We start from the raw sequence: 72,089 nt of genomic DNA, 5'->3' as shown, positions 1-72,089 counted from the left end.
AATAAAAGCCTTTGATTAGATACAAAAATTTGTCTTTACACTTAGAATCTGAGCAAATACATAGCGTCACATTTCCTCAGGAACAGCAAACCTCAAATAGATAACAAATATTACAAGCATAAACTCTTAGGGCACTCAGAAAATTTTAGTCCCACTGGATTCAAACTTACCATGGAGCAGAGATGGAAACAGCCCACTTCGTCCGAGCTTGTCAAGGCGCACAAGAGGCAATATTTTGCCCGGGACGAAGAAAGCAACAAAAGCAAGAGAGCTCAAGGGCAATGAAAGAGGGGACATTGATTCATTCCATAATGGAAAAGTAAATGTGGAAACCACTTCCCCTCTCAAGTCGTATGAGCTCAGCAAGTGGAGCAACCAATCTTAGCCCAAGGGTATCATGTGTTGTGCCCTTCACACAACACCCATGGGTCATTTGGCTGCCCCTCTATAAGTAGAAAAAATTTCTCTGAAGTTTCTTGGGTCCTTCAGAGCACCTGCATCTTTGGATAGAAGATTTGAACTGTGAAGCTTCCTCTCTTAAGACGATCCCTTGAACCCCTGATGTAGCCGGAGCAAAAATCCCAATAAACTCATATATAGATCTCACCTGGTCCAACAAAAGTTGCCTCCAAAAAGGAGGATCCACGACCATGGCCTTAGCAACAAAAAGTGGCAAGGAGGAAAAAGAACTGAGAGGGGTTGTGGGTGAAGAGAAGGTTGTAGCCCTATTTAAAGGAGAAAAAGGCTTACAGTATGGCCACACTTAATCTATTAAGATAGTGGTACACAAAATCTGTGAGGTCATTTCAAAATCTGGAGCAGATGTTGGTTGCTACTCGGAAAACCTATAGGTTCCACTGTACAAAAATTTTGTACAAAGGTCTGAACTTTTTCCTAGCTACCATGTGTTCTTTTAAATTAAATTTTGGATCGCCTGCGGAACTTAACACGTTTGATCCAAAACTTAATCTATTTGTTCTTTTAGGTTTTGACTTGGATCTCCTGCGGAACTTAACACGTTCGACCCAAGTCTCCTTAAGTTATTAATTCCATTAAATATTAATTTCCATAAAAGGTTCCCAGTACTGACGTGGCGAGGCACATGGCCTTCTTGGATATGGGAGCAACCACCACCGACTAGACAAAACCTTTAATAGAAAGCTAATATTTAATTTCCTAAAATAACTTTAGGTTAACCAAAGAGAACAATCAAATCACAATGAAAAGAAAGAAACAAAAGAACACAACTTCGAAAAAACATATTCGAAATACTAGAACGTAAGCCTCTTGTATTTGGTATTATTTCCATAAATAACTAGCATGATGCGGAAATAGAAATTACTAGTTATACCTTGTAGAAAAAACCTCTTGATCTTCTACCGTATTCCTCTTCTAACCTCGGACGTTGTGTGGGCAACGATCTTCCAAGATGAGAAACCACCAACCACCTTCTTCTCCTCCAAGCAAGGTTCGGCCACAAAAGAAAAGCTTTACCAAGGAGAAAAACCAAAATACTAACCAAGCTCCAAGAGATGCTAGCTTTCTCTCCTTCTTCTTCTTCTTCTCCGAGTAGTATCCGGCCACCACAAGAACTCCAAGGGAGAGGGAGAGGTTCGGCCACCACAAGAGGAAGAGAAGGAGATGATGGCCGGCCACACCAAGGAACAAAAGAGGGAGAGGAATAATAGATGTTGTGTCTTGTGAAGGCACCCTCACCCCTTCTTTTATATTCCTTGGCCTAGGTAAATTAGGAAATTTAATTACAATAAATTTTCCTTAATTTCCTTGACATGATTTAATTGAGAAAAATAAAATAATATTTCCCCAATTAAACAATGATGGCCGGCCAAATCAATAGGAAGCAAATTGGACAAGTTTCAATCAACAATTAAAACTTTCCTTATTTGTTTCCGGAAATTTTAAAAAATAAAATTTCTCTTTAAAATCTCTTCATGGTTAATAAAAGGAAATATCTATAATTTTAATTTTATTAACATGTGAATAATTTTAAAGAAAATAAAACATCTCTCACATCTACAAATAAGGAAAGAGATCTAATCTCTTTCTTTAATCTTTTGTAAATCTTTTACAAGAGAGATATTTTAATTTTAATTCTCTTTTAAATTAAATCTTCCACATAATAATAAACATTAAAATTAAATTTTCTTTTAATTAATTATGGCCGGCCCTACTAGCTTGGGTTCAAGCTAGGGCCGGCCACCTAGGTCGGCCCTAGCTTGGTTCCCAAGCTAGCTTGGCCGGCCCCCTTTAGGTGGGTATAGAAGGTGGATATATGTGGGTATAGTACTCTATAAATAAGAGGCTACGATAGGGACCGAGAGGAGGAATTGGTTTTGGTCTCCGATAAAATTAAGCATCCCGTGCCGCGAACACACAACTTAATTTTATCAATGATAATTCATTCCACTAGAGAACTATCATTGAACTACCGCACCAATCCCAAATTACATTTTGGGCTCCTTCTTATTATGAGTGTGTTAGTCTCCTGTGTTTAAGATATCGAATGTCCATTAATTAAGTGAGTTCTTGACAACTCATTTAATTAATATCTAAGTCCAAGAGTAGTACCACTCAACCTTATTATCATGTCGGACTAAGTCCACCTGCAGGGTTTAACATGACAATCTTTATGAGCTCCTCTTGAGGACATTATCAACCTAGTATCACTAGGACACAGTTTCCTTCTATAATCAACAACACACACTATGAGTGATACCATTTCCCAATTTATCGGGTTTATTGATTCATCGAACTAAATCTCACCCATTGATAAATTAAAGAAATAAATATCAAACATATGTGCTTGTTATTATATTAGGATTAAGAGCACACACTTCCATAATAATCGAGGTCTTTGTTCCTTTATAAAGTCGGTATAAAGGAACGACCTCAAATGGTCCTACTCAATACACTCTGGGTGTACTAGTGTAATTATATAGTCAAGATAAACTAATACCTAATTACACTACGACCTTCTAATGGTTTGTTCCTTTCCATTTTGGTCGTGAGCTACTGTTTATAATTTATAAGGTACTGATAACATCATCTTCTGTATGTGACACCACATACTATGTTATCTACAATATAAATTAAATGAACAACTACAAACAAATGTAGATAATTAGACCAAATGTGATTCTTTATTCATAATGAATGTTTACAAAGCTTAGGCTTTCAGTATACACTCCAACAATCTCCCACTTATACTAATGACTAAGCTGCCATATCTTCTACCATACATCTGATTCCCATTCCCTCCACATGCCGATCGAAAGCTTTCGCCGGAAGGGCCTTAGTGAAAGGATCTGCCAGGTTATCCACTGATGCAATCTTGGCGATGACAACTTCTCCTCGCTTCACGATATCTCGTATCAGGTGGTACTTGCGCTCTATATGTTTACTCGCCTTATGAGCTCGTGGTTCCTTCGAGTTTGCAACTGCACCGCTATTATCACAATAAATTGTGATGATCTTGGGCAAACCAGGAATCACATCTAAGTCCATTAGAAAGTTCCTGAGCCATACTGCTTCTTTAGCTAACTCAGAGGCTGCTACATACTCAGCTCCCATGGTTGAGTCCGAAACGCATTTCTGCTTAACACTCCTCCATGAAATGGCTCCACCTCCTAAAGTAAACACATAGCCTGATGTAGACTTACTATTATCCCTATCTGATTGAAAATCTGAATCCGTGTAACCCATAGGGAGCAAATCATCTGCTTGGTAAACTAGCATATAATCCCTAGTCCTTCTCAGGTACTTTAATATATGTTTTACTGCAGATCAATGTCCTTGTCGAGGGTTACTCGATATCTGCTGACCATGCCTACGACAAAACAGATATCGGGTCTCGTACATAGCATTGCATACATTAGGCTTCCTACAGCATAAGGAACTGCTTTCATGTCCTCTATCTCTTTTGATGTCTTTGGAGACATCTCTTTAGATAGAGCTACTCCATGTCTAAAAGGTAAGAAACCTTTCTTGGAGTCTTGCATGCTAAAACGAGCAAGGATTGTATCTATATATGAAGCTTGGGATAGACACAACATTCTTTTCTTGCGATCCCTTATAACTTTGATCCCAAGAATGTGTGCACATTCTCCTAAGTCCTTCATATCAAATTGTTTGGACAACCATACCCTTACGTCTGATAATACCTTGACATTGTTGCCAATTAACAAAATATCATCTACGTATAGTACAAGAAATACCACCACGTTTCCGTTACACTTCTTATATACACAAGACTCATCCGGACTTTGAATAAATCCATATGACTGGATTACTTCATTAAACCGGATGTTCCAAGACCTTGAAGCTTGCTTCAGTCCATAAATGGACCGATTGAGCTTGCATACTAGATGCTCTTTGCCTTTTTCAATAAATCCTTCTGGTTGCTTCATATGGATGTTCTCTTCAAGACTTCCATTAAGGAAAGCTGTCTTGACATCCATTTGCCAAATCTCATAATCCATATGAGCAGCAATGGATAAGAGTATCCGGATAGACTTAAGCATGGCTACTGGTGAAAAGTTTTCTCATAATCGATTCCCTCTTTCTCAGTGTACCCTTTCAACAAGCCTAGCTTTGAAGGTTTCTACCTTCCGTCATCCCTCTTTTCCTTTTGTAGATCCACTTGCATCCAACGGCTTTTACACCATCGTTGGTTCTACAAGCTCCCAAACCTTATTAGAGTACATGGACTCTATTTCGAATTCATTGCCTTTTGCCAAGATCTTGCATCTATATCTTGGAGTGCTTCATCATATGGGGATCGGGTTCATGTTTACGGGATCAAGTCCAAGACTCTCCCAAAACATGAATCTTTCGTGCCTCACAACCCTCCCACTGCGACGAGGCATTGCTGTGGTTGTGTATTATGTGTGACACGTGTTGCGGTCTCTTGTGGTACTTCATCTTGTCTTGTTGGTACTGAAGTAGACATATCCTCTCTAATTTCTTCTAAAACAACTTTACTCTGGGCTTGTGATCCATTATATAGTCTTCTTCTAAAAGCGGGCATTAGTGCTAACAATGACCTTCGGTCTTTAGGACTATAAAATAAACCACCTTTTGTTCCTTTGGGATATCCTACAAACACGAACTTCATGCGAGATTCTAACTTATCATATGGGTTTCAGCACATGTGCCGGACTACCCCAAATCCGAATATGTGTTAGACGGGTTTCGCCCATTCCACAATTCTATGGGAGTAGAAGAAACGATTTAGAAGGTACTAAGTTCGAGCGATATCTTCTTGTTTCGAGCATATCCCCAAACGAATTTGGTAATTCGAATAACTCATCATTGATCTAACCATCTCCATAAGAGTCCTATTCCTTCATTCCGCCACACCATTCCAGGTGCAGACAATTGGGATTGAATCCCGGCCTCTGATAAGTAATTCCTAAACTCTCCTAAGAGGTATTCGCCACCACGATCTGACCGTAGTGTCTTGATACTTTTACCTAGTCGTTTCTCCACATCAGCCTTGTATTCTTTGAACTTATCAAAGCACTCGGACTTGCGGCGCATTAGGTAAATGTATCCATATCTTGAATAATCGTCTATGAAAGAGACGAAATATTCAAAACCTCCTCTTGCCTGGACAGACATAGGACCACACAAATCAGAGTGAACCAACTCTAACACTTCTTTGGCTCTATACCCCTTGGCCTTGAACGACCTCTTGGTCATTTTACCTTCCAAGCAGGATTCACAAGTTGGAAAATTTTCCAACTCAAATGAACTCAAAAGTCCATCGGCTATAAGCCTCTGAATCCTACTTAAGTTAATATGTCCAAGCCTTAGATGCCAAAGATATGCTTGGTTCATTTGCGAAGGTTCTTTTCTCTTATTAGAATTAGAAGATGAGTTATAAATTTCCATGTTTTGCTTTGTGGAAGAAATTGGATTTAAAGTATACAAATTGCCAACTAATGTACCAGAACAGATAATCACTTTATTTCTCTTAATAACTACATCGTTACTGAAAGAAACTGAATATCCATCTAAAAGCAGTTTAGAAACGAAATTAAATTCTTTCTAAAACCGGGTACATAAAGACAATTTCTTAAAACCAAATTTTATTTCTACTAAAAGATAAGTAGACGTCTCCCGTAACAGTTGCCACCTTAGTAGCATTGCCCATGTAGACGGTAATCTCCCTTCAGATAGTCGTCGGGTTTCTGGAACCCCTGCAGGAATTGCAGACATGATCGGGCTCCTGTATCTACACACCAGGTCTTGGTAGATAACACCGCTAAACATGTTTCAACAACTAGAGCATGAGATATACCTTTGTTTTGGTTCTTACGAGGGCAGTCCGCCTTCCATGTCCCGACTGCTTGCAGATAAAGCACTTGCCCTTGACTTCTTCATTCCACTTTAAATCCCGTACACTGAGATTTATTCACTTTCTTTCTTGAACAGTTTGTTTCTTCTTCTTCTTTCCTTCGGTTTAGAAGTAGAACCATTTTCAACATAGTGAATTTGAGCATTGTGACGAAATAATCCTTCTGCTGCTTGTTGTCAATAGTTCCGCTAATGAATAAACCCTCTTATTCATATTATAGTTCAGTCGGAACTTCTAGGTAGCGTTGGTGGATCATATCGATCCGGGTTTCCCATCAATTTCTCCTCCAAGGATCCGTATCTCATTCGGATAAGTCATCATCTTTAGGATATGATCCCTTACATGAGTACCCTCTTGCATGGTGATCATTATTTTTCTCATGGCTTCTTGCCTAGAAGCCCTATCTTGATGACCAAAGAGTTCCTTGAGATTGTTCATAATATCATAGGTCTGTTGGTAAATCTTGATCTTGATGTTGCAATACATTTGACATTGAAGCCAAAATGTAACACCGTGCCATCTCATCCGCTTTTACCCATTTCCTATGATATTCAATCTCCTCTTGGGTAGATTCACCATGGGTGCATCAGGACAAGGCTCAGTCAATATAGCTTTCAGCAGTAAGAACAATGTCCGGTTTCTTTTCCAATCTATGTAGTTTGGTCCAGTAAGTCTATTTGTTGAAGTATGATGGACGATGGGTTGAAAGACATCCTAAGAATCACAAATAACTTTTGGTCAGAACTCTAAATTTAGAATAATATTGATTCCTCAAACAATACTATTTTAAATTAACCAACACCTCATCACACCGTGAATTTTGTATGCCACGTTAGTGTGGACGTATACAAATTCAACGTTTGTAAAAGGAGGGTTTTAACCCATTAATTTTATTATCTTGTCAACCTAACTTTTTGACAAATAAAATTAATAGTTGGTATTATTTGGTCACACAAATAATAATAGTTACTCCGTTGGGGAGGATACTATTAGATGTGTCTAAGTGTATACCATTACTTGACACTAAGTCCATTAATAAGATTATGCCCCTTCCGTTGGGGAAGATCACACGCTCTTAATTAATTTCCTATAGTCATCCAAAAATGGAAGTCTGTTCTAGTGATCCACAAACAAGCTCATCCGTTATGGAGGAAGGCACTCAGAGCCAACGCGCAAGCTTGTTTGCATCACTTACAAACCAGTAATGGAGACCATGGGATTTATTTAAAAATCCCTCTCTCACTTAGTTATTTATAAATGAGGAATTTTAACTATGCTAGCCTACTAAACTTGTAAACTAACATGCACACACAGCATAATATAAAAGCAATAAATAGAAAATCTAATTTTCAACTATTATGGCTTTTATCTTTAATTGTCCTCCGTGTGTTGTCATCACAAGCTGGCCACTGCCACCGGGTCTAGCTGTCGCATCCATCTTGCTCCGAGTTCCTCTGCGCCTCTGGTCCTTAGAAGGTTCCACGCTTTGCAAGATTCGATCCACGACATAAATAGAATTTACATTTTGATCCTATATTCCATAAAAGGAATGTACATGTATCTAGATCAAAATAAAATCCTAATAAAACTAAATACACTGCTGTATTTTAATACAATCATGCACACTCATATAAATTGCCCTTGACATGTCCAAGGGTCCAATCACACATAATTAACTAAAACCATAATAGTTGGATCCTGCATCCACAAAGTTAGCACATCCTACTATTATCACCGCCTAAATTATGTATGACATGTGCATAATTAAACTAAATACCAAATACACGAGGCAAAACCCTAGCTCGATACCAATTGTTGGTTGCTACTCGGAAAACCTATAGGTTCCACATAAAATTTTGTACAAAGGTCTGAACCTTTTCCTAGCTACCATGTGTTCTTTTAAATTAAATTTTGGATCGCTGCGGAACTTAACACGTTTGATCCAAAACTTAATCTATTTGTTCTTTTAGGTTTTGACTTGGATCTCCTGCGGAACTTAACACGTTCGACCCAAGTCTCCTTAAGTTATTAATTCCATTAAATATTAATTTCCATAAAAGGTTCCCGATCTGGCGTGGCGAGGCACATGGCCTTCTTGGATATGGGAGCAACCACCACCGACTAGACAAAACCTTTAATAGAAAGCTAATATTTAATTTCCTAAAATAACTTTAGGTTAACCAAAGAGAACAATCAAATCACAAGGAAAAGAAAGAAACAAAAGAACACAACTTCGAAAAACATATTCGAAATACTAGAACGTAAGCCTCTTGTATTTGGTATTATTTCCATAAATAACTAGCATGATGCGGAAATAGAAATTACTAGTTATACCTTGTAGAAAAAACCTCTTGATCTTCTACCGTATTCCTCTTCTAACCTCGGACGTTGTGTGGGCAACGATCTTCCAAGATGAGAAACCACCAACCACCTTCTTCTCCTCCAAGCAAGGTTCGGCCACAAAAGAAAAGCTTTACCAAGGAGGAAAACCAAAATACTAACCAAGCTCCAAGAGATGCTAGCTTTCTCTCCTTCTTCTTCTTCTTCTCCGAGTAGTATCCGGCCACCACAAGAACTCCAAGGGAGAGGAAGAGGTTCGGCCACCACAAGAGGAAGAGAAGGAGATGATGGCCGGCCACACCAAGGAACAAAAGAGGGAGAGGAATAATAGATGTTGTGTCTTGTGAAGGCACCCTCACCCCTTCTTTTATATTCCTTGGCCTAGGTAAATTAGGAAATTTAATTACAATAAATTTTCCTTAATTTCCTTGACATGATTTAATTGAGAAAAATAAAATAATATTTCCCAATTAAACAATGATGGCCGGCCAAATCAATAGGAAGCAAATTGGACAAGTTTCAATCAACAATTAAAACTTTCCTTATTTGTTTCGGAAATTTTAAAAATAAAATTTCTCTTTAAAATCTCTTCATGGTTAATAAAAGGAAATATCTATAATTTTAATTTTATTAACATGTGAATAATTTTAAAGAGAAAATAAAACATCTCTCCAATCTACAAATAAGGAAAGAGATCTAATCTCTTTCTTTAATCTTTTGTAAATCTTTTACAAGAGAGATATTTTAATTTTAATTCTCTTTTAAATTAAATCTTCCACATAATAATAAACATTAAAATTAAATTTTCTTTTTAATTAATTATGGCCGGCCCTACTAGCTTGGGTTCAAGCTAGGGCCGGCCACCTTAAACCCAAGCTTAGGCCGGCCCTAGCTTGGTTCCCAAGCTAGCTTGGCCGGCCTCCTTTAGGTGGGTATAGAAGGTGGGTATATGTGGGTATAGTACTCTATAAATAAGAGGCTACGATAGGGACCGAGAGAAGGAATTGGTTTTGGTCTCCCGATAAAATTAAGCATCCCATGTTCGCCCCGAACACACAACTTAATTTTATCAATGATAATTCATTCCACTAGAGAACTATCATTGAACTACCGCACAAATCCCAAATTACATTTTTGGGCTCCTTCTTATTATGAGTGTGTTAGTCTCCCTGTGTTTAAGATATCGAATGTCCACTAATTAAGTGAGTTACTGACAACTCATTTAATTAATATCTAAGTCCAAGAGTAGTACCACTCAACCTTATTATCATGTCGGACTAAGTCCACTGCAGGTTTAACATGACAATCTTTATGAGCTCCTCTTGAGGACATTATCAACCTAGTATCACTAGGACACGTTTCCTTCTATAATCAACAACACACACTATGAGTGATACAATTTCCCAATTTATCGGGTTTATTGATTCATCGAACTAAATCTCACCCATTGATAAATTAAAGAAATAAATATCAAACATATGTGCTTGTTATTATATTAGGATTAAGAGCACACACTTCCATAATAACTGAGGTCTTTGTTCCTTTATAAAGTCAGTATAAAAGGAACGACCTCAAATGGTCCTACTCAATACACTCTGAGTGTACTAGTGTAATTATATAGTCAAGATAAACTAATACCTAATTACACTACGACCTTCTAATGGTTTGTTCCTTTCCATTCTGGTCGTGAGCTACTGTTTATAATTTATAAGGTACTGATAACATCATCTTCTGTATGTGACACCACATACTATGTTATCTACAATATAAATTAAATGAACAACTACAAACAAATGTAGATAATTAGACCAAATGTGATTCTTTATTCATAATGAATGTTTACAAAGCTTAGGCTTTCAGTATACACTCCAACAGCAGAGTCACGGGTAGGAAAAGACAAGATCATACTTATGTCTAGTCAGTCGTCTACACCTCCTTCGACTAGACTTGAAGGGAAGGCTAGTGATATGGGTTAGATTTTGTGGGTCTTCGGATGAGGAAAGAAAAGGAAGAAAGAGTCAAAGGAGCAAAGATAACCCAATATCGGCCGATACATGCCTGCCGAACGAAGGTAGGCCAATATCGGTCGATACATGCCTGCCGAACGAAGGTAGGCCAATATCGGCTGATACATGCCTGCCAAATGAAGGTAGGCCAATATCGGTCGATACATGCTTGTCGTATGAAGGTAAGTTAATAACGACCAGTGCATACTCCAGAGCAAAGATAGACCAATATCGGCCGATACATGCCTGCCGAATGAAGGTAGGCCAATATCGGTCGATACATGCCTGCCGAACGAAGGTAGGCCAATATCGGTCGATACATGCTTGCCGTATGAAGGTAAGTTAATAACGACCGATACATACTCCAGAGCAAAGGTAGACCAATATCGGCCAAAAGGGTTGATGAATACCTCAGAAACATGTTGGATAAAATATTATTTTGACACAATAAAGATACAAATAGAAGTCACATGAAGAAGAATCATACATGGATATATCGAATAGAATAATTCATGATAGAGAATATATATTTTGGCGGGAAATATGCTTTCAGATTGTCTTGCAGGCGCTAAACGACAAAGAAGGTACATCTGGGGTACAAAAAAGATTCCTTAAAAATCATCTTCCCCAAGTACGCAGCTGATGTCATAACGAACTCTAACAAACCGGGGTCCACTTTATGACTACGGAGGTTATATGAAGTGGTATAAAAGGGGGAATCCTCTCCGTTGGCTAGGTAAGTTCACATCCCTAATTTTCTGGCAGTTGTTCATCTTCATTCTCCTTCCTTCCTTGACATCAAGAGAGATCACTAACTTGAGCGTCGGAGGGCCTAGCCAGGGATTCCCACCCCGGTCTTAGGTCACTGACGATAGTGTTGGTTGGTCTCTTGTGCGCAGGGAGCCTCGGGAGCTTGGGAGTTCGACTTTCTCCTATCTGAACGTGGATTTCTTCCTACTCATCAGATTTCCTTCGGTGATTCTGGTTTTCTTCCGATCCGCTTTGGGTTTCTCGGGTCGAGGTTCTACCGGCATTATTCTTCATCAGTACGGTGGGTCTTTTCTTCCAGATCTCCGTCGCGGTCAGCTTCTTAGACAGGATCACTGGACTTAGTCCACCTGCAAGGTTTACATGGCAATCCTTATGAGCTCCTCTTGGGGACATTATCAACCTAGATCACTAGGACACAGTTTCCTTCTATAATCAACAACACACACTATAAGTAATATTATTTCCCAACCTATCGGGTATATTAATTTATCGAACTAAATCTCACCCACTGATAAATTAAAGAAATAAATATTAAATATATGTGCTTGTTATTATATTAGGATTAAGATCACACAGAGGTCTTGTTCTTTTATTTAGTCAATATAAAAAGAAACTATCTCAAATGGTCCTGCTCAATACACTCTAAGTGTACTAGTGTAATTATAAAGTCAAGATAAACTAATACATAATTACACTACGACTGTTCCGATGGTTTGTTCCTATTCACCTCGATCGTGAACTACTGTTTATAATTTATAAGGAGCTGATAACATGATCTTCTGTGTATGACACCACACACCATGTTATCTACAATATAAATTAATTGAACAACTACACTTAACAAATAAATGTAGACAATTTGACCAAATGTGATTCTTTATTTTAAAATAAATGTTTACAAAAAGCTAGATTTTTAGTATACACTCAAACAAGGAATACAGCAGAAGATCAAAAGGTCTTTGTCTACAAAGAAAGGTACAACTAGTTCTTTATTCCGCAACACAATTAGTTTGTTTTTCTTTGTATGGATCTTGAAATACCAACACAAGAGGCTACAATCTTGTGCTTCAATCAAGGTTGTTTTGATTAATCAAGAACTTGCTTGATTGATTAAATATATGTCTGATCAAGCATATGGTTTGCTAGGAATAGTTCTGTTCTTGTACAAATTTTTGTACAGGGGATTTACACAGAACGGAATTCCCAGCGCCAACAAACATATATGAAAGCGTACTCTAGGGGTTGCCGATTATAACTTAAGGGCAATTTCGTAGCATGCCACAGCACAAAAAGCAAGAGATCACAAGAATAGAGAACAATGATCATGAATTGGTTGATTGAGTAATTTGCAAGCTCCACCTCGAATCCCCTTTTATAATACTCTGCAGGTTGACATAAGGCTCTTCGGTCGTTTGTATTTTTGCTGACATATCTGCAATTTCTATTCGATAGATAACGTTAACTGAGCTACTCAGTCGACCATAGAGGAGTCAAATCTAATCTTGACCCGACTTGCTCAGGTTGTTGATAATTAACCTCATCTCCCGATCGCCTAAAAGCTTTTACGGTCACCCGACCCGTATGCTCTAGTCATCTCAACCTAGTTATGCTCGTTTTGACCCTTCAAAATCCCTTCGTTGAGAGTTATCATGAGCTAGTCGTCCTGGACTCCCTTCAGTCATCTGGAACCATCGAACTAGTTTCCTACCGTTGTTTACTTGTAATGAGAAGGATATAAGATGAAAAGGTACTCACACTTGATTTGATTTTGACCCATCTAGTTTCTGTTGCCAAGCAATCAGCTCCCACTCCATATAGTTAGACTTGTTTGCCAAACAATCAGCTCTCAGCTGATTTCACATACTTGGATTTGTTTGTCAAACAATCAGCTCCCAACTGATTCCACACACTTGGGCTTGTGTCAAGCAATTAACTCCCAGTTGATTACACACACTTAGACTTATCCGCTAAGCTTCAGCTCCCTGCTTACTCTACCTGGTCTTGTTCCTTTGGTTCCCAACCAAGACTTAGCTCTTGCCGTATTACAATAAGGTCTTTAGTTGCCTAGCTGCACTAGAACTTCACCACCGCTAGTTCCAATCAGGACTTCAAATGCGTAGCTTTACTAGGACTTTTTGCTTGTTAAGTTACCTGCTTTCGCACACTTAATATCAGTTCATTAGATCTCAATAAACTTAACTTTAATTTTTATCATACATTAAAACTTTAGATTAAATATTGTACTCCCAACACTAACATTGAGTTCGGGAGTGACTTGAACTTAACCCAGATGTGACTCGGACAGACTCAACTTGAGCTGGGTTGGAGTTGACTGACCTGAGCTTGGCCGAGTCAATCTTTGTTTGACTTGATTCATCATGGGAACTGACATGGACTTGTTATTGAACGAGTCTTGGACTGGCCATGTGGTCTTTGCTGTCTCTGCCACATCAGATAACTTTTTAAGATGCAACATGTTTAAGAAGTTAATATAATGGAAATGAAAATGCTAGCTAAGATACACCTAGAGTTACTAGAAACGATATAATAAGAAGAAAAAAAAACAAAAGTCCTGAAAGCAATATAATGAGGAGATGGCAAGCTAATGACGTGGCTCACTAGTTGACTAGATGAAGATTCTTTGTGTATTCTAAAAGCATAAGGAATATTAAGGTCGGGTCAGGAAGAAGTTTTCAGTGTTGACCCTCCGATGCTCAAATCAGTTCTCTAGTCAAATGTAGAAAAATAGTGGAAAGACTATAGTTAGAGTGTGTAAGAAATTGAAGTTGTGTGCGTACCTCTTCCTATAAATGAGAATCCTCTTTTATAGTGCCCCTGTAGCGTTTGCGCACACATCTCAAAGCACAAGCGTGTTTTTCTACACGTACAGTGAAAAAATAACTCTGAAAGTGTCCTTGACACCATTCCTTAAACAGCCACACCATTCTATGATGTAATAACCTAGAAGCTTTTAAAGTACGATTCACCTATTTTATGTCAACGACATCAACTTCCAAAAGAATATACTTAGTAAGATTGGATAGAACCAACCCGAGCCTGGACATAACCAACCTGAGCCCGCTTGGCCTTGCCCATGTCGCTCAGCTACAACTCTAGTCCGCTCGGCCATGCACTAATCCGCTTGGTCGTACTCTAGTCCACTCGGTCGACTCAGACATCTTTCTTGACTTTATCTTCCACATCAACCTACCTTTCTGACTTTGGCTCACTTTGGTGGGTCCCTCGTAGTTATTGAACTTAATTAGGAACAGGGTTAATTTCTAAAATATTAGGCATTATAGGCTGTAACAAATCTGACCATTTGTCAAACAACATAGTTGAAGTCAATTCCCCAACAAAAATGAACATATATAATCCCCCTTTCAGTGAGTTCCCACCATCATAATCTTTGTCAAAGCTAAAAATTGCCCTCGATAAACATCAAAGTAAACAACCTGACGTTTATACAAATGGAATTAACATGCTAACATGACCAAACTACTTGTATTCAAATCCTCAAACTTGTTTCGCAAGCACTACTTATGTTTATTGGAATTGTACTTCTATGAATGTTTGAACTCTTGACAACTACTTTCAGTGAGTTTACCCCCAGCAAGTCTTCAGACATGTGGTCAAGCCTCTAGGAGAATCGAAAGTTTAGTAGAGATGAAGTTGGATCAATCCTATCATATATGTAAATCTTGAATTGCGATTTGAACTCGTGATTATAAGCTCATACGACAATAATTTTATTTAGCACCAAACCTGCTAGTCATTGTTAATGCATGTCAGATTTTTCTTACACCAGTTTTATCCCGTCATCTTTTATTAAAAAAACATTATCTTTGACTTAATTATTAACAATATCTAGGAATAGATAATATTCAAAGTCAACTCTTTTCAGTTTTCACCCAATTGATTTGCATGTATCTATTTAAATATTAGGGAAACTGCCCAGAAATCTATCGGTTAATTCGATCCTATTTGTACAGGTAGTACCCCAATTTTTCACGTTGGGATGGTGGGACCCACACTTAAGTAGTGAGTCCCACCCCTTCATTGTGAGAGATTGGGGCACTACCTATATAGACAAGGTGAAATTTATCAGATCTATCCTCTTCATGGGATTGATCCTCCAATAATCTCCAGAGAGATAAGCGACAATCGAATCAAAAGTGATATACATCTTAAAGAATCCTAAACATTTCTTAAGTCAACCGTGATGTATAAGAACAAAAAGTCATTAATGAAGTTGCATGATAAATTATGTGTAATTGCTTTAGTTTAATTGGGTTTTGATACTTTAAAGGAATTTGAGTGAGTCAAAAGCAAAGTGGTTGAAGCAATTGAGCTAATTAAAACGTATAAGGAATGACGTCACCATGTTAATTAGTCAAAGTCAATTCTTTCCCTTCGTCGGCATTCCAACTAGATATAATAAGAAGGTAATTAAGTTGTAATTTCCAACAAAAGAAAATATCTACTTTAAATTTTCAAGGTAAGCAAATATTGTTTATTTTATAAAAAGTAATTTCTATTCGATTTTAAACTTTAAAATATTTGTATTCAAAATCATTATATAAACCCTTGTATAATATAAACTTACAAATTTAGGACTCTATCTCCTACGTAGATTCAAAGAACTTTCCTTTTAAAACTTCAATAATTCCCTCTGATATAAAAAATAACTTGTTTAATTTATTTTAATTAGAGTTGACAATATTAAACAAGCATGGTCATGAGCTAGCATGCTTACAATAACTATTTTAGTCTTTAAAACATTTAATATGACCTTTGATTGAATTATTTTGATAACATTTACATTATCCATTAATTTTTTAATTAATAATTTAATTAAATTATTATTATTTATTAATAACAAGTGGATTATTTAATGTGGCATCCATTCATGCTCCTAATCTATATAAAAGGGGCTAGCTATCTCATTGAAGAAAGCAAATGCATGGCTATCAGATGCTTCTCCGATAGGATGAAGATGTGAATATTATCGGCCGGGCAATCACTTGAGTTGTATGTCTTCTTAATCCTTCAAAGCGTATACATTCTCTTCTTAATTACTTATTTCACACAAAATGATGACTATTGACTAAGATATCCTATTCTCTTAGGAATGTTTGAAAAGAAAGTTATAATAATTATCATTAATGAATATTATATTTTTTGGATTGGACTATCCTTTAATTTTAAAAAAGTACATCATATATAGTCGACTAAGTTTTAGTTTGTCAATTTTTTTATAAAATATTCTGTATTTTTTAAAAATATATTTATGAGAGCATCCACAATACATCATCATTATAACATCCATCATCTCATAAAAAGCATGGGATCCACTGCCACATTATTGATATAACAACATATCTTTTTCACCCATATTTTTTTTAATATTAACACTCATTATTTATAGGTCACACAGTTCACTCAATCATTTTAAAATTATATCATATTAAATAAATATATTTTAAATATGTTTTAAAATATTTAAATTATTATTATTATTTTTAATAACAATTTTACTTTTAAAAAATAATTTTACTATTTTTCAAAAATAATATTAATTTTTAAATAAATAAAATTTAAAACTTAATTAAAAAAAATTACATATGGGATGGACCAGCCACTCACCTCACTTTGCTTGAAGCGTTCAAGTGAAGAGGTGTTATAACACCCCTTTATAATCATGGTAAAATACTAAATATCCCATTATAACATGCATTGTGGATGCCCTGATGGTTTATAACGTAGCATGCTAAACACAATCATTAATATTGGATCTTGCTATTTTTTTTTTTTTTTTTTTGTAAATCTTGGAATTTTGTTCTAAAATTTAATACCAACATATTAAAGTTTTTTATTTTTTCCATTTAAATTTTATTTTAACTATTCTAATTATATAAATTTTGTTTGCTAGCTACAGATAATGGAGAATAAAGATAGTACTTCTACAGTCGACATAGACGCGGAATGGGCAAGTGAATTGAAAAATAAGTCAAGCTATGAAACAGAAAGACAAGTTAGGGATCAAAATTCAACCATCTTTAAAGTCTCAGAATTTTTGCGAAGTGTTCAGCCTAAAGCCTATGAGCCAATGATCGTTTCGCTCGGACCTTACCACTGCCATCAACCTCACCTTCAAGACACCAATCAGCTCAAGTGGCTCTTGCTCAACAAATTGTTGGAAAAGGGTTCTGAAAAAAGTCTAAAGAACTATCTCATACTCATCAAGAAAGAAGAAACCAAAGCACGAACTACTTACTTTCAACCTCCAGCCGACATGTGTGAAAAAAAGTTCATCGAGATGATGTTGTTGGACTGTGTGTTTGTCATTATGATCTTGTGGTTTTGGAAGGAGGACGGAAGCGGATTGAAAGCAATAGAAAAGCCGATCTTTATGAGCGGGCAAGGATCATGGAGAATAGTGGCGCGAGACATGTTGCTATTGGAGAATCAACTGCCCTTCTTTTTGCTTGAGGCTTTGTTCGACAAAGCATTCCCTAACATGCGTGGTAGTCTAAAGGAATGGGTGGTCCAATTCTTCAGTGGCTTTGTCATTAATAACGAGATATCACGAGTGCCTAATGATGCTACTCGAGTTCACCACATTCTCCATCTTTTTTACTTATGCATTGTGCCGTTAAACACAAGTATAAGTATTAATGCTCCACCCGATCATCATCGTCAGTCAACTTGGAGGACGCTAGGATGGCTTCCGAGTGCGACTCGCCTGAAGGAGACGGGAATCGGATTCAGGAAGAAGCGAAAGCCGACGAATTTCTTAGACATCAGCTTCAAGGGAGGGGTTCTGGAGATCCCTCAGATCGAGGTGGACGAAGACACCAACATCCTGTTGAGGAATCTCATCGCGCTGGAACAGTGTCGCATTAACGGCAATACTGCCGCTGGCGACGACGACCCCATCACGGCTTATGCTTTGTTCATGTCTTGCATCATTGACACCGCTGCAGATGTGGAAATACTCCAGCTAAAGGGGATCATCGTCAGCAGGCTGGGCAACAACGAACAGGTCGCCCAGTTCTTCAACAGACTTTGCAAGGAGGTGGTGGTGGACTACGACAGATGCGACATTTCACGAGTCTTCAAGGAAGTTAACGAGCACAGGAATTCTGCATGGAACGCATTGCGTGCGGACCTTAACCGCACATACTTCGGCGATCCACGGTCAAGTCTCTCATTCATGACAACTTTTTGGTCCCTTTACATTGCGGTCATTCAACTAGTTTTGGCTTTTCAAAATTCTCGTCGACGGGGATGACGGAATGTATCGAGTCGATCACTTTGTAACTTGTTGCAATATTTTTTAAGCCAATAAAATTTAACTAAGCTGCAAATTGAAAAAAAAAAATAATTCTCAAATAGTTCAAGCGACTAATAGATCCTATAATCCATTATCGATATTTTTTTTTACACTATAAACAATACCTGATTTAGTAACGAAATTAGCAATGGAGATTAAAATCCGTCTCTAAACTAGAGATGAATATTAAAATCCGTCTCTAATTAATAACAAAATTTAATTTCTTAGCAACGAAGAAAATTTCCATCATTATTATGATAAAATTTAATTCCTGTCAATCAACAGCGACGAAATAGAGACGGAATCTCTTCTTCGTCACTCTGTTAGCAATAGAAATATATAATTCTGTTGCTATTTAAATCCCGTTCGCTAACATAGCGACGGAAAAAATATTTCGTCGCAATTTTGGGGATCAAAATTAAGGCTAAATCCCGATCTCATGTTCCTCGATCTCGCGCTCTCCGATCTCTTCGACATTCTCTCTGATCTCCGGCGTCCTTCCCTCTTCGATCTTCGGCATCCTTTCCTCAATCTCAGTACGCTCCTCTCCCCTTCCCTCTCCTCTCATCTTTCATGTCGTGAGTTTGTGTCCACGAGCTTGGCCGGTTGTGAGCTCGTGGCAGCGAGCTTGGCCGGCCGTGAGTTTGTGACCACGAGCTTGGCCTGTCGTTAGCTGACGACTGCAAGCTTGGTTAGCCATGAGTTTGGGCAGCCAAATTTACCCCAGCACTATAAAAAAAATGGACATCAGTACTGGAAAATTAGCAGCGGTTGATAAAGTGGTTGTAAAAGTATAACCAATAGAATCGGTTCAAGTAAACCGCTCCTAATACCACTTCAATTGATCTTTTTTTTGAAGCGGTTGTTAAACCGTTGCTGTTGGACACATATAGATGTGGTCTTTGAAACCCCTTCTATAAATTTGTTTTAGAAGCGGATTAAGATCTCTTCTAAAGGTCGCATAAGAGATAAAAAAAATACACTCGTATCTCTTATTATTTTCACAATTCTAGTAATTGTTTCTGTTCCAGCGACCCTCTTTTTTCCAGAGACCCTCTCTATTCCAGTGATCCATCAAAATAATTGCACTCTAGAATTATCCTTCCACATCCGCTTTATAAATCATCTTTGATTTTGTTTCTTGACGTAATTTTTTTGTTTAGTTTTTACAGGGGTTACAATCTTTTTAAGTGTTAATGGTGATAAAATTCTAATCGATTAGGGTTTGTCTTGGGGCTATAAATTTATAAAATTTTCCATTAAATCCCTAAATTTATCTTTTTGTCTACGCTATTCATCATATTATTTTCCAAGTTTATTATTGTATTTTGCTTACTACTTGTCTACTATGCTTGCCTTGATATGATTCTCTACTAATGCATGTATTGTGAGTGCAATTCAAGATGACAAAAGGGAATTGTTACTAAAAAAAAAAAAAGAAGAAGAAGAATAGGAATCTGCACTTATGTGTTAGCTCTCTTAGGTTGTGTGCCAAGTGCTAATTACAAGTTATTGATCATTAAAAAAAAAATCTGAATGAAAACTTATGCTTGCTCATTGATGTATAGTGATTGTTCTTCCTCAAATTCAATGCAGTTTCAATTCTTGAAAGACTTGTTTCAGTGTTAATTAGAATCTTATTTTCAGACAACCCTTCATACCTCAGGTTTGAAAATTCCTAAAACATGGATTCTTTGAAACCGGCTTCTTAACAGCTCTTGTTCCAGAATTCAAGTGGTTTAAAGGAGTGTTTGGTAGAGCTTCGATTAAGCGTTTCTTAGATTCTAGCTACACGGAAGCACTCACTTTTGAGTGTTGTGAATGTCAAATTTTGTTTCAACTTTTATAAATTTTACTCGAAATCTATAAGGAAGGATTTAATATTTCTTCTTAATTTTGTTTTTTTATTTATGATCTAAAATTAAAAATTGACATTTATGTTCTTACTAAATGAATCTACTTTTTTTTCTTGCTTTAGTAATCATATTTTATTATAAGTATTTCTTTTTAAATAACATTTTATATTTTTATATAATTTATATTTCTAGAATTTTTATACATATTTATGTGTATTTATATAAATTTTGTCATTTTTAATATATTTTAATTTTTATTAATTTTATATATTTTTTCAAGCATTCATGTTATAAAAATAATTAATTTTGATACAATATTCAAATAATAATAATAATTATATAAACACTCATGTTTATTTTTTCAAACAATATTCATGTTTAAGGATTATCATTTAACTAAAAATTTAGTTAAAAGCAATTATTCATCAAATACTCAAGCTTTACCTTGTATTAGCTTTTGACTTATATTTCCAAATACTTCATACTTTAGCTTCTCATTAATTTCAAAATAATCTCTATAAAAATCACTTTTAAATAAGTAAAAGCTCTCCCAAACACTCTCTAAATATGAGTTCTGAATGTCTAAAATATAGAAGTACCCCAAGCTTGAATCTGAAATTGATATCTGAATTTCTGAAACTCCTATGAAACAAAGGTTATCTGCGTTATCTTTGTGCCAATTTGGAGGAACGTGTGCAAGCTTTTGGAAGGCAAATGTTTTCAGATTGAAATAGAAACACTAAGTTCAAATTTAAAATAGAAATGAGAAACCTACAGAAATGAAGCCGAACATGATGTACCGACCTAAACCTATTGCATGCTAAGTTTCTTATACAACTCCTTGATGAGTGAAAAGCACAAGATGTAAGGAAGATGTTCATTCTCCACACCAATCCAATTGCTGAACCACTCGAGATACAAATCAAAGAGTTTCACTCATGAATCTGATTTCTGAACCAGAATTCTGATTTTTGAATCAAGTATTTTAGCAATTGCAATTTAAGAATTAAGAAACTTGTTTTCAAAATATTGCTATTGAGTTACTCCAATCTTAATTGGTTCTTCGCCCATACAATTAAGAGAGTTGACAAATATGGTTGTGCACTTGGCGATCCTAGGCTCACGACATAGGAGGAGTTTGATAGAGGAGATTTGGAGTCATCAATGGCTCACAAACACAGGATAGAGTCGTAACATGGAGGTTGTGGAGCTACACACGGCTAGAGGATGTAGCATAGAGCTTCGACAGTGATGATGATGGGACACACATAGCATGGAAGGGATGAGTCACATGATATCCAAAGGCTTATATGGATAAAGTAAACACTTAGGGCATGGTATGAACGGTTATCCAATCACTTGATATCCAAAGGCTTTAACTAAGGTCAAATAGATCCGACCCTATTTGTAAAAACCATAAAAAAGACATCTTCATAGCCCAAATCTATGTTGATGATATAATTTTTGGCTCAACCAACTCTAAACTTTTAAAAGAATTTATTAAACTAATGGAAAATGAATTTGAAATGAGTTTGATTGGAGAACTTAACTTTTTCTTAGGCTTACAAATCAAACAAACCAAAGATGGAATCTATATTTATCAAACTAAATATGCTAAGGAATTAATTAAAAAATTTGGCATGAAAAATTCAAAAATTATAAATACTCCAATGGCAACCAACATCAACATTGACTCTGACCCAGAAGAAAAACCAGTAGACCCAAAGTACTAAAGAAGTGCAATAGGTAGCTTACTCTACCTAACTGCAAGTCGACCCGATATACTATTTGCAGTAGGTATGTGCGCAAGATACCAATCTTGTGCAAAAGAGTCGCACCTAACATATGTTATAAGGGTATTTAGGTACATTAAAGGTACACTAAATGTAGGACTCTGGTACCCTAGAACTTGCACCTTTTACCTTTTTGGCTATTCTGATTCAGACTATGCCCGGTGCAAACTAGACAGAAAAACACAAGTGGTAGCTCCCAAATTCTAGGTCAATACCTAGTAAGTTAGTCAAGCAGAAAGCAACACTGTGTTGCTCTATCCACTACTGAAGCTTAATACATAGCCCCTAGGAGAGTGCTTCTCAACTTTTGTGGATGATGCATACACTAAAAGACTATCAACTAGATTACAAAATTATATAAAAATTTTAATTGACAATATAAGTTCAATTAATCTAACCAAAAATCTAATACACCACTCAAGGACTAAACACATAGAGGTAAAACACCATTTTGTAAGGGATCATGTAGCCAAGGGTGAAATTGTACTCAACTATGTCGAGTCCAAATCAAACCTAGCTGACATTTTCATAAAACCCTTACCTGAACTTGAGTTCAGTGCACTTAGAAGGCAAATAGGAATGTGTTGGGTAAAATAGATTTTGATTTTCAAATCAGTTTTCTACCTTTATTCTTATTTTCAAAATCATCTTGTGTTTTAAAAACTCTAGGAAAAATTTTGTTTTCAAAATCCTAATTTTTCTTAGATTTTCAAATTTGGACTTAACCTAGGCTCTACCCTAGAAATCATGTTCCCCTAGAATTCAGTCAGAGCATCTCACAAACACCTAGGCTTACCTTGATTGTGCTTGAAAAACTTAGAATGGTGTGAGATGCATAGGGTTCAGCCTAGACTCAAGAATGCTAATATCTGTGCATCAATATGAGTCTGGGCGTTAAATACCTAATTTACAGTAATCAAGTCAAGTCATCCATCCCTAGTCAAATCTAACTGGATCTATTGACTTAACTTGACTAACCAAGTGAAAGTTGTTGTCCTCTAGACAATCAGCTAGTAGCTAGATGGTTAGACATGTGGCCAAGAAATTAAGTATTTGATCGTTTAGGGTTACTCAACTTGCACATTAGGGCTCTGATACCTTACTAAAAGAACTTACTTAGCTTGCAATCAGTTTAACTCAACTCATGTTTGGATGTTAAGGTTTAAACTTATTGCTCCTCCTTGGCCGTTAAGTATTTTGGAATTCATTATTCATTTAAATATTTTTAAAAAAATACTCTTAGACTTTCTTAATATTTTTTTTAATATATACTTTTCAAAGTCTTTTGAAAATTTAGTAAAGTTTATTTTTCAAAAAGCTTGTTTAAAATTAAGAAAATATTTACAACAAAGCTTTTCAAATTTAACAGAGTTTGAAAACTTATTCTTCTCCAAAGATTTCAACTAAGTTTCAAAATTGGCTAAAGTTATTTTTTAAAGTAAACTTTTTACTAGCTCTTTACACTTAGTTGAAAGAAAATTATCTCTTTAGACATTTAGCTAAGAATTTTACAATGAAAATTAATTATAAAAAGCTAAGTGTTTTCTTTAAAAAGTTTTTCCCAAACTTAATTCAATTTTCGTACTTAAGAAAATCCCTTTTTAAAGACTTTTAAGGTTAATGAAATTTTTTTAAATAAAGTCTTTAAAAAAAAACTTGAGTTTTCAAAAACTTTGGCTAAACAGAGTTGTTTTGCACTTAAACTATTTTCACTTAGCAACATTTTTATTAAGTTTTTCCTACAAAGTTTTCCCCACAAAGTTTTAAAAGCCAGGCGTTTTTGGGCTTCAGCATTTTTACTATGTTTTTCCTACAAAGTTTTTTGATATATGGCAAAGGGGGAGAGTAAGACAGAAAATTCAAATTAAGGATAAGAGTTCTCTTATTAAGGGGGAGCTTGAAAATTTCAAACTTACCTTTTATAAAGTTTAAAATTTCTTTAGCTTGTACTTAACTTGTTACTTAAGTATGCTTACGTTTATGCTTAAACTTCCTATTTAAAAGCATGCTTATATTTATTTATGCATTTTGTTTTACTTAACTTCGAATTTGAGTTGTCATAATAAAAAAGGGGGAGATTGTTGGTGCGGGAAGTATCAGACGATCGAACCCAAGTTTTGATAGTGGCAAAGGGTTCAAAGTTAAGTTGTCTTGTGATCTAACAAGTTCATGGAGCTTGCAGGAAAGTCCTAAGTGGTACTTAGGCAAAAGTCCTAGCTGCGGTTAGGTAGGTGGAAAACCCTAGGGGGTGGTAACCCTAGGCCATAGGGGGTAGTAACCCTAGGCCATAGGGGGTAGTAACCCTATGCGGAAAGTCTTGGCGGGTCGAGGGCTTCAGGCAAAAGTCCTAGGGGGTAACCCTAGGTGGAAAGGCCTAGTGTCGCGAATCAGGTGGAAGACTGGACGGGTCGGGAAGCGGAAGTCCAGCAGAAAGTCTGGAAGCTTCGAACGCTGAGCAAAAGTCCAATCGATCTGGAGGATCGCACTGGCAACAGGTAAATTTCCTGAATGGAGTAGGTGAGGACGCGTTCCCCGTAGAGTGAACAGTAGGCGTCGGGTCGACCTAGGGTTTCCGGTTGGAAATCCGAAGTCAGACCCGGATAGTCCGATAACTGTCGATTATATCATTTATCATATTTCTGTACTAACTTTGTTTTGCAGGGTTTGTGTTTGGGACTAATACATTTTGCAAGAACAAAGAAGCGCATTTGACCTCGAATGAACAGTGTCCGAGGCGCCTCCATGGGGCTTGGAGGCGCCTCGGGTGCAAGCCGAAGCCAGCTGTCCAGAGGAGCTGGAGGCACCTCGGAGGAAGCTGGAGGCGCCTTGGACTAGGGATTGAAGGCGCCTTGAGGAGGCTTGAAGACGCCTTAAACCTGATAAGGTGCGACCAGGTTTGCGCTGATCCACCCGTGCGACTCGACGGCCTGGAGGTGCCTCGGACAGGCTTGGAGGCGCCTCCAGCACAGTATAAAAGAAGGGGCAAGGCAGAAGCTTAGGACATCAATTCTAAAGCTGTTATTCATCAACGTGCTGCTCAAAAATGACCCGGTGAAGCTACGACGAGTTTTCGACAACCCAAAGCTACAAGTTCTCCTCTTCGTGTTGTCGGTATAAGTTACTGTTAGTACTTTCAATTATAATCTCTTCTTGTACCGAATTTGCGATTTGATAGTGAATTGGCCACAGTAATTGCTCAACGAGCGAGGACCTTGGAGTAGGAGTCGTCCAAGGCTCCGAACCAAGTAAAAATACTTGGGTCCTTTTTTGTGTTTGCTTTTATTATTATTTTCGCTGCATTACACTCGAATGCTTTATGAATTCGAATCGAACGAAATAGCCACGAGCGCTATTCACCCTCTTCTAGCGCTTCTCGATCCAACAAATTTTAACCCATCTAGTTTTTGTTGCCAAGCAATCAGCTCCCACTCCATACAGTTAGACTTGTTTGCAAATCAGCTCTCACCTGATTCCACTTACTTGGATTTGTTTGTCAAACAATCAGCTCCCAACTGATTCCGCACACTTGGACTTGTGCCAAGCAATTAACTCTCAGTTGATTACACACACTTAGACTTATCCGCCAAGCTTCAGCTCCCTACTTACTCTACTTGGTCTTGTTCCTTTGATTCCCAACCAAGACTTAGCTCTTGCCGTATTACAATAAGGTCTTTAGTTGCCTAGCTGCATTAGAACTTCACCACCGTCTAGTTCCAATAAGGACTTCACTTGCATAGCTTTACTAGGACTTTTTGCTTGTTAAGTTACCTGCTCTTGCACACTTAATATCAATTCATTAGATCTCAATAAACCTAACTTTAATTTTTATCATACATCAAAACTTTAGATTAAATATTGTACTCCCAACACTAACACTGAGTTCGGGAGTGACTTGAACTTAACCCGGATGTGACTCGGATAGACTCAACTTGAGCTGGGTTGGAGTTGACTGACCTGAGCTTGGCTGAGTCAATCTTTGTTTGACTTGATTCATCATGGGAACTGAGATGGACTTGTTATTGAACGAGTCTTGGACTGGCCACGTGGTCTTTTCTGTCTCTGCCACATCAGATAACTTTTTAAGATGCAACACGTATAAGAAGTTAATATAATGGAAATGAAAATGCTAGCTAAGATACACCTAGAGTTACTAGAAACGATATAATAAGAGGAAAAAAAACAAAGTCCTGAAAGCAATGAGGAGATGGCAAGCTAATGACGTGGCTCACTAATTGACTAGATGAAGATTCTTTGTATATTCTAAAAGTATAAGGAATATTAATGTCGGGTCGGGAAGAGGTTTTCGATGTTGGTCCTCCGACGCTCAAATCAGTTCTCTAATCAAATGTAGAAAAATAGTGGAAAGATTATAGCTAGAGTGTGTAAGAAATTGAAGTTGTGTGCGTACCTCTTCCTATAAATGAGAACCCTTTTATAGTGCCATTGTAGTGTTTACGCACACATCTCAAAGCACAAGCGTGTTTTTCCACACATACAGTGAAAAAACAACTCTGAAAGTGTTCTTGACACCATTCCTTAAGCAGTCACACCATTCTATGATGTAATAACCTAGAAGCTTTTAAAGTACGATTCATTTGTTTTATGTCAACGACATCAACTCCCAAAAGAATATACTTATTAAGATTGGATAGAACCAACCCGAGCCTGGACATAACCAACCTGAGCCCGCTTGGCCTTGCCCATGTCGCTCAGCTACAACTCTGGTCCGCTCGGCCATGCACTGATCCGCTTGACCGTACTCTAGTCCACTCGGCCGACTCAGACACCTTTCTTGACTTTATCTTCCACATTAACCTACCTTTCTGACTTTGGCTCACTTTGATGGGGTCCCTCGTCATCACAGGATCAAGAGTTATTGAACTTAATTAGAAACAGGGTTAATTTCTAAAATATTAGGCATTATAGGCTGTAACAAATCTGACCATTTGTCAAACAACATAGTTGAAGTCAATTCCCCAACAAAAATGAACATATATAATCCCCCTTTCAGTGAGTTCCCACCATCATAGTCTTTGTCAAAGCTAAAAATTGCCCTCGATAAACATCAAAGTAAACAACCTGACGTTTATACAAATGGAATTAACATGCTAACATGACCAAACTACTTGTATTCAAATCCTCAAACTTGTTTCGCAAGCACTACTTACTACTTATGTTTATCCGAACTGTGCTTCTATGAATGTTTCAACGATCTTGACAACTACTTTCAGTGAGTTTACCCCCAGCAAGTCTTCAGACATGTGGTCAAGCCTCAAGGAGAATCGAAAGTTTATTAGAGATGAAGTTGGATCAATCCTATCATATATGTGAATCTTGAATTGCGATTTGAACTCGTGATTATAAGCTCATACGACAATAATTTTATTTAGCACCAAACCTGCTCTTAAAAAACAAAAAACTGAATATCTATCAGTAGTCATTGTTAATGCATGTCAGATTTTCTTACACCAGTTTTATCCCGTCATCTTTTATTAAAAAAACATTATCTTTGACTTAATTATTAACAATATATAGGAATAGATAATATTCAAAGTCAACTCTTTTCAGTTTTCACCCAATTGATTTGCATGTATCTACTTAAATATTAGGGAAATTGCCCAGAAATCTATCAGTTAATTCGATCCTATTTGTACAGACAGTGCCCCAATTTCTCACGTTGAGATGGTGGAACCCACATTTAAGTAGTGAGTCTCATCCCTTCATTGTGAGAGGTTGGGGCACTACCTATATAGACAAGGTGAAATTTATCAGATCTATCCTCTTCATGGGATTGATCCTCCAGTAATCTCCAGAGAGATAAGAGACAATCGAATCAAAAGTGATATACATCTTAAAGAACCCTAAACATTTCTTAAGTCAACCGTGATGTATAAGAACAAAAAGTCATTAATGAAGTTGCATGATAAATTATGTGTAATTGCTTTAGTTTAATTGGGTTTTGATACTTTAAAGGAATTTGAGTGAGTCAAAAGCAAAGTGGTTGAAGCAATTGAGCTAATTAAAACGTATAAGGAATGACGTCACCATGTTAATTAGTCAAAGTCAATTCTTTCCCTTCGTCGGCATTCCAACTAGATATAATAAGAAGGTAATTAAGTTGTAATTTCCAACAAAAGAAAATATCTACTTTAAATTTTCAAGGTAAGCAAATATTGTTTATTTTATAAAAAGTAATTTCTATTCGATTTTAAACTTTAAAATATTTGTATTCAAAATCATTATATAAACGCTTGTATAATATAAACTTACAAATTTAGGACTCTATCTCCTACGTAGATTCAAAGAACTTTCCTTTTAAAACTTCAATAATTCCCTCTGATATAAAAAAAATATCTTGTTTAATTTATTTTAATTAGAGTTGACAATATTAAACAAGCGTGGTTCATGATTACGTACATGACATGAGCTGGCATGCTTACACTAACTATTGTAGTCTTTAAAACATTTAATATGACCTTTGATTGAATTGTTTTGATAACATTTACATTATCCATTAATTTATTAATTAATAATTTAATTAAATTATTATTATTTATTAATAACAAGTGGATTATTTAATGTAGCATCCATTCATGCTCCTAATCTATATAAAAGGGGCTAGCTATCTCATTGAAGAAAGCAAATGCATGGCTATCAGATGCTTCTCCGATAGGATGAAGATGTGAATATCATCGGCCGGGCAATCACTTGAGTTGTATGTCTTCTTAATCCTTCAAAGTGTATGCACTCTCTTCTTAATTACTTTTTTTTCACACAAAATGATGACTAAGATACCCTATTCTCTTAGGAATATTGTTTGCAAAGAAAGTTATAATAATTATCATTAATGAATATTAGATTAATTATCTTTTAATATTAGAAAAGTACATCAGATATATATATTCCAAAATACTCTTTCATCAACCCATACTTACTCAAATAACTTTGTAGGCTTCAAATTAATATCAATTAATGAACTTCATTGCACATTTAATTTTTCTCTGAATTTATACATATTCATTTTTTAATTTTAATTAGTTGATGCATAGTAATTAAGAGTATTTTTTTTAAAAGTGCAATCTTTACTTATTTTAAAGTTCGTTTAACAAAACCTCATAAAAGTTAATTTATATTCATCAAAATTTTAAATAATAGAATAGGTATTAAGTATTCTGATTTTCTGTATTCTAAACAGATAAAAAGAAACATAGTAAACTAAGTTTTAGTTTGTCAATTTTTTTTTTAAATATTCTGTATTTTTTTTAAAAAAATTATGATGGTTTATAAAAGAGTTTCTTTTTATAAAATATTGATGGAAAAATAATTGGGAAATCATATCCATTTTTAAAGTTTTCTTGTATTTTCTCGATCCCTTATATTTCTATCTGTTGCATATTTATCTCTAAGACTTTACTTATACATAAAAATAAACATTAAATATCGTTTTAAAAGAAAAATAGAATTGCCTATATATAAACATGCTAGCTGTTGGTGATTCCTAAACTTGTTATGAAAATATTAAATTTTACTATTTATTTATTTTTACATTTGTTGTTAATGTTTTATTTTTATTTTTAATATAATAGACTGCAATAATACTCGTTCATTTTTCAAATTTATAATTTCTCTCTATCATCTTCCAACATGTATAAAATAACATATCAAGCTAAACAGGATGATATTGGATCTTGCTCATTTATTTTTGTAAATCTTGGAATTTAGTTCTAAAATTTAATACCAACATTAAAGTTTTGATGTATTTACCTTTTATCTAGATTTTATTTTATTTTTTCCATTTAAATTTTATTTTAACTATTCTAATTGTATAATTTTTGTTTGCTACAGATAATGGAGAATAAAGATACTACTTCTACAATCCACATAGATGAATGGGCAAGAGAATTGGAAAATAAGGCAAGCTATGAAACACAAAGGCAAGTTAGGTATCAAAATTCAACAATCTTTAAAGTCTCAGAAAATTTGCGAAGTGTTCAGTCTGAAGCCTATGAACCAATGATCGTTTCGCTCGGACCTTACCACTATCATAAGCCTCACCTTCAAGTCACTAATCAGTCCAAGTGGCTCTTGCTCCACAAATTGCGGGAAAAGGACCCTGAAAAAAGTCTAAGGAACTATCTTAAACTTGTCAAGGAAGAAGAAATCAATGTGCGAAATACTTACTCAGAGCCGCCAACCGACATGTGTGAAAAAACATTCATCGAGATGATGTTGTCGGACTGTGTGTTTGTCATTATGATCGTGTGGTTTTGGAAGAAGAACAAAGAAGGAATGAAAGAAATAGAAAACTCGATCTTTAAGAACAGGCAACGATCATGGAGAATAGTGGCGCGAGACATGTTGCTATTAGAGAATCAACTGCCCTTTTTTTTGCTCGAGGCTTTGTTCAACTCCGCATTTCCTGATAAACACGGTAGGCTAAAGAAATGGGTGGCCCAATTCTTCAGTGGCTTTGTGGGTGATAAGATGCTAGAAGTACCCAAGGACACTAAGACAATTCATCACATTCTCCATCTTTTTTATTTATGTATTGTGCCATCAAACAGAAGTAGCAATGTTGTTTATGTTCGACCAACGATACGTCATGGCCCGAGGATGGAACGGGTACAAACTGCGACTCAATTGGAAGCAACTGGAATAAAGCTCGAGAAGAAGCGAAATGCAATGTCTTTCTTAGATATCACATTCGAGAATGGGAAAGGGGTTTTAGAGATCCCCCGGATCAGGATTGATGGCGATACCAACATCCTCTTAAGGAACCTCATTGCATTGGAGCAGTGCCAAAAGAGCACTAAGTGCTATGAAATTTCGACCTATGCCTGGGTCTTATCTTGCATCATTGACACTGATAATGACGTTGAACTACTGCACAAGAAAGAGATCATCATCGACAGGCTTAGCAATACAAACGAAGCTGTCAATCTCTTCAGCGAGCTCTGCAAGGAGGTGGTGGTCGACCACAGAAACTACTACATTTCAAAGGTCTTCAAGGAGGTAGAAAAATATCTACAAATGGAAAATTCACAAATGTAGACCAGCCCAATGGGACACGTACGTGGACCCCAGGTTGGAGCTTGTGCTAAATCAATCACAGGTGCACGTACCACAGGAATGACCCAACACCAGGCCATAAATGCAAACTTACAGTTTCAAAGTAAATGACAATATTTATGTATTGTGTCACTTAATTTGCTTGTAAAGCTAAATAGTTCTTATTGTGCTATAATTTGTAACAGATAAAGTGTGACTGATGTGCCTGATATGCCAAATATAATATGCCATTTGGCAGATTACTGGTTGAAACCAAGCTATAACTGCCATTGGGCCATTCATCTATCTATAGCATGGACGCTGAGGGGTGATTGAATGAAACACATAACATATGTGATTGAATGAAAGCACCCAGTGCACAAGGTGGAGATCGCAGGGAGTGTTTGTCACTAGTCGAAGAGGAAGAGGAAGAGAGGCAGTGTAGAGAGACTTTTGACGTACACAATCCGTGCAGAAGACAACTTATCATCTGAAACACACAAGAAAGGCAAAAGTTTTGCTTTTGCTAGTGTGTGTGGTTCATAGGCTACCACACAAAACTTTGCTTTGTTCGTCAACTACCTGAGTATATGACCCACTTGAAAGGATATGCCTATGTTACACAAAACTCCAATCGTACATTGACATAAGAACATCCTGTAATAGGTTACATGGAACTCCAACCGCACACTCACTTTGAGAATGACAACTTAGATTATCTCCAAAACAGGTTATATAAGACTTCAACTGTACACTCACTTTGGAAACATCCTGACTGAGACTATCCTCATACTATACTACATATGATTTTAACTGTGTATTCACTTTGAGAACATCCCGGCTAAGAACATCCCCATAACAAGTCATACACTTTGGGAACATCCTCAATTGGAAACATCCCCTAACAGGTTATACAATTTGGGAACATTCTTGATCGAAACATTCCCATGACAATGCACTCATATTGTAAGAGCATCCCAAACAAGAACATCCTTGTCAAGCTAGACACATCCATCCGATCAGGATCTCCTACCATTCCTGACAATTGCAACTCCAACACAAACAGGCATGTAATTGTCATTGACAAGACAAATGATGATAGATGGAACTCGCGGCGACCATCCGGATTGTGTCAGACGTACAGTGCTCATGCAATACCTTTGATATCCAACACTGTTGGATAATTTTGATGTAATCAACCAAGTTAAATTAGATCCTGTTATATTTTGATCCTTGTATCTAAGTGGGTAGGAGTTTAAGAACACAAGAAGTCGAGCGGAAGATGTAGCTAGCAAAAAGGATGACACGGGAAGGGAACCGACGGGCTCGGTTCATCCGATGGATGAGGTGCTGCGGAAGAGTACACTAGTGGACGAAAAGAACGTGCGCGACTATCACACCCCAGAGGAGTTCCTTCTAGATGAAAATCCGACAACATCTCCCCAATACTGGTGACAATTTAAAGCATATATACATCAACAACAAAATACATCAGCTCACATGGCTGGAATATACACAACCACGTAGTTATATATATATATATATATATATATATATATATATATATATATATATATATATATATATATATATATATTAAACAGTCCACATGATTGTACTACACACAACCACGCAATTATATATAAATCAGCACACTCGGCTGTACTACAAACAAAACAGAAAAATAAATAGAAAGCTCATACAACACAATGCGTGCTAGCACGGTTTAAACACAAATACAACACTAAAATCAAAGAAAATAGTCACATGGCTAAACACTAATACAATGCTAAAACATTAAAGAATATATATAAAAGAAATAAAATGCAAAGTAAAATCGTCTTCTGATGTGACAAGGGACCGGCAGACAGGATACCTCCAAGCAACTGCTTAATCATCTACATGTAATAAGAATAATGCAACAGTGTGAGTTCAACAACTCAGCGGATACCGGATAGGCATGCATAATAAGATATAATTAACAGAAATAATTTTACGGTCGTCAGACCAGATACAAAATGTCATATGTATGCATGTCAATTATATGCAACCACCAAAATGCAATATACATAATGCAGCAAGCACAAACAATAAATGCAATCCATGCATATGATGCAAAAATGACATGGTCACCCCTAACGCCAGTCAGTCATCTCACACACGATGGTGAGATCGAGTGGGTAAAGCTATGACAACTGTACACTCTGTCATCACTGCTCCTGAGTGACCGAGTGGACAGGATGTTGTCGGAGTACACCTATCCTCCTACCCCAAACATAGTGAGGGAGCCCAAGCTCTTATCTCCCTGTATCATGGTCGAGGGGAGGAATCCTTGCCCGCTACACGCTGCAGTCATCGCTTCCCATAAGCGGACCAGCAGAGCCCTGATAGAGCAAACTGCACACACCCTGCCTGCTGTACCACTAACCCATGAGTGATTGTGTGTGCAGATCATGTAACTGGCGATGTGCTCAACAATAATGGAGTCAATAATCGCTTAGCATGCAATCATACAAGATGGTGCATGACACTAATCATGTAGATACTGACAGTATACACCTCCATATAAAATGTACCAAAAAGGAAATAAATCCATACAATGATCTAGGTAACAATAAACTAGGTACACAAGTTAGACATGCCAAATAACTAGACTACTACATAGTAGGGCAATGTATATCACTATTTCTATGAACAGGAGTAAACATAACAACAAATAAGATAATATAAGTATGAATGCATAACAGATAGGAATATAAGCAGATTACAGGAACCAAGAAGTGACATACCAAAGTAGAAGTAAACACAATCATTACTACTAGCTATAAACTACTATGCATATAAAAAAATGATCATATCGAGGAGATAAGTCAAAGGTACCTGCCTTAAATGTAGATCATCCTGAGCTATCTCCCCGTCGAGATACTCGTCTCGAATCAAAGTCCTGCAATAACATATATACGGTTTCAACTAATTCAAAGTACACCAATTAGCTAAATCCAAAGTCCAATCCTAATTTAATTAGGTAACCATATTTAATTCCACCTAATGATCCAACTCCAATAAGACGATAAATCCATCCTTAATTCACTGATCAATTCCTCAATTTTCTCAAATAAATTACTAATCAAATCTCATCACATCATCCAACAACTAATTAGCAAATTCAATGCAGAACTAAAAATCAAACCTCAACATGCCTTACCCCAAATTTGGCAACAAGGTGGCACTAGAAGTAGCTAACAGCCATCAGCAACAATCTACAACTATCTTGTACTTCTCTTGCAAACGTAACAAATCTGAAAAATGTATCCATTAATTAGCCTTGTACTCCAAATTAAGACTGAGTTTAGCAACCTTACCCCAAAACAAATCCGCAACCCTTCAATGAAGAAATCCAAAGTTGCTATGGAGAACATTGAGCTCCCCTCTCAGATGCATAGCTGCTCAATAAAGACCTTAACCACAGCTGTGAGAAGTTTATGCTCTCCTCTTTGATTTCACATTGAAAATGATGCTTCAATGATCATCCTCTTCACCAAATCTAGACAAAGCACAGATCCTCCTTGCTTGTGCCTGAAAGATACCAGCGTCAGGACAAATCAGCAACAATCGGCTGGAGGGAAAAGATCGAGTAGAAACCAGCTGAACAAGGAAGACTAGTGTCAACAACATAGATCAAGGCTAGGGCTCACCTTAAGGTCGAAGACGATGGATCTGCACTGACATTTGGGCACGTCGCATGCTAGCGATCAGCGCCGACGATAGACGATGAGAAAAGGGGAGGAGGAGGTCGGGAGAAAAGGTTCCGGCGGATTGGAGCGGCTAGGGCACACGACCAGCTGACGATTGACACCGGCGATGAGTCGGGGAAGACGATGGTGCTCGTGAGGTGGGGATCAGCACTGACATTTGGGCTCGGCATCGCGAGAGGAGAAGAGGCGGCGGAAGGGATTCGGGAGGAAGAATAAAGAGAAGGAAATAAAAAAAATTACTTAGGTTTTGATATATATAACATAGGTTAATTAAATTTATCAACTTTCACTTTAATTGGAATATCCAAACAAGCTTCCACTTAGTCTATAAATACATCCCTGTAAAATACATCATACGAGCTTCGATAAATTTTCAGAAATTTTTTCAATATTTCTAAAAATTCTGTTAAGATTATTCGTCTATTAAACCCTATTATTTTTATTATCATTTTGTTATGGTATTTTATAATGACGTTCCGAGGGACGAGAAGCCGGAGCGAAAACTTGTTCGCGGAGAAGGTCGGAAAATAGGTTCGGGTGGGCCCTATTCTAGATGGTCGTAATCACTCAGGCAAGAGGAGAAACAGAAGAGTGAAAAGAGCCTGGAAATACTACTGAGGGCGCCTTCAAAGGGAATTGAAGGTGCCTCCGCATCCCACTATGAAAGGCACCTTCGACCAGGCTGGTTTTAGTCGTTGGCAGTGAATAAACATTTATCCACTTATGCCTCGCGGGAGGCGCCTTCCAGACTATTGAAGGCGCCTTCCAGCCACGGATAAGTTTTTTCAGGGGCTATAAAAAATCCCTGAACTTAGGAAATAATATATCAACTCCTGTAATCATTTCCTAGCAACTGTCTGAACTTTCAACGAGTGTAAGAGACTTCTCCGCCTTCAACAAAGGAGATTTGTTTAGCGCCTTTACTTGCCTTGGATTAACAACTATCTGTAGGGGATCGGTGGCCGGCTTAAAGGGGGGTTGGATAGAAGGCACCCCCAAATCGATTGCTTCTCCTACGATGTTAGCTTGCGCAGCGGAATACAAACAAAACAAACAAACTAAAGGCTAAAACTAAGAAAGGAAATGTAAACCGCTAACACGTTCGTTTAACGTGGTTCGGAGATTAGGGCTCCTACTCCACGGCGTGTTCTTGAGGTGGACGATCCCGATCCGTCAGTGGATTAGCCCCCAGCAAACTTCGGCTATCTCAAATAGCTCCTTGTGGGTGGAGAAACCTCACCACAACACTCACAAACATTTGAGAACAAGTAGACTACTAATTAGGGTTTACCACCACTAATTTCGTCAGGGATAACCAAGCTTCCAAGCCTTGGTTATATAGGTCGCAGGTTGAAAATCCCGCCTACTAGTCGACTGCCAAAACATGCAGTCGACTGCCCTCTGTGGAAATTCGATCGTTACATCCCAACGGCTCGATACCAGTCAACTACTAAAACTAGCAGTCGACTGCTCCACACTGACCGAACGAATAGAAACATTTTGTTCGCTCCCAGTCGACTGTTAAAACATGCAGTCGACTACTATAGAACGCTGCAGTACTACTACAGTAACGCTACAGTAAAACCTTAAAACTAGGATTTTACTCCGAGTACAATCTCTCGTGCACTCGTACCCTCACCCTTATAACTCACTTGACACTTCTTTACAACCTTGACCTCTTGCCTTCAAGCCTACTTCCTTTGGCTCTCGTCCCTCGGATGCATTCAAGCCTACGGCTCATCCCCAATGTCATCATTCGCGTATGCCTCGAAGTCGCTTCTCTTGGCCCTTGTCCTCACTGCCTTGTCCACGGTCCCTCGGATGCTCTATCCTTCACCGGGCCCGAAGCCGTCAACCTGAGTCACATGTGTATCCTGCAGTCCTACACAATTCAAGTACACATATCAAATAACAAGGGTGAACCTAACTTAAACCCTTTGTCCAAACACCAAAACACATGGTCCCACGGACCATTGGAATTGCTCCAACACTATCTAGGTTGTAACCAAGTAAATCTTGTGCCTCTTCTTTCTAGTTGTTTCTTTAATTTATTATTATTATTGCTTTTAATTTGAGTTGAAAGAATGAGAAAGGTATTGTTGTCTTTTTCAGATTATTCACATCTCCCTCTTACCGGTCTCCTAGGGTCCTAACAAGTGGTATCAGAGCCAAACCGCCTTAGAAGGACTAACCGCCGACTGAAGCACTAAAATGATGACCGAACTGACAATTTACCCACCAAAGTTCGAGGGAGAATTTACGTCTTGGAAGAAATGCATGGAGGTATTTTTTAAAACTAATTTTGAATTATTCTTAATATTAAAATATGAATTTGTAGCACCGAAAGACAAAGAGGAGTATCAGTAGACCAAAAAGGAGCAAGCAGATTTCGTGGCAAATGGACGAGCTGAATTTCATCTGTTGAGCATGTTACCTCCGCAACAAGTCAATAGAATCGGGCCTACGAATCAGCAAAAGAACTTTGGGAGAAGTTCTTGGAATTACACAAAGGTACGTCCGAAGCCAAACTCGCAAAACGGGATCTATTCCGGAACCAAATCAGCAATCTCCGAATAGAAGAAGGCGAATTGGTTGCTCAACTACACGGAAAAATCAAGGAGCTAATCACCAGTCTAACAAACCTCGGAGAAATGGTAACCAATCAGGACATGCTTGTTGGTTAGTCCTAGGAAAATCATACCGGTTCCACTATACAAAAATTTTGTACAAGTGTCGAACCTTTCCTTAAATAACCTATTGTGTTCTTTAGAAGTTAAATTAGGAATCGCAGACGAAACTTAACATCATTGATTCCAAATTTAACTTATCTGTTCTTGATGGTTTAGATTTGGATCGCAAGCAGAACTTAACATTATTGATCCAAATCCACCTATGTTATTAATTTCATTAAATATTAATTTCTAAAATCGACTTCCAGGACTGCATGGCGAGGCACATGACCTTCTTGGATATGGGAGCAACCACCACCGCCTAGACAAAGCCTTTTAAGGAAAGATAATATTTAATTTCCTTAAATAACTCTAGGTTAACCAAAAAGAGCAATCGAATCACAAATTCGAAAAATAAAGAAAACACAAACTCGAAAAACTAATTCTAAAAACTAGATCTAATGCCTCTTGTGTTTGGAATTCTTACAAAGAGAAATAACTAGTATGATGCGGAAAACAATTGCTAATTATACCTTCTCTTTGTATGCTAATGACCTCGAGATCTTCTGTCGTATTCCTCGCCTCGCCTTGGACGTCGTGTGGGCGACGATCCTCCAAGATGAACACCACCCAAAAGCTTTCTTCCTCTTCCTCTAAAATCCGGTCACCACCACCACCAAGGAGAAGAGAGCAAAGGGAAAAGAAGAGGGGAGAGGGAAGGGTCGGCCACCTAGAGAGACTCCACCAAGAGAATAAGAATTGTATCTCATGAGGCCTCCTCACCCCTTCTTTTATATTACTTGTCCAAGGAAAATAAGGGAAGAATTTTTACAAAAATTAAAATCTTCCTCTTGTTTTTCCTTTTCCCTTTTTATTTTCCTTTTCTTTCCTCTTGATTGAATCAATCACCAAATTATTAGATGATGATTTTAATTTTATTTTAATTTGGTCAGCCACCTTGCTTGGGCACCAAGCACGGGTGGTCGGCCCCCTTAAGAGAAAGGAAATATATTTTTTTTATAAAATTTTACAAGAAAAAATCCTCTTATAAAATTTTACAAGTTCTTTTTCCTAAAGTGGATGTTAAAAAGGAAAACTTTTAAAAATTAAAATCATGTTTTAAAATTTAAAACTTCTCTTCAAAAAAATTTCATTTTTTACCTCAATAGAAAATTTTAATTTTTAAAACTTCTCTTTCTTTTTTCTAAAACCATGAGGATGTTTAAAAAAGGAAAGTTCTAAAACTTTTAAAACTCTCTATTAAACCATGTGGCCTAATTCAAATAAGGAAAGGTTTTAAAATTAAAATCTCTCTTTTAAAACTTATAGTTTTCTACAAAGAGAAGATTTTAAAAATTCAAAACAACCCTCCTTATTTGAATTAATGTGGCCGACCCCTACTTGCTTGGTCACCAAGCAATAGGGTCGGCCCTTATAGAAGAGGATGTGGCCGGCCCTTGCTTGGTCACCAAGCATTGGACCGGCCCCCTTCTTGGACACCAAGATGGGCTTTTCTTTGAATGGACTTGAGGCTATAATGAGGCTACGACAGGGATCTAGAGGAGAAATTGGTTTTGGCCTTCCGATGAGCTTGAGTATCTCGTGTTCGCCCCGAACACACAACTCAAGTTCATCGATAATAACTCATTCGACTAGAGAGTATTATCGCACTACCGCACCAATCCCAAATTACATTATGGGCTACTTCTTATCATGAGTGTGTTAGTCTCCCTGTGTTTAAGATAACGAATGTCCACTAATTAATTAAGTTACTGACAACTCACTTAATTAATATCTAGCTCTAAGAGTAGTATCACTCAACTTCATTGTCATGTCGAACTAAGTCCACCTGCAGGGTTTAACATGACAATCCTTATGAGCTCCTCTTGGGGACATTCTCAACCTAGATAACTAGGATACAGGTTCTTTTTATAATCAACAACATGTTAGGACCTTCGGATCGCGGCTAGAGAGGGGGTGTGTGAATAGCCGACCCCAAATTCTCGTTTCTTCCTACAATTTGAGTTAGCGCAGCGGAAATAAAAAGTAGAAACGAAAATGGAGAAGATCAAACCTCAAACATGACGATATAACGAGGTTCAGAGATGATACTCCTACTCCTCGGCGTGTCCGTAAGGTGGACGAATCCTATCAATCCGTCGGTGGATGAGACCCCGGAAAGACCGGCTAATAAAAACTCCTTCTAGGTGGAGAAACCTCGCCACAATCTCTCTTGCAACAGTAAGATCGGAGTACAAAGATAAAGCAAGAAGCCAAGAATAATATGAATGTAAAAACACTAGTTTGCTTGCCTTCTCGTCGACTGGTGATGAAGCAACCACTTCACGGATGCCCACAACAGCAACAACTGATCAGTTGGAGTCCAGCCGAGGGAAGCTCACACGAAGCTTCAGCAGTGGAGAGCTCAACAAAGCTCAGATCGCGGGAGCAAGAAGAAGTCAGCACCCTCTAGAGGCCCTCCACCTCTTGATTTATATGAACCTGCGAAGAAGAAGACAGACACAGAAATCTAGCCGTTGTGACTCAACGGCTAGACCTGGACCGATCAGGCTCCACCCTGATTGATCCAGGACGGATCTGATCGGTCAGGGGACCGATCAGGCCCTAGGCTGATCGGTCCCCAGACCGATCCCAACTATCACAGAGAGTTGGTTGCAGAGCCCTGATCAGTCTGTGGACCGATCAGGCCATAGGTGGATCGGTCCACAGACCGATCCCTCCTATTCCTTCTCCCAATCTGTTTGGTTACTGATCGGTCACCAGACCGATCAGATGACCCATAGTGAGAATCAGTGTATCACTGGATCAATCAGCAGATCGATCCAGATACCCATAGTATCACTGGATCGGTCAGTAGACCGATCCAATTTTCCAGCCTTAAACCCTAAAGCCTTCCTGATCTAGAGAATGAGCTACCGAGCCCTCTCTGACCTAGTCCGGAGAACGAGCTATCGAGCCCTCTCCGACTTCCACGTCTGGTCCAGAGAACGAGCTACCGAGTCCTCTCTGACCTAGTCCGGAGAACGAGCTACCGAGCCCTCTCCAACTTCATCCGGTCCAGAGAACGAGCTACCGAGCCCTCTCTGACCTAGTCCGGAGAACGAGCTACCGAGCCCTCTCCGACCTCCCATGCCAAGCTTCCATACTTGGACTTTTCCCCGTGCCAAGCTCCCTGCTTGGACTTTTCCCGTGCCAAGCTCCCTGCTTGGACTTTTCCGTGCCAAGTCTCCATACTTGGACTTTTCCCGTGCCAAGCTCCCTGCTTGGACCTTTCCGTGCCAAGTCTCCATACTTGGACTTTTCCCGAATCAGGTCAACTCAAGTCGGATCAACCAGGTCAATCTTGACCAAAAGTTGCACCCACAATCCCCCAAGTTCCTATTCTTGTCAAACATCAAAATACAACTTCTCTATTCTTGTCAAACATCAAAATATACCTCGAGTCAGGTCAACTCGAGTCGTGTCACCCAGGTCAACCTTGACCTAAGGTTGCACCAACAATCTCCCCCTTTTTGATGTTTGACAAAAACCATAATCAAGTTAGGTTAACCCGATAACCTAACTTAGGTTTTCCAATAGTTCTCCAATGTTCTTCCTCGAACATTCTCTGAACATTCTCCCCAAACTCTAATGTTCTTCCTTGAACATTCTCTGGACATTCTCCCCCTTTTTGACACACATCAAAAAGAGTGAATCAAGGTCAAGAGTTTCTTCCTAATGAAAGTCTCATACCTTTCATTGAAACCCTTAATTTCCCCCTTGATACTAAAATCAACAATCAACTTAGTGATAATCACTTATAAAAAATGACTTGACGAGCAAAAATTCCCCCAAAAAGTCAACTCCCCCTTAACCATTAGGTAAAACTCCCCCTAAAGGTCAACTTCTCCTTGACCATTGCACCAACAATGTCTTGGAGAGTTTCAACCCTTTAGTAATCTAAAGCACCAACTTCCATAGCTGAAATTTCAGACAACAGTCGAAAATCAGCATTTTGGCACACTCTGATCGGTCACCAGACCGATCAGGACTCCACTAGATCGGTCACCAGACCGATCCACACTGCCCTGGATCGGTCCAGTGACCGATCCTCTCTGATCGGTCCACAATTCTCTGATAAGAATTTCTGATTTTTCTCCTGAAATTCATAAACCCCTAAAAAATTACAGAAAATTCTAAAAATTGTAAAATTTTGAGGATACATTCCTCATAACATATATTATCATGAAAAAATAGTTTTCTATGAAAATAACTCCCATTTTTTTAATCTTGATACAAAGTTCGAAAGACTTTGAAATAGCTCAAGGTTAATCATCTTTGTATCAACTTGCTCAATGATGAATGCTATCACTAGAAAAGCTTCATCAAGGTTTTTCAAATCAATTTTGAAATGATCTTAAACCATTCAATTTAGGACCACAATCTTAGGGCTAAATGTACATGACTTGTACACAAGTTTTCCCTATGATCCTCAAATTCGAATTAGGCTCATCTAGGTACAAGAACTATGCACCTTGATCCTAACTCATAATCCTAATATCTCACACACATCTAAGGTGTATCAAACACATCCAAGTCAATTTTGATGTGAGATATGGGTTTAGGTCATCTTAAGCTAAGTTCTCATGCATTTTCTAAACAACAATTTGATCTCCATATCAAATTGTGTTTCTATCCTTAAATCAAATTAATTGATCATAAATGCAAGAGATGATGACATGACATAAAATAATATCATAAGTAGAAACATGTGCCAATGTCATGATGTCATGTCATCAAGTATGAAACTTAAATAAGGCATGACATATAACTAACCTAAGCATTATCATGACATTTCAAATGATAATAAAATGAGTATGATGTCATGACATGGCATATGACAAACAATGTATGGCAAATAACATATAAAGGTATAGAAAATACCTAATTCTAGCCTTAGTTGCCATTTTTGATAATTTTGATCATTTTACCATAAATTCTATATTCCTAAGTGTAATAGACCTAAAATCATATACTAAAGATTTTTAGATCACTATGTGCCAATTAGATTGACCCTAGAAAACTCCTCAAATGTGGTTGGCACATCCTAATCACCTTAGGAATAATTTTTAATTTCATTTTCAAGGCTTGATTACACCTTGAAAATTCCTAAAATGCCACCTTTTGTCATGAGTAGGTTAACTACCTATCCAATTAAGGTTGGCACACCCTAAACCATCTAGCGTGAAGGAATCACGCTCCTAGGAACCCAATACCTATTTGAGCTCATTGGGTTCACTAAATATTCACTAGGGATGACTTCCCTAGCAACCCTCCTAGGCTTTAAAGCCTTGGTCATTTGGGACTCATCAAGATCAACTCTAGGGGTGTCTCCCCTTGTGACCTTGGTGATGGTCTTCTTAGCCCTAGGTCTTGTTCCATAATCGAATGGAACATTATGATAAGCGGGCTTGACCACTTGAGACTTAGGTTTGTGACCAAAACATCTCATGTCCTTGGGCTTTGATTTTTGACCCTTAGACCCTAGAGTTGACTTCTCCAAATTCTTAAGAGCCTTTTCTAAAGTGTCAAGTCTTGACCTCAAGACTTGATTTTCCTTCTTTAATACCTCAAGCTTTAATTTTCCATTTTTCTTTGAGGTATTCCTAGGCATATGTCTAGTTGTTTTGGGATTCCTATCTAGGTTTTCCTTAACCTTAGATGAGTTAACTCTAGGGTTGGCATTTCTAGCATTGTCCTTATCTAGGCTAACATGTTTGGCACCTAAGCACATGTATCGGTTTCTATGGTTATCATGCTTATCATTATTGACAATTACAATAAAACTACTAGCATGTGTCTTATTAGAATTGCAAGAATGTGCCTTAAAGGATACCTTAGGGTTTGCCTTAGCTCCCCCCATAGATGTGCTTGGTCTCTTATCCTTGTGAGGTTGCCTCCCCCTTGGACATTGACTCCTATAATGTCCTCTTTGCTTGCATTGGAAGCACACCACGTGCTCCTTGCCCTTGCGTATCGGGACTCCGGCTTCCTTGACTTTTGGTGCCGGTGGAGTCTTCCTAATCCTCTTTGGACATTTACTTTTGTAATGCCCATATTCCCTACACTCAAAGTACATTATATGTAATTTACTTGAAATTAAGTTGCTTGAGTTATCTAGGGTTGAGGATGGATATAAGCTCTCTCCTTCATCCCTTCCGGAGGTAGAGGCTTCTTCTTCTTGCTCCAGTCTTGAAGAAGAACTCTCCTCCTCTTCTTCCTTAGATGTTGAGTAGCCCTCAACTTCTAATTCCATACCTCCATGATGTGAGCTACTTGGCTCACTTGACTCCTCTTCATGACTTGAATTGGAGCTCTCCTCATGGAACTTAGCCAAGTTGTTCCACAACTCCTTGGAATTGTTGTATTCACCTATCTTATACAAGATATCATTAGGTAATGAAAATTCAAAGATTTTCGTTACCTCGTCGTTGATTATGGATTGGTGGATTTGTTCCTTCGTCCACTTCTTCTTCTTGAGAGGTTCTCCTTCTTTATCCACCGGAGGAATAAAACCTACTTGTACACACTTCCAATTTACTAGGTTAGTCATAAGAAAATACTTTATTCTTACCTTCCAATACGCGAAGTCGTCGCGATCATAGAAGGGTGGAATCGTGACGTCTTCTCCAAGTCGATCCATTCTTTAGCTTGTGCTCCCCCGGGTGTTAATCCGACGAAGAGCAACCTCGCTCTAATACCACTTGTTAGGACCTTCGGATCGCGGCTAGAGAGGGGGTGTGAATAGCCGACCCCAAATTCTTGTTTCTTCTTACAATTTGAGTTAGCGCAGCGGAAATAAAAAGTAGAAACAAAAATGGAGAAGATCAAACCTCAAACATGACGATATAACGAGGTTCGGAGATGATACTCCTACTCCTCGGCGTGTCCGTAAGGTGGACGAATCCTATCAATCCGTCGGTAGATGAGACCCCGGAAAGACCGGCTAATAAAAACTCCTTCTGAGTGGAGAAACCTCGCCACAATCTCTCTTGCAACAGCAATATCGGAGTACAAAGATAAAGCAAGAAGCCAAGAACAATATGAATGTAAAAACACTAGTTTGCTTGCCTTCTCGTCGACTGGTGATGAAGCAACCACTTCACGGATGCCCACAACAGCAGCAACTGATCAGTTGGAGTCCGGCCGAGGGAAGCTCACACGAAGCTTCAGCAGTGGAGAGCTCAACAAAGCTCAGATCGCAGGAGCAAGAAGAAGTCAGCACCCTCTAGAGGCCTCCACCTCTTGATTTATATGAACCTGCGAAGAAGAAGACACAGACACAGAAATATAGTCGTTGTGACTCAACGGCTAGACCTGGACCGATCAGGCTCCACCCTGATCGATCCAGGACGGATCTGATCGGTCAGGGGACTGATCAGGCCCTAGGCTGATCGGTCCCCAGACCGATCCCAACTATCACAGAGAGTTGGTTGCAGAGCCCTGATCGGTCTGTGGACCAATCAGGCCATAGGTGGATCGGTCCACAGACCGATCCCTCCTATTCCTTCTCCCAATCTATTTGGTTACTGATCGGTCACCAGACCGATCAGATGATCCATAGTGAGAATCAGTGTATCACTGGATCGATCAGCAGATCGATCCAGATACCCATAGTATCACTGGATCTGTCAGCAGGCCGATCCAATTTCCCAGCCTTAAACCCTAAAGCCTTCCTGATCTAGAGAACGAGCTACCGAGCCCTCTCTGACCTAGTCCGGAGAACGAGCTACCGAGCCCTCTCCGACTTCCACGTCTGGTCCAGAGAACGAGCTACCGAGCCCTCTCCGACCTCCCATGCCAAGCTTCCATACTTGGACTTTTCCCCGTGCCAAGCTCCCTGCTTGGACTTTTCCCGTGCCAAGCTCCCTGCTTGGACTTTTCCGTGCCAAGTCTCCATACTTGGACTTTTCCCGTGCCAAGCTCCCTGCTTGGACCTTTCCGTGCCAAGTCTCCATACTTGGACTTTTCCCGAATCAGGTCAACTCAAGTCGGGTCAACCAGGTCAATCTTGACCAAAGGTTGCACCCACAATCCCCCAAGTTCCTATTCTTGTCAAACATCAAAATACAATTTCTCTATTCTTGTCAAACATCAAAATATACCTCGAGTCAGGTCAACTCGAGTCGGGTCACCCAGGTCAACCTTGACCTAAGGTTGCACCAACACAACACACACTATAAGTAATATCATTTCCCAACTTATCGGGCATATTGATTTATCGAGCTAAATCTCACCCTTTGATAAGTCAAAGAAATAAATATTAAATATATGTGCTTGTTATTATATTAGGATTAAGAGCACAGACTTCCATAATAATTAAGGTCTAGTTATTTTATTAAATCAGTACAAAAAGAACTTACCTAAAATGGTCCTACTCAATACACTTAGAGTGTACCAGTGTAATTTATTAATCAAGATAAACTAATACTTACTTACACTACAACTATTCCGATGATTTGTTTCTTTCCATCTTAGTCATGAGCAACTATTTATAATTTATAAAGAACCGACAACATGATCTTCTGTATATGACACCACTCACCATGTTGTCTACTATATAAATTAATTGAACAATTATATTTAACAAATAAATGTAGATATTGACCAATGTGATTCTTTTATTTCAAAAATAAATGTTTACAAAAGCTAGGCTTTTAGTATATACTCTAACAACGCTAAGGTATGTTTTAAATGCGTTCCCAAGAACATCGGAATGAACATCAATAGTAGATTCCTACTATATCTCCAAACATCTTGAGGTGAGTACTTTAGAAAATCTTTTCTCCACTTTCGAAATTACATGGATCTCGATGTACATGACAAAGAAAGGGACCGAATCAAATCATTTCCCTAAAGACAAGAACGGACAATCCAGACTCTGAAAATTCAATTGATGAGGACAAAATGACTTTAATGGTAAGGAAATTTAATAAGTTTATTCGATATAATAAATTTAAATCACAGACGAAAAAGGATTATCAAAACAAAAGGAAGGTCTGATGCTACAACTGCAATGAAGAAGGAAACCTTAAGGATGAATGCCCTAAACTAAAGAAGAAGGAGAAAGACAAGGGCAACAGACCAAATCACAAGAACTTGAAGGCCACATTGGATGAATCATCATCCTCTCAGTCCGAGATCAAGGCCTTCTCCGGACTAGCCCTACTGGCCGACTACCAAGAAGAAGATGAGAGTAGCTCAGAAATGAGCATCGATGAAGGGGAAGAATCATTAGAAGAAAGCAACAATGAAGGGGGAACATCAGAACATAAGGTAAGTGAGGTACGCGCTCTTTCACCCGAATAATCTTTTCAGTTCATTAAAATAATTTCTAAGGATTTAGTAAAACTAGAAAAAGAAAACAATGATTTAAAAAGACAATTAGCAAAAGCATGCCCATTAGACTTGTTTGATAAGTTAAAATTAGAAAATGATAAGTTAAAAATTCAAATCAAAAGTTTGAACAATGACCATGCATGTCTGAATTTGAATAATTATCAAAAACCAAAATTTAAAAAGTATGATAAGCTAAACTAGTATATTAGATATCACCAAGGATAAATTAGGAATATTTATAAAAACATGCACCTCTAAAATTTCTAATTAATCAAGTAGTCAGGAACTTATATTGGGTTTCAAGATTATATTTAGACTAAAATTCTTTTAATTTTAAAAGGGTTAAATGTCATAAAGGAAATTTAATATTAATTTATTTAAAAGACTTTGTCTAAGAAAATGATTGTTACTCTAATATCCAAGAAGGCCTAGTGTCTCACCACAGTCTAGAAGTCAATTATTAAAATAAATATTTAATTGATTACCTATTAAACGAATTACTGTTATAATTTTTTAACAACTGATTTTTTAAAAATTAGTTGCATTTTTTTAACTCTTTTACTTTTGTCAAATACAAAGTACGATGTTATGAATTTTTGTAAAAAAATTGTTAAATAGTATGTTTCTTATTTTTAAGTGTCCCATGAAATTTTTCCTCTTTTTTTTTTTTGTGATGAGATCAAAAAGGGAAGAATAAGTACAAGTTTAGGGGGAGATTTTAACAATCTTAAAATTTTAAATCTTTTGAATTTTTCTAACACATTTGCGACATTATAATATTATTTTTTAACTTCTTTTATAATGTTATTCTTACAATTTCTTTACAATACTTATTGCAATTTATTTGTTGTTACCCTAACTTAAATTTGGGTTGATGTACATCAAAAAGGGAGAGATTGTTGGACCCCCATGATAGTTTTGATGTGATCAACCAAGTTAAGTTAGGTCCTGTTATGTTTTAATTCTTGTGTCTAAGTGTGTAGGAGCTTAGGAACACAAGAAGTCGAGCGGAAGACGCAGCTAGCAAGAAGGATAGCACGGGAAGGGAGCCAACGAGCAAGGTACATCCGAGGGACGAGGTGCTGCGGAAGAGTACAACGGTGGACGAGAAGGACGTGCACGACATTCTGAGGGACAAGAAGCCAAAGTGGAAGCCTGCTCAAGGAGAAGGTCGGAAAATGGGTCCAGATGAATCCTGTTTCGGATGGTCGCGATCACCCAGGTGAGCGGAGCAGCAGAAAAGTGAAAGGAGGTTGAAAATATTGTTGGAGGCACCTCCGCGCTCCCACTGTGGAAAGCGCCTTTGATGAATAATATGAAGGCGCCTTCCAACCTTATGGAAGGCGCCTTCGACTAGGCTGGTTTTAGCCGTTGGCAGTGGATAAACATTTATCCACTATGCCTCGCTAGAGGCGCCTTCCACCATATTGAAGGCGTCTTCTAGCCACGGATAAGTTTTTCCAGGGGCTATAAAAAGACCACTGGACCTATGAAATAATACATCAACTCCTGTAATCATTTCCTAGCAACTGTCTGAGCTTTCAACGAGTGTAAGAGGCTTCTTCGCCTTCAACGAAGGAAATTTGTTTAGCGCCTTTATTTGCCTTGGATTAACAACCATTTAGGTTGTAACCAAGTAAATCTTGTTCCTCTTCTTTCTAGTTGTTTCTTTAATTTATTATTATTGTTACTTTTAATTTGATTTGAAAGAAGGAGAAAGGTATTGTTGTCTTTTTCAGATTATTCACATCTCCCTCTTATCGGTCTCCAAGGGTCCTAACAAGTGGTATCAGAGCCAAATAGCCTCAGAAGGACTACCCACCGACTGAAACACTGAAACAATGGTCGGACTGATAATTTACCCACCAAAGTTCGAGAGAGAATTTGCGTCTTGGAAGAAACGCATGGAGGTATTTTTTAAAACTAATTTTGAATTATTGTTAATATTAAAATATGGATTTGTAATATCAAAAGACAAAAAGGAGTATCAATGGACCCAAAAAGATCAAGCAGATTTCTTGGCAAATGGACGAGCCGAATTTCATACGCTGAGAGTGCTACCTCCGCAAGAAGTCAACAGAATTGGCACCTACGAATCAGTAAAGGAACTTTGGGAGAAGTTCCTTGAACTACATGAAAATATGCCCGAAGTCAAACTTACAAAACGGGATATACTTCGAAACCAAATCAGCAATCTCTGAATGGAAGAAGGCGAATCAGTTGCTCAACTACACGAAAGAATCAAGGAGCTAATCACCAGCCTAACAAACCTCGGAGAAACGGTAACCAATTGGGACACGCTAAGGTATGCTTTAAATTCATTCCGGAGAACACCAGAATGGACATTTATAGTAGACTCCTACTGTATCTCCAAAGATCTCGAAGTGAGTACTTTAGAAAATCTTTTCTCCATTTTCGAATTACACGAATCTCAGTGTGCAGGACAAAGAAAGGGACCAAATCAGAACATCGCCCTAAAGGCGTGAACGGACAATCCAGACTCTGAAGAGTCAATTGATGAGGACGAAATGACTTTAATGGTAAGGAAATTTAATAAGTCTATTTGATCTAATAAATTTAAATCACAGACAAAAAAAGGATTATCGATACAAAAGGATGCATAGAGAAGAGGTTGCAACATGCATTATGGTAAAAAGAAGCAATATAAAAAGAAAGAAAGAATGTAAGAAGAACTAGATACTTTAGCAGCAGTGTAAAGAAGAGAAGAAATTGAGGAAAAGGAAAAGAAAACAATAAATAAACTAAAAAATGGAAAGAAATTGGCTTGATTAGTACGATGAGAGGAGGAAGGCTCAGAAGGTGGAGAGGATGTGTTGAAGGACATCAGCTTCTTGGAGAAAGAGGACTTCATGGAGTAAAGTGAGTTCGATTCTTGAAGAGAGAGAAATAGAAGTCGTGGAAGAGAGGAAAAAAAGAAATAAACAGATATATATATATATATATATATATTTTGTGGAAAAGCATGTCAGAAAAGGAAATTTGGATTGCTGCAGAATTTAGAAACAAGAAAAGAAGCGGGTCAAAATATGAAAAGAAATGAAAAGTAGAGAAATTTTAAAAGAAAATTAGAAGCCGAGCAATTTAGGAATATGCTCCTGAATTATTCTTCAGAAGAAATAACTACAGATGATAAGGAGGTGGGGTCGTTGAAGAGATTTAAGGAGAAAGAATAAGCATAAATAGAAATATGGCTCTGGTGATTTTTTTTTTTTTTTGAAACAAAAAAACAAAGAATGGTGAAGTGGCGGATGCAGGTTTGAGATAACTCAATCAAGAATAGAAGAAAAGCAGTTGTAGAGAAATGTAATGGTGAGATTTCGTATACCAATAAGGACTCATACCAGTAAGGAAGTCATTGGAATCTAGTTGCTATAAAGAAAGGCAAAAGACTGCTACCTGATGGAACTCGTTGCTAGGAAGGAAAAAAAAGTTGCCAGAAAATTTCTATTTGTAGCTGTTGGTTGGAAAAGAGGCAACGGAAACAAGAGGTCTACTAGTTGCTGCTGTCGAGAAGAGAAAGAAGAGAGAAATTGATGGGAAGAAAAACTAGGAGAAAGAGAAATCGGTTGGTGTTGTTGAGCAAAGTAAGAAAGAATAGAGAGACAAGGAAAGAAAAGATAATTATTTTTTTATTATTAATTGATAATTATGGCTAATTCACCTATTTATACATATTATCAAGATAATATATGGAAATATAATGATAAATATGGAAATATATTATTATAAATATAATAATAATAAATATAGAAATAATGATAAATATGATTTGGATTACAATTCAAACATGATAAATCATTAATAATTAAAATCAATCTCTGAATCTCTTGAAATTATTATCTTTGTCGTCATTAAGATGATCTTTTAAAAAGGCCCCAATTCTCCTAAAACAACCAATAAAAATTAAAACTTCACATTTAAATTTTCTTAATTTAAACCACATCAATCATGTGAAAAAAAACGATGACCAAATGCAAGCATGATTGTGAACAACTTCTGGAAAATTAAATACAATTTCAACAATTGGATCTTATCGTGAAGAAGTTGAATGAAACGGTTCTATGCTTTACCGGGGGTTTTAAGATGCAGTGGTTAGATCTTTCGAATGGTTAATTAAGTATTTAATAATTAAATTCTAGCTACGATGTATTGTATAAAGTATAATGATAATTCTAAAAATATTGACCGTTATACAAGTCTTTTCTGATGTACTTAATAATCAGTAAAAAAACTTAGGTAGACTAATCGGTATTAATCAATTCAAACAACTAAATACTAACTTGAATTAAAAACAAAAAAATTTGAAAGGTCTTTACTGGACCATTAAGTGCGTATTTAAAAGAAATAATAACATTGCTCATTTCTTTCATAACTTCCTTTCCTTCCGAGAAAGGGCTGTCATTGAAAATTTTATTTAAAAAATAAAGTAAAATAAAATGTAGAGCAATGGTATACAGAAGAAAAAAATTAAGGAATATATTTATAAATTTATAATTTATTTTTTTCATTTTTTTTTCATCCATCACTCTATGTATTTATCTAGGACTGACCTTTAATAAACAAATGTAATTATAAAATGTTATCTAGGATAAGTTTAGGTAGCGCCGGCGTACAGAGCTTCACTTCTATTAATAAACAAATGTTAGTATTTATTGAATAAAAAATTAATTTAAAATGATGTAATTATAAAATTTAAAATGATTGTAAAATTTTTTATAAAAATATTAATAATAAAAGAAAGAAGTATTCATAGAAGGGAGTTTGATCATATCTTTTCTTCCTTTACTTTTTCTTATTTTTTTCTAAATTCTAAATTTACTTTTGCTCCCTGTCTTATACTCAAACTCTTCGCTTTCGTCTACTTTAATAGTCACCAACAGTTACTTTCCTAGTTCCCATACTATACGTTACCACCGATCTCCACTAACACTGCACACGTGCTTAGACCCTTCAAAATTTTAATTTAGATAGAGTTTTCTTATTTAATCGATATTAATTTAATTTGATGCATGATTAAATAAAAAATTATTTAAAATTATTTAATTAGTTTGTTTGATTTCTGTTTATTATGATAAAAATTTTATTCTATTAATAAAATTATTTTTATAGTATCTATTTTATTATTATTTTTATATAAATATAAAGGATCTAGTTTCTTTAAAAGAAAATTTCAAAATCTAGGTCGGCATTTATCCCTGAACTAAGATTTAATTTTTTTTTTTTCTCGTATCATTTTTTCTAAAATATAATAGGAACTCCACATCGATGACATTGTTTTTTTATAAAAAAATTGACGATTTATTTTTATTTTAAAAAATAATAATAATATTTCATCTAATTATCTAAAAAAACTCATATTATTTTGCAAAATGGCAATAGGAAAAAAACTAAATCCAGATATTTGATAAACAAAAACATACAATAATGTGGCTGCTGGGATTCGAGCCCAGGTCTCCACGGCCACAACGTGGAATTCTCACCACTAAACTACAGCCACATTGATGTCCATATAGCTATTATAATTTTAATATATATAATAATATATAAGGTTTTTATGTAAAATATCTATTCCAAATTATCTTTATCATTTTCGATAACCGTGTCGATATATGAGAATTAAAATTGAATTTTCAAAAAACAACCTGTAAATAAAATTTTTTGTTACTTGACCATCTTTACTTATTTGGGTGAATTACATTTTACTCCTTAAGGTTTGGTTAAAGTACGGAACGACCCTCGTGGTTTCAAAAGTAATAAAAAAGCCCTTAAAGTTTAGCAAAACTAACAAAAAGTCCCTTAACTGGTCGGCGATAGTAGTCAACCGGCAAAGATAAGAAAAAGACATATATATATCCTTGCGTTTCAGCAGGGAAAAAAGTAAAAAATTACCTTAAGCAACTGAAAATTAATTAAAGTAAAAAAATTACTGCAGTTTGAGAGAGTCATTCCATTGATCTATTGTGTAACCCTAAACCCACAAAGCCAGAATATCTTTGATTACAAATTTCTTACCGAAATGTATCTATTGCAAAAATCCGTTCTCCTCGTCTTATGCTCCAAACCACAACCAACTGTTCTCCTCGTCTTATGCTCCCAACCAGACTCCTCTTTCCCACGTTTTGTTTCTTTTACTGTAAAGAGTAATCGATTATATTTCGGTAAGGAATTTGTAAACAAAGATATTCTGGCTTTGTGGGTTTAGAGTTTACACAATCGATCAGTGAAATAACTCTCTTAAGCTGCAGTAATTTTTTACTTTAGTTAATTTTCAGTTGCTTCAGGTAATTTTTTACTTTTTTTCCCTGAAACGTAAGAGTATATATATCTTTTGCTTATCTTTGTCAGTTGACTACTATCGCTGATCAGTCAAGGGGCTTTTTTGTTACTTTAGTCAAATCTTAAGGGTTTTTTTGTTACCTTTAAAATCATGAATGTCGTTTCGTATTTTAAGTAAACTTCAGGGGGTAAAATGTAATTCACCCTTACTATTTTCGTATTTCGTTATAAGACCAACGATAAAAAAACATTCGAAATAAATAAGTCAATTTTTTGTCACGTGGTCTTTATCATTTTCATCTTTTTTTTTATATATATACAATAAAGTTTAAAGTCAGCAATTTAGAAAAGATGTATCCAGATTTTTTAAATTTATTAAACATTTGCTATACATTATTATTTTTAGTCATTCATGGTACATATATTTTGAAACAAAATAAATTTAATAGAATAAATTAATAGGTGAATGAGAGATTAGTTTTGATGAGCAGAGAGATAGAGGGGAGAGAAAAGGAGAGAGATTGTGATTATATTTATTTGACAGCTGGGTAAAATGGAAAACTCAAATAAATTAGTTCGTCTTTTGATAATTATGAAAATTTAATATGTCATTAGAACTCTATTGAATCTGAAATAGATACAATCGAAACTCTCTAGGTCAATCAGTGAATTTCGATTAAAATTCACTGATTGACCTAGAGAGCTTCGATTGAACCCATTTTAGATCATATGGATTTCTGATGTTGTAAGGAGTTCAAATATAATATCTATTGTTTATTTCGATTTTTCGGAGGTATTAAAATGTAATTGAAAGAATCGGTTGATCTCTCATATACATTTTCCCTGATATAAAATCCCACCTCCGGAGAAGTTGAAATAAACATTAGAGGACATATTTAAACTCCTTGCAATCTCAGGAATTCACAGGATTTGAAATGAATGTAATCGGAACTCTCTAGGTCGATTAATAGATTTCGATCGAAATCGATTGAATTCCTTCATATCAGGCCCAACGTGGATATGATATGAACTCATATCAGGCCTAACGTAGGATTTTGATCGATTTCAATCAAAATTCATTAATCGAACTAGAGAATTCCGATTACACTCAATGAAGGACGTTTGACACACAAAAATCCATGCACATTGATAACTCCTATTGTGGTGATACGGTATTAAACAAATTATTGAACTCCCTATGCTAATGTAGCATAGTAATGATTTGAATATAGTCTGTGAATGTAAAACTTAGGATCAATACTATTTGTAATTTTGAGGTTTCTTATATTGTAGCTGAGGGTTTGGATTGCCAAGTCACACTTGGACTTACGTTGCCAAGACTACATGCTTGGACTTACACCGCCAAGACTCACCCTTGAACTTTCCTCCTTTGCTAAGATCACACTTGGACTCTTCTTGTTATACATGTATCTTGCACATTCACAATGTATATCAAATACAACAATAAACCTAACTTAAACCTTTGCCTAAACATCAAAACGTAGGGTACCTAGATTGCTCCAACAAAATTTTCAACCCATTTTGAAGGAGAAAATTTTTCTAACTAAGGCTTTCTAAATTTTATTAGTAATCTTTTTCAAAAATATTGAATGAAGTTTTCCAAAAATGTCAAAAGTAATGATTTTTCAAAATATTTTAAAGCTTTTTTCTAAAATTTAATTTTAAAATAAATATTTGTAAAGTTATAAAAATATTTCTAAAATTAATTTTAAGGTACTTTTCTAAGAAATATTTTTTTAAAGTACTTTTAAAGACATAACATTTTAAGATTAATTTTTAAAGAACTAAAAGAAACACAGAAAGATTTTCAAAGTAAGAAAGAGTTTAAAAAATGAAATCATTTTTAAATTATTTAGATAAATCCTCTCCCTTACTCTGATATAATAATTCAAAAAATAAACATTCGATTACCAATATCGTTAGTGTATTTGTTACTAACAATCTACCAGAAGATTGTAGTGTTCACTTGATTAGTCAAGTTAAGCAAGATTTGATCTAACTTATTGTTTATTAAGGAGGATTACTTAACTTGATCACAGTATTAAAGTATTTTTCACTTAGACTTATGTTGATGTACTGATATAAGTATCTGAAGTTCATGTAAGAGGTCTACGTATCTCACGTCATTCTAAGTTTTTGAATACACAACCAAGGTAGATCTAGTGTGTTTGTGAGATGCTCGTTACCTAGATCTATAATATCATGTATTCTATGGGCTTAATCTAGGCTAAGGCTAAAATACATTTTTGCAACACTAGAGAAATGGTAAAGTTTTTAGAAAGTATAAGTAAATAATTTTCCTAGAATTTGAAAATTTCTTAAAAATTTGTTTAATAATAAATGTCCTAGTCTATTGTGCACATTCCTAGTCACCTTTGTAGATTACTGAATTCAGATTCTGGTAGTGGTTTAGTAAAAATGTCAGCTAAAGTTGACTAAGACTCAATATAGTTGAGTTCAATGTCTCCTTTGGCGATGTGATCTCTAATGAAGTGATGTTTAATTTCAATATATTTGGTTTTTGAATGATACACTAGATTTTTGATTAAGTTGATTGAACTGATGTTATCAATATGGACTTTTACATTTTTATAGTTTAGGTTAAAGTATTTTAATGTGTGCATCATCCATAACAATTTTGTTGCACACTCACCCATTGCTATGTACTCGGCTTCAGTAGTAGATAAAGCAACACAATATTATTTTCTACTAAACTAGCTGATATATTTTTGTTGGTAAACATAATTTTCTTCATTAAGGTCTGGCCGATCGGATAGGAGTAGGGTTAACAGGCCGACCGACCGAGCGAGTCTGAGCGAAATCAATAACCCCCCTGACAGGAGTCCGGTTTCCGACGCTCAAGGTGAAAAGGGTAGTCGGGCCGAGCGGGTAGTCCGCTCGGCTAAGACATAAAGCAGCATGGGCGGGAATAAGCTCGTTCGAGCACGTGACTGGGAATCTTCTCGGTCGGACCAATACCTACGCCCGGTCGGGAGTAATGTGCTGGCCGAATAGTTGGACGCTCGGTGCGGAGAAAGGAGACCAGACGACAAAGGGAACAGTTGGAGCATCATCCTCAGAAACACCTGTCACTGACAACAGGTATGTTCAACGACCAGGCCATAACGCAAAAGCCTAAGACGGAATGGTTTGCCGTCCCATCAAAGAGATGCTTGGACTGTAGCAGTATGGTATCAGGCATGCTCTGCTGGCAAGCCCATACCTAGGTAAGGTGAGGTACACGTGTACGCCTCGATGGGAGTGCACAAGCCTCCCCATAGCTCTATATATATGAGAGCCTTCAGACTTCACAGGAGGTATGCAATCTCTGATCCTCAACGCCACTTTTTCGCTTGCCTCTTGCCTGACTTGAGCGTCGGAGGGTCGTCGCCGGAAAACTCCTCCTGGCCCGACTTCTTTGCAGGTAGCGGCGGAGATTCACAACACCAGCCGGAGACAGCGGAGAGCGCCACGTTCCCAGCGTCCATCCACTCATCACTCGGACATGATCAAATTGGCGTCGTCTGTGGGAACACACCTGCATCCGAGCGGAAGAGATGGACGAAGCTGGACGACCTCACACCGTGATGCTCTCCCATGAGGAGCTTGACGCTCTAATTGAGGCAAGAGCAGTTAAGCTCATGGAGCAACAGAAGCAGAAGGCGCAAGACGAGCGACTGGAGCAACAAGCGACGTCAGCGTCAGGAGGCCGAGCGGCAGCAGAGTTCCAACCGGAGAACATCTCAGCATGGGACCGAGATAAGGATCCGATCGGCATCCAAGGAGAAGCACCGCCTGCCCCGATTCCATTTCATTGGGCCCTATTCCGTACGCCTCTTGAAGTCGCACCAGCTAACCTTGGTCGAGGATCTTCATCCGACGAGGCGCCCAGGCGAGACTACAGAAAAGGCAAGGCTCCCCAAACGGACACCTCCCCCGAACGGATCAACCAGTAGTTTTCAGAGGCCATCCTGCGGGACCCTCTGCCAAAGCATTATGTGCCCCCGGCGATCGGGGAATACAATGGAACCACCGACCCGGACGACCATCTGGGTAAGTTCGACAACACAGCTACCCTACATCAATACACAGATGGAGTAAAGTGCCGGGTGTTTCTCATTACCCTTTCGGGATCGGTGCAACGATGGTTTCGGAGGCTGCCAGATGGATCCATTACAAATTTCAAGGAGTTCCGCACGGCATTTCTCCACCATTTCGCAAGCAGTCGGCGCTACCAGAAGACCAGTGTCAGTCTGTTCGCCATCAAGCAAGAGCCCAGAGAATCACTCCGAGCTTACATCCAGCGATTCAACCAGGTGGCCATGGATATTCCAACGGCCACCTCAGAAACAATGATGAATGCGTTCACGCAAGGCCTCATGGATGGTGACTTCTTCCGCTCACTTGTTCGGAAGCCACCCCGAGACTATGATCATATGCTGCACCGGGCCAATGAGTACATCAATGTGGAGGAAGCCCAAGCGACCAGAAGAAAGGAAGCTCCAACTGAGCGTCTAGCCCCTGCCGAGCGGAAGCCGCCCACTAGCTATCGAGAGTCGGACCGGCGACTATAAACCCCCCAGTCGGAAGACCGTCGAGCTCCGACGTTAAATATTGAGAGTCGGATCGGCGACTATAAACCCTCTGACCGGAAGATCGTCGAGTTCCGACGTTAAATATCGAGAGTCGGACCGGCGACTATAAATCCCCCGGCCGGAAGATGTCGAGCTCCGACGTTAAACTCGAGAGTCGGACCGGCGACTATAAACCCCCCGGCCGGAAGACCGTCGAGCTCCGACGTTAAATATCGAGAGTCGAACCGGCGACTATAAACCCCCAGGCCGGAAGACCGTCGAGCTCCGACGTTAAATATCGAGAGTCGGACCGGCGAATATAAACCCCCCGCCCGGAAGACCGTCGAGCTCCGACGTTAAATATCGAGAGTCGAACCGGCGACTATAAACCCTCCGGCCGGAAGTAATGCTGTTTAGCGGTAATTCCAGTTAAAGCTATGCATTTCAAACACAAGATAGGCGGGATAAGAGGTGAATAACAAGGAGAAGTGGAGGAACGTGAACGACGGTGGTTGGTGAGCCGAGTGGACAACACGCGTATTGATTAGCAAAAGAAAAAGCAAGCAAGAGGATGGCATATCATTAGAGGCCGTTAAGGCCGATCGGAGTGGTTACAAAATGCCTTCATTCCAGGAAATCATAAAGGTCATTTGGAATGGTGCTGAGGAGCGTCGCTTGGTCTTGGGCCGGGATGAGGACGGAGTCGGGAAGCTGACCCTTGGACTTCAGGTAGGTTGTCGTGGCAGTCATAGCAAGCTCAAAGGCAGTGTACATCCGTCCGCAGACTTTCTCCGAGAATTCAGCCGAACGAATGTAATTTAGCCTCAAGGCGGCGACCCGGCCTGGTTTAGCCTCCTAGTATTCCTTGAGGGCCGCTCGGGAAGCATCGGCATCTGCCTGGTGTTCTTGCAAGGCAGCCTCAAGCTTCGTCACCTCATCCGATCGGGCCACCATCTCACCGTCCAGCTGCTCCATCAGCTCCTTAACCTGCTGCTCCAGGCCTCGAGCCTCGATGTTTTTCTTCTCCAGATCGGCGATGGTCGTCTTCTTCCAATCGGTGGCAAGACTTATTTTTCGATCGAGTGTCTTCGCCTGTCTTTCAAGTTCTGCCAGAGTATAGGCCTGATCGGCCGTCTTCTTCCGTTCTGCCTCCAACAAATCCTGGGCCTTCTTGAGCTCTTTCTGCAGCTTGGCGTATGAGGGGCCTTGGGAGCCAGACGGGCCGCCCGAAGCCTTCAACCTCTTTATCTCTTATTCCGCCATAGCCAAGCGGTTGGAGACAGCGATCTCCTCCACCCATCTCTGGCATGAATAGGAATATTAGTAGCCGATCGGAATTACGACATAAAAAACTTTGGAAGAAAACACACTTATCCCAGTGGCCTGTTGCATATGGCTGTTGGCCAAGTTGCCGAGCGAAATCAAGGCAACCCGAGCCCTAGCATCGGCCCACATCTCGGCAAGGGGCCCCTTCATAGTAATCATGTGCTCGGGCACAGTTGTCCGAGCGGACTCGGCCATAAGCTCCTCGGTAGGGAGATGCAGCGTTGCCCTGATCGTACGACTCCGGTCGGGAGTTGTGTAAGAAGACGCAGAACGATCGGAGGCCGGAGTGGAGAACTTGGATAAAATAGTCGAGCGTTGAACTCGGCGAGGCACAGGAGGAATTGAGCTGACCGGTACCGCCTCGATGGGATCCGCGGGTAGGTCCAGGTGAGAGGGGGTCCGATCAGATGAGATCGCCTCAATCGCTGGGTCTTTGCCACGAGAAGCATTTCCCTCTCGCTCAAGCGCCTGGATCGCGGAAGTGGCTGATTGTGGGGGAGTTTCCGGCCGGCGTCTTTTTTACCTAAGCGGGCGCTCTTCCTCCTGAATAGAACCTTCCTCCCGGACGAAAGGCCCTCACCTAGAAGTTGCGCCAACCGCTGGCTCCGAGAGAGAAGCTTGAGCGGCCGACTCCCCCGCATTCGTTTCGCTCTCTCCCTCATGAGAGCCGACCGGGGTGATGCCGAGCAACTCCATCTCCTTGGCGGCTGCCGCCTCAAGTGCCTCGTATTTCTTCTTCAAGATACCGGCCATTATTGACTCCATAACAACATTTGCTCCAAAGGAAAAAGAAGAAAATCAGTTAGCAATCAAGGTGAAAGTTCAAGTAAAATTCTTACCAAAACTGCTCGGAAGAGGAGTCTGGATCGGACTCAGACCAAATATGTACAGTACGCCCTCCGGCAGAAACTTATTTATGTTGAGCTTCAGACCGGCTAGCAGGTTCGCAGCCTGAAGATAATTCGGTCGGGTCTTGAACCGCTTTAACTCAGGAGAAGTGGGCGGTCCGACCTGCCATTTGGTTAAGAAGGGAGCCCGCTCGGGGAGGCGAAGATAGAAGTAATACTCCCTCCAGTGTTTATTGGAGGAAGGAAGTTTATCAAAAAAGACAAGGTCGGACCGGGCTTGGAACATATAAGTACCCGGTTCGGACTGTATTGAGATAATAAAAATAATAGAAGATCTCCGGTCGGAGAGGAATGCGGTGTATCTTGAATAACATCACAACACCGCAAAGAAGGCAGAAAGTATTGGGAACTAAGCTTCTGAGCGGAATGCCAAAAAAGTTACAGACATCCACGATGAAGGGGTGAAGGGGGGATCGCAAGCCGACCATGAATTGGTCGCGGAAAAAATAGATACCTCTGCGCGGCGGTTTGTTCGGCCGAGCGGAGGGTGAGGGTAAAACAAGTTCAAAATCGGATGGGATAGCAAAATCATTAAATAAAACCTCGGCGTCGCGCCGATCGAACCGCGACTCCATGGTAGTATACCATGGGCCGAGAGCTAGATCCGGGGGCTGAGAGGAACTGGCCATTGTCCGAACGAGCGAAACCACAAAAGGCGAGGTAAGGCAAATGATAGAAGGAAGAAGATGACAAACAATACAGTGACCAGAGAGCGAGAACTCGGCAAAAAACACGAGGATAACAGAGAAGGGGTAAGGACCTTACAAAGAAGCTGAGGATCGAAAGGAGAAGGTTGGAGATCACCAGAAATGGAAAAGCGGGATCGCCGGAAGTCTGAAATGCCAGAGGAAGTTGTGGAGCACAAGAAGGCATAGATACGGCGAGGGAGGAGAAGGCGAAGGCTTTATAGGGTTGGGCCCGAGCGGCCTCCACCGTCGGATGCAGGTCACGGGAACCGAAGCACGCATTGGGCCGTCCATTTTAAACCGCCTCAGTCTCGTCCTACACCATGCCACCGCCGTACAATGACGGTAGCAACGCCACGTGACATTCATCTACTGGAGTACATTTAATGAGCGCGTGCTCAGCCTTAATGACGGAGATTGGCGTAAATTTCGAGGAGATCCGAGGGAGGGTGGCGTTGACTGAGGCCGTAGCTACCCCCACACGGGCCGAGCGGAGGATGGTTTCTTAGATGCGCCGCTCGGCACTATGGGCGTCCAGTCAGTCGGACTATGCGCCTCCTTCGACTAGACTTGAAGGGGAGGCAAGTGATCCGGCAGTAAGGTCGGGGGACCCCCTCTGGAGGGGAGTCAACGCCACGTGGAGGTCAAAAGGCAAAATGATCAACCTAAGGTCTGGCCGATCGGATAGGAGTAGGGTTAACAGGCTGACCAGCCAAGCGAGTCCGAGCGAAATCAATAACCCCCCTGATAGGAGTCCGGTTTCCGACGCTCAAGGTGAAAAGGGTAGTCGGACCGAGCGGGTAGTCCGCTCGGCCAAGGCATAAAGCAGCATGGGTGGGAATAAGTTCGTCCGAGCACGCGACTGGGAATCTTCTCGGTCGAACCAATACCTATGCCCGGTCGGGAGTAATGTGATGGCCGAACAGCTGGACGCTCGGCGCGGAGAAAGGAGACCAGACGACAAAGGGAACAGTGGGAGCATCATCCTCAGAAACACCTGTCACTGACAACAGGTATGTTCAACGACCAGGCCATAACGCAGAAGCCTAAGACGGAATGGTCTGCCGTCCCATCAAAGAGATGCTCGGACTGTAGCAGTATGGTGTCAGGCATGCTCTGCTGGCAAGCCCATACCTAGGTAAGGTGAGGTACACATGTACGCCTCGATGGGAGTGCACAAGCCTCCCCATAGCTCTATATATATGAGAACCCCCAGACTTCACAGGAGGTATGCAATCTCTGATTCTCAACGCCACTTTTTCGCTTGCCTCTTGCCTGACTTGAGCGTCGGAGGGTCGTCACCGGGAAACTCCTCCTTGCCCGACTTCTTTGCAGGTAGCGGCGGAGATCCACAACACCAACCGGAGACAGCGGAGAGCGCCACGTTCCCAGCGTCCATCCACTCATCACTCGGACAGGATCAATCTGTAATCCTAAAAAGTAAGTTAGTTTATCTACTAGGCTTATTTCAAATTCTTGTTCCATTAAGGTTATAAATTCTTGTAGAAATTCTGAATTGGTTGAACCAAAGATTATGTCGTCTACATATACTTGGGCTATAAAGATATCTTGTTTGATTGACTTTACAAATAGAGTTGGATCAATTTGACCTTGGTTGAACCCTTTGGAGATTAGGTAGGAGGTCAGCCTTTCATACCAGACCCTAGGTACTTATTTAAGACCATACAAGGCTTTCTTAAGGTTAAAGACATTGTCAGGATGATTTATATTTTCAAATACAGGTCGTTGACCTATATAAACCTCTTCTTTTATTAGCTCATTTAAGAAGGTGGATTTTACATCTATTTGATAAAGTTTGAATCATTTACGGGTTGCATAGCTCAGTAGCATTCTAATAGGCTAAAGTCTGGCTATTGAAGCATATGTTTCATCATAGTCAAGTCCCTCTACTTGACTAAACCCTTTATCTACTAGTCTAGCCTTGTTTATAATACTTTCCCCATTTTCACTTAGTTTATTTCTAAATACCCATTTTGTTTCTATTACCTTTTTATTATCAGGTAGTAATACTAACTCCCAGACTTCATTTCTCTCAAATTGGGCCAGTTCTTCCTACATGACTATAATTCAATCTGGATCAAATAGGGATTGTTCTATAGTTTTGTGTTCAATTTTAGATATTAAGGATATTTGACTTAGGTTTCTGAATGATGATATAGTCTGAACTCTTAGGTCTGGGTCACCTATTATTTGTTAAATTGGGTGGTTTAAACTTTTATTGTTCTTGGTTGTGTTTTTTCCTGTGGTTGATTTTGTTCAACTTCATATTCATCTATTCGATTTTCACATGCTTCCCCTAGATTAGTGTTCGCTCTAGTGAAATCAATTGGTTGGTATTGAGGTTGAGTTGGGTTAAGTTCTTTAGAGTTAGTAAATATTGGTTGATACTCGAAAAACCTACTGGTTCATCTGTACAAAAATTTTATACAAGGTCTGAACCTTTTCCTAGCTACCATGTGTTCTTTAGAAATTAAACTTGGAATCGCAAACAGAACTTAACATTATTGATTCCAAATTTAATTTATCTGTTCTTAGAGGTTTAGACTTAGATCACAAGCAGAACTTAACACTATTGATCTAAGTCAGACCCATGTAACAAAGTTGATTAAATATTTATTTCTAAAATCGGCTCCCAGGTCAAACATGGCGAGACACTTGACCTTCTTGGGTATGAGATCATCCACCACTGCCTCGACAAAGCCTTTTAAAGAAATTTAATATTTAATCTACTTATGGTAACCCTAAGTTTAACCACTAAGAACAATCGAATCACAAGATCGAAAAAAGAAAAGAAACACTAATCGAAACACAAATTTGAAACCTAGAATCACTAGCCTCTTGTGTTTGGAATTCATACAAAGAAAACTAGTATGATGCGGAAAATAATTACTAGTTATACCTTTCTTTGTATGCAACAACCTCTTGATCTTCTATCGTATTCCTCTTTTTTATCTCGGACATCGTGTGAGCGACGATCTTCCAAGACGAGAACCACCCAAGCCCTTCTTCTTCCTTCTTCCAAGTTTCGACCAAGCTAATTTCTCCAAGAGATAGCAAGTCTCGGCCACCACCACCAAGCTCCAAGGGATGCTAGAAACAAAGTCTCATTTTTCTCCTTCTTCTCCTAGCAAGATCCGGCCACCTTCCAAGCTCCAAGAGATGATGAGGTTCGGCCAAGGAGAAGAAAGGAAAAGAAAAAGGGAGAATAAGAGGGTCGGCCACACCAAGGAAGAGAGGAGAAGAATAGAAGAGAGTTGTTGTCACATGAAGGTACCCCCTCCCTCTCTTTTTTAATCCTTGGCCTTGGCAAATAAGGAAAGTTTTAATAAAAACTTCCTTATTTTCTTTGCCAAGGAAAGGAAAATTTAATTGATAAAAAACAATTTCATTTTCTTTTATTAAAGTGGTCGGCCACCTCTAATTCTCCAAGCAAGGAAAGTTTTAATAACAAGAATTAAAACTTCCTAATTTGTTTCTGGAAATTTTTAAAATAAAAATTTCTCTATTAATTTTCCCTTCATGGTTGGTTATAAAAGGAAACTTTTATAAATTAAAATCTCTCTATTAAAACATGTAGATGAATTCCAAAAAAGAAAGTTCTATTCAAAATTAAAATCTTCCTTTTAATTCTACAAATAAGGAAAGATATCAAATTTTTCTTTTAATCTTTTGTAGATAGCTATAAAAGGAAAAAATTTATAATTTTTTAAAACACTCTTTTAAATCATGAACATGGTTACAAAAATGGAAAATTTTATCACAAATTAAAATATTCCTTTTAACTACAAATAAGGAAAGATTTCAAACCTTTCTATCTTTTGTAGAAAGGTATAAAAGGAAAGATTTAAATTTTAAACTCTCTTTTAAAACTATGGTTTCCACATAAGAAAATTTTAAAAAAATAAAATCCTTTTTAATTTAATGTGGCTGGCCACACCAAGATTGGGTTCAAGCTAGGGCCAACCACCCAACTTGGCTCATCCTATTTGCTTGGCCCGCCCAAGCTTGGGTTCCAAGCTTGCTTGGTCGACCACCTTAGGATGGGTATAAAGGTGGGAATAGGTGGTTATAATACTTTATAAATAAGAGGCTACGATATGGACCGAGAGGAGGAATTGGTTTTGGTCTCCCGATGAAATTAAGCTTTCCGTGCTCGCCCCGAACACTCAACTTAATTTCATCAATAATAATTCATTCCACTAAATAATTATTATTGAACTACCGCACCAATTCGAAATTACATTTTGTGCTCATTCTTATCATGAGTGTGTTAATCTTCCTGTGTTTAAGATGTCGAATGTCCACTAACTAAATGAGTTACTAACAACTCACTTTAATTAATATCTTAATCCAAGAGTAATACCACTCAACCTTATCGTCATGTCGTACTAAGTCTACCTGTAGGGTTTACATGACAATCCTTATGAGCTCCTCTTGGGGACATTATCAACCTAGATTACTAGGATATAGTTTCCTTCTATAATCAACAACACACACTATAAATAATATCATTTCCCAACTTATCAAGCTTATTGACTTATTGAACTAAATCTCACTCTTTGATAAATCAAATAAATAAATATTAGATATATGTGCTTGTTATTATATCAGGATTAAGATCACACACTTCCATAATAACAAAGGTCTTCTTCTTTTATATAGTTAGTATAAAAAGAACTTATCTTAAATGGTCCTACTCAATACACTCAGAGTGTACTAGTGTAATTTCATAGTCAAGATAAACTAATACCAAATTACACTATGACTATTCCAATGGTTTATTCCTATCCATCTTAGTCGTGAGCCACTGTTTATAATTTATAAGGAACTGATAACATGATCTTCTGTGTGTGACACCACACACCATATTATCTACACTATAAATTAATTGAACAACTACACTTTAAATACAAATGTAGACATATGACCAACGTGATTCTTTATTTCAAAAATAAATATTTACAAAAAACTAGACTTTTAGTATACACTCTAACAGTAAATTCATCAAATTTTACATTGGTTGTTTCCTCAATTCTTAGAGTATTTTTATTGTAAACTCTATATACTCTACTGTTTAGGGAGCACCCTATAAAGATTCTATTTTCTACTTTTGAGGTAAAATTTCTCAAATATTCTCTTGTATTTAATATGTAAACAAGACACCCAAATACTTTAAAGTATTTTATATTTGATAATTTATTATAGTAAGTTTCAAATGGGATTTTATTATGTTTTTTTATTTATTGTTGTTCTATTTTGTACATAGCAGACTATACTAATAGCTTTTGCCTAGAAATATTTTGGCAATTGGTATTCATTAAGCATTGTTTGAGTGGCTTCTTGGAGAGTTCTATTTTTTCTTTCTACTATTCCGTTTTGTTGGTGGGCATGTGAATTTTTGATGGTACCCATTTTCTAGGCAAAATTTAGTGAACCTACGAATTTTAAATTCCTTCACCATTATCACTCCTAATTCTTTTGATTTTTAAGTCTTTTTTATTTTCAGTTTATTTACAAAAATTACTAAACATTTCAAATATTTTATCCTTGTTTTTTTTTTTAAATTTTACCCAAGTAAATCTTGAGTAATCATCAATTATTACTAGAAAATATAAATATCCATTAATAGATTTTATTCCATGTGAGTCAAACAAATCTAGGCGTAGTAATTCAAGGGTTGAATTAGTTTGAATTTGATTAGTCAGTTTGTGAGTTGATTTGATCTGTTTTCCTTATTGACAAACATTAAAAATTGTTAATTCTAAGTTAGATAATTTTGGTAATCCTCTAACGAAGTTATTTAGTTTAATGAAATTTCTAAAGTTGGTATGGGACATTCTCCTATGCCACATCCAGGTTTCCTTTTCTTTTTTTTTTTTTGTGTCAAGTGACACTTAATTGAGGAGCTGGCTAGGTTAATTGTATAAATGTTATTATTCCTAAGTCATTTCAATTTTATTGTAGGATCTTTCATATATTTAATTAAGTATTTAGTGGATATAAATCTGATCTTATATTCTGAATCACACAATTGACTAATACTAAATAGGTTAAACTTGAATTTTTTTTTAAAAAGTACTTTATTGGTAATAAAATTGGATTCTAATTCAATTTTGCCTATTCCAATTACCTTCAGTTTATCGTTGTTTCTAAAGGCAACTATTCCTAGTCTTTTGAAGGTTAACTTTGTGAACATTGCTTGATCCCCGATCATGTGTCGGGAGCAACCACTGTCTAATATCTATTTAGATTCTTAAAAATTTAGAAAAATAAACTTTTAGTCAAGTGTGAATTTGATTATAATTATAATTTTTAATTTAATTTCAATTTTTATTTAAATTAATTTTACTTTCAGTTTTTAATTTTTGTCCTAATTCATTTCACTCAGTCTAATTTTTTAGACAAAAGGATCCTATGATATTGTGAGATGAGTTTAAATTAAATTTCAAGGTTTGATTTAAACTTATGTTAGATTCAAGTTTAGCTTTGAGTTCAACAAATAAAAATTCTCTGGATAAATTTCTAAGTTATGGTGAGTCACCTAGATATCATTAGAGTAACCACGTTTTCGAGATTTTCCAAATAGTCCTATCCACCACTACAATAAATATGACTTTTCACAGCGTGTCATGAACAATGCATGGTTAGGGTGCGCTGTTAATAATAGTTTTTACAGTGCGCCCAATTATGTACATTGCGGATAGTATAATGTTTATATAAATGACGGTGCGCAGAAAAAGTACGCTATCAATAAACTTTTCTACGACATGCAGAGTGCGTTGTTAAAACTTAATATTAACGACGCGCGGAGCGCGTTGTTAATATGATTATAGTTATATAAATAACGACGTACAAACAATTCATACTTTCAACAAATATTATTTATAGCGTGCAAAGTATGATGTTAAAATAAAATATTAAAAGCACACCGAAGATGTTGTTAATAGTCATTATTTTTTTAAATTTTTTAAATCCCTAAAACTCCGCTCCCACCTCACGAATCATTAGCCGGCTAATTCTTTTCGCCAAATCTCTAAAGCCCAAATTCTTTCTACCGTAATTCCTAAAACCTCCTCTCTTACCTTGCAACTCCCTTTTTACCGAAATTTTTCTACTATAAACCTTAAACACTCTCTCTGTCGAAACCAACAAATGTGACTTTCCGTAATATGTCATTAATGACCCATGATTAGGATACGTTTTTAATAATAATATTACGGCATGCCCAATTAAGCGCGTTATGAGTTTACAAATGATAAAATATAGAAAAAAATATATTGTCAATAATTTTTTTTAAGTACGTTGTTAAAATTAAATATTAACCTGGCACAAAGTGCGTTGTTAAAAGTTTGTTAAAATTAAATATTAATAGCACGTGTAAAGTGCCCGGTTAAAAGTTAAAATTTTAGCATTTTTAGCCCAATGTATCGCACCCGCATGAATCTGCGACTTCGCCTCGAAATTCCTCCGTGTCGCTACCCTTCGCCTTTTTCTCTGCCCAAAACCCTCCGCGCTCCGCCTCTACTACCGCCCTTCGCGATTTCACCTTGCTCTAAATCCTCCGCCTTTTTCAAGTAATATTTAAATTTGTTTCTGGTCCATTGCTTAGGGTGCCAGATGATGGATTGCTTGAATGTACCTTTGCTATTTTATTATGGACTGTCCCTATTAATTTATGATCTGAAATATATGTTATCTTCATTTTAGTGTCAAAAACAAAGCAAAAAAAAAAAATTCTCCACTGTACTGGTGTAGCAACATTTCAATGGTACTAACGTATTTAATGTTTTCTTGTTGGTTTACTCAATTATTCCTTATCTTATACTTGCACATGTGTTTTGGAGTCAAATCTAGTTATGTTTGAGCTATCCAAGAGTTTTTAGTCTTGGAGAATATAACATGGTCTCTTTTTGTTATACGAAGGAGAGCTTGCTGCAGCAACAAAATTGTTGTAGTGTGCCTTTTTCAATATAATTTTCTTATACACTATGGTTTTGATATTAATGTTCAGTTGCAAATCTGTTTAGCATTCCTATTTTCATACATGAAATAGTGATGTTTCATTATGGAGCTTTTCCTTGAGTACTGGTAATATGATTTTTTTTCTAGATAGAAAATGCCTATGATTTCCAAATTATACTCTATTGTAGCAATATAGAAAAATAAGCTTGGTCAAAGTGATTATCCAATCAACTTTTACAGGAATCAGTTTCTCATTAACTGGACTTCCATTGTGATATCTAAATATCAATTTGGAGTAGTTTCTTTCTAGATCACTTTGCTGACACTTTGAGCTTTTGGTATAAAGCCATCAGCCAATCCACTTTAATATAAATCAGTTTCTCATTGACTGACTTGACCTCCGTTGTGATATCTAGACATCAGTTTTGGAATAATTTTTTTTTTGAATATTACTAACTTTAACAGGGATTCTATATTTTGATTAAATTATTTTTCTATTTGCTAATAACTTCACTTGAACGACCATTCACAATTGGGATTTACTAACTTGGATTTCTAGCATGCATCTTATAATATTTATTCTGTGGAGTTTTTTTTTCTCTTTTAAATGCAAGAATAACACAAACTTAGAAAATGTCACTATCATGACTAATTAATGTCCTATAATAGGGAGCTTAACATGACTTAATAATATCAGATGATAAACTATTTGTGGCATATATTTATAGCATGGAAAATTATAGGTTCTGTCCCATTAAGATTTCTTGTTTGTGTATTTAATCTCTAAAGATAGATGTCATGGAAAGAATTGCAGATTTTTAACTTGAAACATGTTGTAATGACCTAATCTATTCTAGATGTACCTCACCATAATGAGTCACTGATTTTTTTTCATAATTTTTTATCTAACTTTTTTTGGCTCGAATTTGTAGTTGTTATGCCAATGCTGTTTTGCTATGTCTAACTTCCAGAAAACCTCTTATGGTCTACCTACTTCGAAGAGGGCATTCTTGGACCTATACATTTTAATGTTTTACTTATTCTTGTGAATGAGAATTGCATAATTTCATAATATCTTCAGCTTTACTCATTCATTAGTTTCTTAGGTTGTATGAAAGAATGGTGATCATGTGTGAACTCGAGCAACATGCTTTACTGTTGAGTGAAGAAGGTGGTCCTTTGTCTCCCATCAAGGTCCTTTCAAACATGACAAATATTGGGTGCCCTAGTTGCTATATGTTTTTCCTGTGTAAAATAACAGGCAAGTTACACGACTTAAAACTTTTATATGTTTACCCTAGTTGCTATATGTTATTTTTCCTGTGCAATAGTAGCACTTTTAATCATCTACTTAACTCATGGAGTTGAAGTGAAATGCATTAATCTTCTTTCGATTGAAATCAATAGTTTTTTTTTATCTATTGAATTCATTATTTCCTTTGGGAGTTATAAATATCAAATATTGAGGTTGAGTATCTTCTATTATTTTCATTATATTTCTTGTTTGTTTATTCTCTTCACTAGACCTTGTTGAATAATGTTTTCTTTGTATCTTTGCCAGAAATTCCAATCATCTATTATTTTGAAGTGGATATTGAGGTTTTGAGAAGATGAATGCTAAGATGGAAGTCTTGAGAATGACACAAACATTGGTGACTAGTGAAACATTGTTGGATGCATATCAGATTGAAGCAGTGTTGGAACACTGTTGATAGCGAAATCTTTCATTGTTAGTGATTTATTATTTTTGTGTAGTTGATTTAGAGACATTTGTGAGCTTTGTAAAATGATAATTAGATGAATAAAAATTATGTATACATTTTGATTGTATTGTGTAATTTTTTTATTTCTATTTTAAGTGATGGATGAGTTCTTATAATGTCTAAATTTTAAATTTGAATTATATATTTTAAATAAATATTAGTGATAATTGTATGATATTTTAATTGTAGCGTGTACCAGACGCTATGAATGTTGTTAACTACAACGTGCGGTGTGTGCTGTGAATGCTATTAATTACAGCATGCACCATGCATTGTGAATGTTCTTAACCGCAGTGTGCGATGCGCGCTTCAAATGCTCCTAACTACAGCGTGTAATACACGCTGCGAATGCTTTTAACCACAACACATTGTGTGCATTGTAAATGCTCTTAACCGCAACGCGAGGCACACACTGTTAATATCTTATGACTTTTAACCGCTTGCAGTAGTGTAGCGTGCAATGTGCACTACGGATAGCATAATTGCACATTGCGAAAAGTCAAATTTGTTGTAGTGCACATTGAACTTAATAATAAAACTTTAGTCTAACCAGTTAGGATTGGTAATGGATAGCTTCAGTTAGTTCTACTAAGTCAAATGCACTAGGTCAAAGCCATATCTTCGTAGACATATATAGACAAAGTTTTTCAACCTACTATCATCCAAAACTTTTCTAGTGTTATTTTTCAAGTTAAACTTTTGTCCCTTTTTAGCCTAATCCTAATTACCCAACCAGGTAAACTATTATTTTGAAAGTGCCAACTAATTTGGAGCCTCCCCAAATTATTGAACTTTTAGGTTTTAGTTTTATATCGATTATTTTTGTAATTAAAATAGACTTGATGATAATTTAAATTAACTTCGTAATTGTTTGAGTGAAATTTATTTGATTTGTTACATTTCATTTTATATTTTAGGCTTCATTTATTTGAGTTTATTTTATTCTTTAGTTTGGATTTTACCTTTAAAGATTTATTTTGGTTAGGTTTTTAATTAATAGGTTTAGTTGGATTTGATTTTAGATAATAAATTTAATTTTTAGGGGCATAAAACTAATTAAGTCCTACTTGTGTGGTTAGACATGCTTTCAAAACCAAGGCTTTAGCTTGTTTCTTTTTTTTTTGGCTTATAAGTGATATAAAAGTTTTGTTAGTCAAGCTAGACTTGTATTCGAGTCCA

At 37.5% G+C, this 72,089-nt stretch overlaps 2 protein-coding genes, 1 long non-coding RNA gene and 1 other non-coding gene across 5 annotated transcripts; 2 read left to right on the top strand and 2 right to left on the bottom strand.

Moving 5' to 3' along the window:
- The first annotated feature begins 16,326 nt into the window (after positions 1-16,326).
- LOC122007903 (UPF0481 protein At3g47200-like) lies at positions 16,327-18,831 on the top strand. The gene is made up of 2 exons (XM_042563439.1): positions 16,327-16,527; positions 17,435-18,831. Exon 2 carries the CDS (start codon positions 17,438-17,440, stop codon positions 18,788-18,790), a length of 1,353 nt encoding a protein of 450 aa, XP_042419373.1. The 5' UTR covers positions 16,327-16,527; positions 17,435-17,437; the 3' UTR covers positions 18,791-18,831.
- Positions 18,832-29,065: 10,234 nt separating this feature from the next.
- Positions 29,066-32,226, top strand: LOC122007902 (UPF0481 protein At3g47200-like). Of its 2 annotated transcripts, none has more exons than XM_042563437.1 (2): positions 29,066-29,196; positions 30,327-32,225. In XM_042563437.1, exon 2 carries the CDS (start codon positions 30,330-30,332, stop codon positions 31,530-31,532), a length of 1,203 nt encoding a protein of 400 aa, XP_042419371.1. In that variant the 5' UTR covers positions 29,066-29,196; positions 30,327-30,329; the 3' UTR covers positions 31,533-32,225. The 2 variants fall into 2 exon arrangements, with proteins under 2 accessions (XP_042419371.1, XP_042419372.1); XM_042563438.1 differs by having other exon boundaries at positions 29,108-29,221; positions 30,327-32,226.
- Positions 32,227-33,229: 1,003 nt separating this feature from the next.
- LOC122007900 lies at positions 33,230-35,491 on the bottom strand. Its single transcript, XR_006119149.1, has 5 exons — positions 35,225-35,491; positions 34,892-35,105; positions 34,735-34,828; positions 34,410-34,473; positions 33,230-33,427 (listed from the first exon to the last, which is right to left on the bottom strand). It is a non-coding gene; the product is annotated as an uncharacterized LOC122007900 (long non-coding RNA).
- A 17,307-nt stretch (positions 35,492-52,798) lies between these two features.
- TRNAH-GUG lies at positions 52,799-52,870 on the bottom strand. Its single transcript has one exon. It is a non-coding gene; the product is annotated as a tRNA-His (tRNA).
- Positions 52,871-72,089: the final 19,219 nt, after the last annotated feature.

Source organism: Zingiber officinale, chromosome 8A (genome assembly GCF_018446385.1).
Source record: "Zingiber officinale cultivar Zhangliang chromosome 8A, Zo_v1.1, whole genome shotgun sequence".
NCBI classification, from domain to species: Eukaryota; Viridiplantae; Streptophyta; class Magnoliopsida; order Zingiberales; family Zingiberaceae; genus Zingiber; species Zingiber officinale.
The sequence above is the reverse complement of the archived record's forward strand: the minus strand, read 5'-3'. Positions and strand labels throughout refer to the sequence as shown.

Bases quoted from the DNA above. Each gene is read 5' to 3' on its own strand.
- LOC122007903 (XM_042563439.1), top strand. From the start codon at position 17,438: ATGGAGAATAAAGATAGTACTTCTACAGTCGACATAGACGCGGAATGG.
- LOC122007902 (XM_042563438.1), top strand. From the start codon at position 30,330: ATGGAGAATAAAGATACTACTTCTACAATCCACATAGATGAATGGGCA.